At 51.1% G+C, this 70741-nt stretch overlaps 1 protein-coding gene and 1 pseudogene across 1 annotated transcript; both read left to right on the plus strand.

Annotated features, from left to right (window-relative positions):
- The first annotated feature begins 5133 nt into the window (after positions 1-5133).
- On the plus strand, positions 5134-35073 carry FBLIM1 (filamin binding LIM protein 1). The gene is given in 9 exon segments (XM_030913598.1): positions 5134-5225; positions 12279-12548; positions 16603-16772; positions 16774-16797; positions 17751-17853; positions 19576-19745; positions 25099-25277; positions 26914-27031; positions 34292-35073. Coding segments are annotated over 8 exon segments (1128 nt in total). The 5' UTR covers positions 5134-5225; positions 12279-12298; the 3' UTR covers positions 34406-35073.
- A 7762-nt stretch (positions 35074-42835) lies between these two features.
- Positions 42836-43348, plus strand: LOC104668145 (annotated as a pseudogene).
- The last annotated feature ends 27393 nt before the right edge of the window (positions 43349-70741 follow it).

The raw sequence follows: 70741 nt of genomic DNA on the forward strand, positions 1-70741 counted from the left end.
ACGGGGTTTCACCATGTTGGCCAGGATGGTCTTGAACTCCTGAAGTCAGGTGATCCGCCCGCTTCAGCCTCCCAAAATGCTAGGATTACAGGCTTGAGCCACTGTGCCTGGCCAAAAGTGACTATTTAGAACAAGGAGAAAAAGCACAACAAATGACTGGAGATTTGGAGATTTGGGTCCTTCTGATGTCTCCCTGGAGAGTTTGCTAGGCGTGCTTCATGGACATGCTTCCTGAGTGAAACCAGCTTCCCTCCTTGTCTAGAACACTCTGTAACTCCGAGCAACTCCCAGCCTTCACAGGGGCATGGAAGTAAGGCCATGAGCATAAGTTTTTTTTTGTTTTGTTCTGTTTTTTTTTTTTTTTGAGACGGAGTCTCGCTCTGTTGCCCAGGCTGGAGTGCAGTGGCCGGATCTTGGCTCACTGCAAGCTCCGCCTCCCGGGTTCACACCATTCTCCTGCCTCAGCCTCCCGAGCAGCTGGGACTACAGGCGCCCACCACCTCGCCCGGCTAGTTTTTTTTTTGTATTTTTTAGTAGAGACGGGGTTTCACTGTGTTAGCCAGGACGGTCTCGATCTCCTGACCTCGTGATCCACCCGTCTCGGCCTCCCAAAGTGCTGGGATTACAGGCTTGAGCCACCGCGCCCGGCCCGAGCATAAGTTTTATTAACTTCATAATAAGCCCACCACTGGCTAAGAGAGAAGACGGGGAGACCCACAGGGGCAACGGCAGGTCCCAGGCCACGTTGTGCTTTAGTAAGGAGAAGGCTCAGGGCTTGAGGGTGTGGAGATAGATCAGCAAGGGCGGATGGTGGGACAGATGCTGCTGGGAGTGGAGGATCCCAGTGGGATGGGGGCTCAAGGAGGGGGCTGGGATCAGTGAGGGTTTGGGGCTGGCTCAGAGACCCTCCCAAATAAGGGGCAGAGGGGCCCTGACTGGCAAAGCCTAGGGCGAGGAGGGGCCCCCTCAGTCCGCTGAGCCTCAGGCCCCTCCTTGGCCTCTCCCACACTTCTCACCCTCCTCACCCTGGAGCCTGTGCTGATTTGCTGAGTGGACGGCCTGGCCGTGGGAACCAGCACGCCTGGTCAGAGCCAGTTCAGGCCCCTAAACCTGAGGGGGATTAACACCCAGACAATATTGTCACAGCCAGGTCTTGGCAAGCTGGGATCTGCCTGGGTGAGGCAGTTGGACACAGGATTGGAGCCTGAGAGTGGACACCATGTGGTTCTAGCTGTGGCCTGGTCAATTCCCACTTGACTTTTTTTCCTTTTTTCTTTTTTGGTGGCATCTCGCGTTGTCTAGGCTGGAGTGCAGTGGCAGGATCTCGGCTCACTGCAACCTCCACCTCCAGGGTTCAAGCAATTCTCCTGCCTCAGCCTCCCAAGTAGCTGGGATTACAGGCGCCTGCCACCACACCGAGCTAATTTTTTTTTTTGAGACAGAGTTTGGCTCTTGTCACCCAGGCTGGAGTACAGTGGTGCGATCTCAGCTCACTGCAACCTCTGCCTCCCAGATTCAAGCAATTCTTCTGCCTCAGCCTCCTGAGTACCTGGGATTACAGGCGCCTGCCACCATGCCTGGCTAATTTTTGTATTTCTAGTAGAGACAGGGTTTTGACATGTTGGCCAGGCTGTTTTCAAACTCCTGACCTCAAATGATCTGCCTGCCTCGGCCTCCCAAAGTGCTGTGATTATAGGCGTGAGCCACTGCACCCAGCCTCATGACTATTTATTTAGAACAAGGAGGCCGGGCGCGGTGGCTCAAGCCTGTAATCCCAGCACTTTGGGAGGCCGAGACGGGCGGATCACGAGGTCAGGAGATCGAGACCATCCTGGCTAATACGGTGAAACCCTGTCTCTACTTAAAAATACAAAAAACTAGCCAGGCGACGAGGCGGGCGCCTGTAGTCCCAGCTACTCGGGAGGCTGAGGCAGGAGAATGGCGTGAACCCGGGAGGCGGAGCTTGCAGTGAGCTGAGATCCGGCCACTGCACTCCAGCCTGGGCGACAGAGCGAGACTCCGTCTCAAAAAAAAAAAAAAAAAAGAAAGATGTGATTTGCCCAAGGTTGGCACATGGCAGAGCTGGAATCGCTTCCAGATACTGATATTACTCACAGCTGTATCTGTGTCCCCATCTGACCCAGCCACCATGGGGGAGCTCCCTTTTCTCTACGCTGCTCCTCTCCCTGCCCTGCCTAGCACACGGCCCCACACACAGCAGCACCCAGGAAATAAGCATTGGACTGACTGACTCCAAGCAGGTAGGGTGGAGGATGGGGGATGGAGGAAGAAGCTGGGAGGCCCAAGGGGCTTCTGAGGCTGTCTGCCAAGCTGATGTCTGACCTTGAAAGCCCAAGTTTTCCTCTCTGCCCCCTTTCCCTGGGAATATTCGTCCCTATTCTCACAGTGGCTCCTACCCATCTCAACTTAACCCTCACCTCCTCAGAGAGGTTTTCCCATCCCCACCTCACCCCCACCCACCCCCTTTTGTCTCAGACCGTTGTCCGTTCCTTCATAGCACATTTTACTATTGGTTATTATTATGTTAATTTACTTTATGGTTTGCTTTACCCAACCTCCCTGTAAGGTCTGTGGGGACAAGGACTGATCATGTCTGATTTGATCCTGTCGTCTCCTTGACTCATGCATTGCACACAGTAGGTGCCCGGCCAGTGTCTGCTCAGTCAAAGCTCTCCACTGTGGAGGTACCACCCCCGCCCCGGCAAGCCCTCAAACCTCTCTTCCACCCCTTCCCTGCCACTCAGGGTCTCAGCTGCCACCATCCTAATAGAAGATTGAGCCCCTTGCCTGCTGGGGCCATATGAGGGAGAAGAAAGCCCTTGTGAGCCTGGCAGGGAGGGTGGAGGGCAGCAGAGCCTCTGAGCTGGCAGACAAAGGGCGTGTGTTCTCGTCCAGTGCACTTCCTGGGTTTCCGTTGCAGGAAGTTTGGCACCTGCCGATCGGTGACATCGACACCCGGGCTGCTGTGGGCCAGGTCGAACCCCTCCATCCGGGAGCAGTGGTGGCGGTGGAACAGGCAGCCTGGGGTGCTGGAGGCAGGTAAGCAGAGGCAGTTGGACCCCTCATTCCCCTTGGACTGTCCCAGAGCAGATGTGGGAAGCCTGGGTCCTAGACTAAGTCAGCGTGACCTTGAACAAGGCCCCAAATCAACCCTTCGTTGCCTCACTATCCCACCTGGGGGTGCAACAGGTGGTTCAGGGGATGTCATGGAGGTGAGGGCAGGCAGCTTTACTTTTATCTCTTCAATAAACTTTTGGGTCACTAAGCACTTGTAAAGGGGTTCTACAGCCAAAAGCGCCTGAAAACCCCCAGATCGCACCTTCCTCCTTTGCGTCCTTCCTGTCTCTGGCGTTCAGTGTTTCCCTCCCAGTGGAGGGTATGGGGAAGTCTCCTCCAAAGAGTGCTGCAAAGCTGAGGTTTTGCGGGGGGGCGGGGGCAGGATATCACTGCCAAGCCAGGAATGAACCCAGCGGGGACTCAGCCTCTGAGTTCCAGCCTCGCCCTGCTGCACAGAACTCTCATTACCTCCAAGCCTCAGCTTCCGAATGTGTAAAGGGTGGCAGTGGTACCTGTTCCTGAGACTAGCAGAGCTGTGTGCCCAGGGACACAGTGGCTCTGGTTTGAATCTGGCTCTGTCATTTGCCCCTAGTGTGGCCTTGAGCCTCTCTGGGCCTCAGTGTCCTTGACTGTGAACAGGAATCACCAGCCCTGGCACCCAGGGCTCTTGTGGGATTAGGATGGGGATGAGGATGGGTCCCCACACCTAGAAAGCCCCTGTCAAAGGCAGCCGCTGGGACTGCTGCAGTTACTGCTGCTGTTACTGCAGCCTGGCTGCGAGGATCAGATGGGAAAAGGGGCGACAAGAGGGATGGGAGGGGCAATGATCAGTGGGTGAGGGCGGAGGCAGCCTCCTCCGACCCTCATAAACCAGCCTGCCTCACAAACAGCCCCAGAGCCAGTCCCAGAGCCACCCTGGAGGGGTGACTGTAGCTGAGGGGTTGCAGGAGAAGGCCAGATCCTGCCTGGCCGCCCCGCAGATGGCGCTGGGTCCAGCGCTCCTCCAGCCTCAGCCACTGTGGCTTTAATCAAAAGAACAATCTGTTTGCCTCTGAATCAGACCCAGATTCCTTTCCCCACAATGTTCCTGAGGCCTCCAGGGACCCAGGCAGTCCATCCCGGCCCCATCCCAGGCCCCAGAGTCCAGGCTCTGCCTCCCCTCCCGCTCCTGTCCTAACTGCTTCAGCTGGGAGGGGGAGGGAGGGGTTCAGCCACAGGACCAGCCCTGCCTTCCAGAGCTCCTGGAGCGGCCTGTCCCGGGGGACACTGGGACCCACCTGCAGAGGGCTTACGCCCAGGAGAGCAGAACAAGGTGGCCTGCTCCACTGGGGGTCTCTGAGACCCCCACCCCCGGGGACACTCCTGGAAAAAGCCCCCAACCCAGCATATATTAACCACTATTAATCACAGTCCTGGCTGTGACTGTCACCTTTTATCCTCAGGACAACCTGGAGAGGTAGGCAGTGGCTACCTCCACTTTACAGATGACGATGCTGAGGTTCAGGAGGTGGCCTGACTGCTCCAGGTCTTACGCTCAGTGAGCGGCCGCAGAACCCTGGTCGGTTTGATGCAGGACCCCAGCGGATCCCAGAGCCAAACCAGGGTGTAAGCGCTCACCTCCGCCGGACAGGGTAGGTGGGGTCGCCAACGCAGGAGAGCGAGGGAAGGGGAAGGACAGGGACCACTTGGGGTCCATAAAGGATGAGACGGGGTGGGCAGCGGGGAGAGAAGGAACCCCACCCCCACTCCCCATCCCCCCACGCCCACTCCCCAGCTCCCCTATCCCCCCCATCCCCACACCCTATCCCCCATCCCCACTCCCCATCCCCCCATCCCCACCCCCGGGCCTGTGCCAAGGGGGAGGGGAGATGTGGTCCAGGGAACAAAGGGAGGGGGAGGGGGAGGGGGCGGCGCGAGGCGCGGCCAGGCAGGTTGGGGGGCAGGTAGGGGCCGCTTCCGCGGGGCAGGAATCCCGCGCCCCCTCCCCGCGAGCTTCACCTTTTATGGTAACGCGGCGCGGGGCAGCGGGGCGGAGGGAGCCGAGGGGGCGGGGAGGGCGGACGGGCGGAGGGGGCGGGAGGCCCCGCGGCTCCGGGCTCCGCTGTCGCGGGCATCGGATCGGAGCCGCCGGGACGCGGGCGGCCCAGGTAAGCCGGCCGGGTGGGTGGGGGTCGCGTTCCTCCGTCCCTGCCCCCGGTGCACACAGGTGACAGCGCGGGCAGCGCTCGGCCGCAGCCTGCTCTGTCCCCAGTCGGGACCCCTGGCGCGGCGCCCCTGGAGGGGCCTGCCGGTGGGGGGTGCGGTCCTCACGCCCTTTGCGTCCCAGTCTCTTGGTCTCTGTCCCCGGAGTCGGGGGGTCGGCAGGTCCGGGACGAGGGCTCAGTGAGGGTGGCGGAGGGCCGAGTCCCAGCCCGGGAGCGGGAGCGGGAGCCGGGGACCGGGAGCGGGAGCCGGGGACCGGGAGCGCTGGGCGGAAGCTCCCGCACAAAGGGCCGGAGTCCCGCACATGGATCCAATTAAAGCCCCGGCGGCGCCCCGCGGTGACCCCGGCGGCCGCCCTGCTCGGCTGCCTGCGGAGGGTCCCGCGTTTCCGGAGCCCCGGGGCGCTCTGGGCCCCTTTTCCCAGCCAGGGTCAGGCAAGGGGAGGGACGGGCCCCGGGGCTGCTCCTCTTTGGGCCTCACGCGCCTGTCGGGGGCTGAGAAGGTGTGCAGATGGCCGATCCCTAGGTGTGTGCCCTGGGGCGATCTTGGCGCCCTCCCTACCCCTCACCTCCACCCAAGCCTGAGGACCCCGGGGAGAGGCTGGGGCCGCGCCCAGATTCCTGCTCTTAATGACGGTGTAGGCTGTGTCCGGGTCCTGGAGGCACCCCCAGCCGAGCCCAGCCCCCGGGCTGCTTCTCCCGCTCAGCCGCTGCCTAACCAGCTGTCCTTCTCTTTGCCCCTTCCAAGGGCCTAGACCTTGAGTCTTCTTTCTTTACATATCCTTTCAGCCGCCCTAGGGACACACTCATTCTCACTTTATGAAAAAAAACGAGACCAGAGAGTTTCGGTGACCTGTTCGGGGTCGCCCCGCAGGAAAGAAGTGGGGCCCCGTGTGAACCCAGATCTCTACCTCCTCTCTTTCCCTGGGGTGGGAGAGAGGTTGAGGGAATCCCTCCCCTAAGCTGCAAGGTGGGAGGGGTTGGGACACTGTCCCCGCCGCCTCTGCCTAAATTTAATTCCGTACCCAAAGGTAGACTGCTTTATCCAGTCATTAAAGAACAAAGCTGGCCGGGCGCGGTGGCTCACGCCTGTAATCCCAGCACTTTGGGAAGCCGAGGCGGGCGGATAACCTGAGGTCAGGAGTTGGAGACCAGTCTGGCCAACATGGTGAAACCCCGTCTCTACTAAAAATACAAAAGTTAGCCGGGTATGGTGGCGTGCGCCTGTAATCCCAGCTACTCGGAGGCTGAAGCAGGAGAATCGCTTGAACCTGGGAGCCGAGATTGCGCCACTGCACTCCAGCCTGGGCCAGAGCAAGACTCTGTCTCAAAAAAAAAAAAAAAAAAAAAAAAAGCTTAGAGGTGGCCCCAGAGGTTTTTTTTTTTTGAGTAGGGAATAAGGAGTAGGAAGACGGACTGTGGGGGTGGCCCCCCTGAGCTGCACATCCTCTGTCCCAAGGCTGCAGGCTCTGGGTGGCTGGCTGGATCCCTGCCTCCTTCCTTCCTTTGGACAGGAAATGACTTTCCCTCCCTTTGTTCCCACTTTTCTCCACTTATCTAACTGGATCTGTGATTCGCTCTCTGGGGGAGGAAGAGTGGGGGCGGAGGGTCCCCTGGGCGTGACTGACTGGGACACTGCCCCGGGAACTTACAGCCTGCTCCCAGCTGAATGGGGGGCAGTGGGACCAGAGGGAAGCCGGGACTCCCTTTCCCCGGTGAGATTGACAGGGCTTTGAAACTCCCCAGCTTAGTCCCCCTGGGGCCTGAGGTCCCTACAGTCACTTCTTGGGAGGTATGGGGGCTGCCCAGCTGTGAACATCTGGCCTCAGTGCTGGACATTTTCCGAGAAACCAGGCAGATCCGACTTCCTGGAGGAGTGGAGGAAGGGTCAGGGCTGGGTGGGAGGAGGCGGAGGGCCATCCCAAAGGCCCACAGCAGCCCCTGGGGACCAGCCCGGAACGTGCGGACCACAAGATTTCTGGTCTGGATTGGGCCATTCTAGAGTGAGAACAGGCCTGGGAACTTGGGCGACCTTGTGCCACCCAAGGAAGGAAAAGTGTGTCTGGGGACTTCTGGATGATGTTCCGTTAGAATTCTGAGTGCCATGGATGGCCTGGGAAAGTCACTTAACCTCTTGGAACCTCACAGGGTCCATCTACTAAGTGGGGGCAGGATGGGCCTTTCTTGAAGCTAGATTGAGAGGCTGGTGGGTTTTGAGGCACATATAGCACCTGGCACAGGGCCTGGCACGAGATAAGTGCCTTATCAGTGAGTTGTTTGGTATTTCTTTAAATCTCACATGCACACACACTGAACATTGTTAACAAAAATACAGGCCAGGCGCAGTGGCTCAGGCCTGTAATCCCAGCACTTTGGGAGGCCGAGACAGCCGGATCACGAGGTCAGGAGATCGAGACTGTCCTGGCTAACACGGTGAAACCCCATCTCTACTAAAAAATACAAAAAACTAGCCGGGCGAGGTGGCGGGCTCCTGTAGTCCCAGCTACTCTGGAGGCTGAGGCAGGAGAATGGCGTAAACCCGGGAGGTGGAGCTTGCAGTGAGCTGAGATCCGGCCACTGCGCCCCAGCCTGGGTGACAGAGTAAGACTCTGTCTCAAAAAAAACAAAAAAAAAAACAAAAATACAAGAATAAATTCTTTTTTTTCTTTTTTTTTTTTTTTGAGACGGAGTCTCGCTGTGTCGCCCAGGCTGGAGTGCAGTGGTGGCCAGATCTCAGCTCACTGCAAGCTCCTCCTCCCTGGTTTACGCCATTCTCCTGCCTCAGCCTCCCAAGTAGCTGGGACTACAGGCGCCCCCACCTCGCCCGGCTAGTTTTTTTGTATTTCTTAGCAGAGACGGGGTTTCACCGTGTTAGCCAGGACGGTCTCGATCTCCTGACCTCGTGATCCGGCTGTCTCGGCCTCCCAAAGTGCTGGGATTATAGGCCTGAGCCACCGCGCCCGGCCGATTCTTTTTTTTTTTTTTGAGAGGGAGTCTCGCTCTGTTGCCCAGGCTGGAGTGCAGTGGCCCAAACTCGGCTCACTGCAAGCTTCGCCTCCTGGGTTCACGCCATTCTCCTGCCTCAGCCTCCCAAGTAGCTGGGACTACAGGTGCCTGCCATCACGTCTGGCTAATTTTTTTTTTTTTTTTTTTTTTTTTTGTATTTTTTAGTAGAGACGGGGTTTCACCGTGTTTGCCAGGATGGTCTCGATCTCCTGACCTCATGATCTGCCTGCTTCAGCCTCCCAAAGTGCTGGGATTACAGGCATGAGCCACCGTGCCTGGCTGACAAAAATAGATTCTTAAACTTATAACAAAGTATAAAACTAAAGCCTGAGACAGCCAGTGTAAACATACATACTTCCAGACATCATTTCCAAACTTGGAAGCAAAAGAGACGTACTTTTAAATAAGTTTTGAAGGTCTTTCCTAATATATTGGTTTCTTACTCAGAATAGATATTTTATATCAGACTGAGCTATATATTTTAGCCAAACACATAAACCAACTTAACAGCAATTTAGGAGCACGTGTTATTGTTTTTATTATCATCCATCACTGGCTGAGAACCCACAGTGGCCAGTGCACTTTGAGATAAGGAGGGAAACGTGAAGAGTGAGATAGAAAAGGAGATATGTTTAGCCCTGGGCACAGGCATTGGGTGCCTGGTGAGATCTGGTGGGCTCACTGGACGCCCAGCTTCCCCACCTGTGGCCCCACCTCAGCCTTGGCCACAGAGGCTACTGTCAGCAGGAACTACCTGAGAGATGGGAAATAATGTCCTTTTCCTGACGTCAGGGTATCAGGGTGCCACCATGCTCTCTGATGTATTTTTTTTTGAAAGAGAGTCTCACTCTGTCATCCAGGCTGGAGTGTAGTGGCGCAATCTCAGCTCATTGCAACCTCCACCTCCCAGGATTCAACTGATTCTCCTGCCTCAGCCTCCTAAGTAGCTGGGACTACAGGTGCATGCCACCACACCTGGCTAATTCCCCACCCCCCCCCCCCACCACCCGCCCACAGAGTGAATCACAGATCCAGTTAGATAAGTGGAGAAAAGTGGGAACAAAGGGAGGGAAAGTCATTTCCTGTCCAAAGGAAGGAAGGAGGCAGGGATCCAGCCAGCCACCCAGACCAGCTAGAGGCTGCAGCCTTGGGGCAGAGAATGTGCAGCTCAGGGGGGCCACCCCCACAGTCCTCCTTCCTACTCCTTATTCCCTACTCCAAAAAAAAAAAAAAAAAAAAAAACCCTCTGGGGCCACTTCTAAGCTTTGTTCTTTTTTTTTTTTTTGAGACAGAGTCTTGCTCTGTGGCCAAGGCTGGAGTGCAGTGGTGCAATCTCGGCTCACTGCAGCCTCTGCCTCCCGGGTTTGAGCAATTCTCTGGCTGAGCCTCCCGAGTAGCTGAGATTACAGGCGCCCGCCACCATGCCCAGCTAATTTTTGTATTTTTAGTAGAGACAGGGTTTCACCATCTTGGCCAGGGTGGTCTTGAACTCCTTACCTTGTGATCCATCCGCCTTGCCCTCCCAAAATGCTGGGATTACAGGTATGATCCACCACACCTGGCCAAATTTTTGTATTTTTAGTAGAGACAGTGTTTCACCGTGTTGGCCAGGATGGTCTTTTTTTTTTTTTTTTTTTTTTTTTTTGAGACGGAGTCTCGCTCTGTCACCCAGGCTGGAGTGCTGTGGCCAGATCTCAGCTCACTGCAAGCTCCGCCTCCCGGGTTCACGCCATTCTCCTGCCTCAGCCTCCCGAGCAGCTGGGACTACAGGCGCCCGCGACCTCGCCCGGCTAATTTTTTTGTATTTTTTAGTAGAGACGGGGTTTCACCGTGTTAGCCAGGATGGTCTCGATCTCCTGACCTCGTGATCCGCCCGTCTCGGCCTCCCAAAGTGCTGGGATTACAGGCTTGAGCCACCGCGCCCGGCGGCCAGGATGGTCTTAAACTCCTGATCTCAAGTGATCGCCCACCTCCCAAAGTGCTATGATTACAGGTGTGAGCCACCGACCCAGCTGGATCTGTGCTTTGATGCCTGCACTCTGAGCTATCCTCTAGGCACACAAAGAATGCAGACACCGCTGAAGGTCAGACGCATTGATAGTGAGCTTGTGAGCCAGCCTGTCCTGCCCTGGGGCTGTCATCGCTTTCTTCCACCCTTGGCAGCAGGAAACCGGCCTTGGAGAGGGCCAGGAATCAGGGGGCGCCTTGTGAACGAGGTGATGTTTGAGCTGGGCCTCTAAGAGAAAGCTGAAATTCACCCTGTGGGGGCAGGAAGGAAAACTATAGGAGAAACACTGCAAGGCAAGAGAGAGGACATAGGAAGGGCAGGTGGTCCAGGGGCTCAAAGAGGCTGAGGCCATTGCAGTTGGACTTCATCCTGAGGTGGTGGCAAGCCATGCATTTTTTTTTTTTTTTTCGGACAGAGTTTCACTCTTGTTGCCCAGGCTGGAGTGCATTGGCGCCATCTCAGCTCACTGCAGCCTCCACCCCTACGGGTTCAAGTGATTCTCCTGCCTCAGCCTCCCAAATAGTTGGGATTACAGGCCCGCCAGCACACCCGGCTGATTTTTGTATTTTTAGTAGAGATGGGGTTTAACCATGTTGGTCAAGCTGGTCTCGAACTCCAGATCTCAGGTGATCCACCTGCCTCGGCCTCCCAAAGTGCTGGGATTACAGGTGTGAGCCACCACTTCCCACCTTTTTTTTTTTTTTCTAAGACAGAGTCTCTCTCTGTTGCCTAGGCTGGAGTGCAGTGTTGCAATCTCGGCTCACCGCAACCTCGGCCTCCCAGGTTCAAGCAATTCTCCTGCCTCACCCTCTCAAGTAGCTGGGATTACATGTGCCCACCATCACGCATGGCTAATTTTTGTATTTTCAGTAGAGGTGGAGGTTCACCATGTTGGTCAGGGTGGTCTCGAACTCCTGACCTCAAGTGATCCACGTGCCTCAGCCTCCCAAAATGCTGGGATTACAGCTGTGAGCCACCATGCCCAGCCCATGGAAGGCTTTTGAGTAAAGGAGAAAGAGATTGATGCTCTAGAAAGATCAGGGTTAGGAGGTGAGACCAGAGGCCATGGAACCTCCCCATCTCTGCCCTTGCCCCTGCCCACTGCCCAGGCCTGAACCAGGACCCAGGTTTTGGAGACTGGGTGGAGTGAGAGATTCCAGCACTAGAAAGCAAGCAAGGAGGATGCTGGCTCGTGTGCAGGGCTGAGAAAGGGCAAAGCAGAGCAAAGTGGCCAACAGCATGGGCTCTGGGTTCCAGTGCTACCTCACCATTGTGTGACCCTGGACAGGTGACTTCTCTCTGAGTCTCGATTGCTTGATGTGTTAGGTAGGTGGTGATAGTGCCTGCCCCACAGCCACCTTGTGAGTGTTTATGAGTTAATGAGGATAATGTGCTCAGGGCAGAGCAGGTCTTGGTGAGGGCAGCTCTCACTGGCCCCCCCCACCACTCCGCCACTGGAGCCCAGCCCTGATGCCCTGACAGATCCTGATCTGTTCTCTTTCCCTTCCAAAGTGGAGCTAGCCTGAACTTCCAGGACTTCAGCCCTTCCAGGAGAATCTGATCCCAGGTGAGGGAGGTCACTTGGGGTGTGGCCCAGCAGGCAGGCGGGACTCCAGGCTGGGAACAGAAGTCAGCCCTGCTGGGGCTGGGAGCTGAAGGAGCTGTTCCTTTCTCATAGGTGTTAGACGAGGAAAAGTGATCATTGGTGAGGACCGCCCTTTGCTTCCCTTGGTGTGCAGGTTCAGGAGAGGGGCAGTCAGGACTTTCCGGGTCTCACCCCTGTGGCCAAGTCCCCTGGTGAGCCCTGTCTTCCCCAGCAGGACACCCCCACCCCCTCTCTGGCTGGGCTGGGTGCTGGACTGAGTTGTTGAGATGGTAGGGTGGCTGACCTGTCTTTTTGGGAGGAGGGAGGCTCTCTGCCTCTTGGGGGAGGGTGTCTGTGTGTCCAGGTGGCAATCCTGTGCCATACCCCACTCTGTCCCTAGCCACACCAGGAGCTGAAGCCATGGCCTCAAAGCCTGAGAAGAGGGTGGCATCATCTGTCTTTATCACCCTGGCACCCCCACGCCGCGATGTGGCTGTGGCGGAGGAAGTGAGGCAGGTGGTTTGTGAGGCCCGGCATGGCCGCCCCTGGGAGGCTCCTGCCCCAGTGAAGACACCCGAGGCTGGCTTGGCGAGGAGGCCCAGCCCCTGGACACCCTCTGGCAAGGCTGCAACCACAGTGCCAGCTGCACCTCTGCAGCTTTCCAATGGAGGTAAGAGCGGAAGGGACTTTGGGGAAGACCAGGTCAGAGGCAGAGGTGGGGAGGAAGGGGCAGGCTCCAGCATCATTCATTCATTCATTTGTTCGTTCATTGAGTGCCTACTAAGTGGCAGGCAGATTCTGGAACCCAGTTGCCTGGGTGTGAACCCTGGCTTCTCCGTTTCTCAGCTGGGTGATGTTGGCGGGCCACTTAACCTCTCGTGCCTCAGTTTCCTAATCTGTAAAACAGGGATAAGGATAGTACCTCCCTCGGAATGTGGTTATGAGGATTAAATGAGTTAATACACAAGTGTTTAGCCTTGTCCATGTCACACAGAAAGTGCTGAGACATAAGGTTTTGTGCCTGCATGAAGCTTCCATCCCAGTGTGGGGAGCACACATAATGAAAATACGATGTCTGATGTTGGGCAGACACATATGCTCTCATGGAGTGAAGCATGGTGGAGGGGTGAGGAGGGGCAGCTTTTTTGTTTGTTTTGAAACAGAGTCTCACTCTGTCACCAGGCTGGAGTGCAGTGGTGCAATCTCAGCTCACTGCAACTTCTCCCTCCCAGGTTCAAGCCATTCTCCTGCCTCAGCCTCAGCCTCCTGAGTAGCTGAGATTACAGGCATGCACTGCCATGCCTGGCTAATATTTGTATTTTTAGTAGAGACAGGGTTTTGCCATGTTGTTCAGGCTGGTCTCGAACACCTGACCTCAGGTGATCTACCCGCCTCGACCTCCCAAAGTGCCGGGATTACAGGTGTGAGCCACTGTGCCTGGCCGAGGGGCAGCTTTTCATAGGGTGCTCAGGATGGCTTCTCTGAAGAGGTGACATTTCAGCTGAAACCTGAATGACAGCATGGAGCTGGCCAGGGGGAGGTGAAATCTGAGGGGCGGTGCAGAGGCCCTGAGGCAGGAGGGAATTTGGTGGGTGAAGGGTCTTTTAAAGTGCCTTTGTTTTCTCCTGGGCTTTGCTGTTCTCTCACTGTATGAGCGGAGTGAGCCCTCTCCTTGCTCTGGGCCTCAGGGTCCTCTTCTGGAAAGTGGAAATTTGTGTGTGGATGTGACCATCAGTCACAAAATGAACACAGCACTAATGAGTGTTCCATTCCCTTGGGCCTGGTCAGACTGGCCCTGTTGCCATGGTCACAGGGAGCCTTCCAGTCCTCTTCCCTGTGTCTCCTATGGAAAGTCTCAGCTGTCAGGCGGGGCAGGAGTGAGGAAGGGTGACAGCCCAGGGCCCTGGGGCAGGGGGTGGCTCATCATGTGACAGGGTACCAACTGAGATGCTAAGGGGCAGAGGCCAGCCCAGGGTAGCAGTCCCTGGAGTCTTCCAGGTGCCTAGTCAGGTGTCTTGCTGTCCTTGAGCAGGGCTGGGGCAGCCCTGTCTGTCATAGAAATCAGCTAGCGATCAGTTGGAAGTGCTGATTACAGGAAGCCAGAAAGGGGTCAAGACAAGGGGCCACGTGGGTTTGAGTGCGCATACGTTTCCATGGAACATGCTTCCTCCTTGTGACAGATACTCCCACGTTGATCTTTCCTTGCTAATCTCGCATCCCAAGAACACAGGCTCCTCCCAGCTACCTCGCTGTATAGGAGGGCCATCTTGACAAAATTCACACATCAGGACATAGGATCCAACTGGAAACAAAAATATGTGCCCCTTCTGGGTGGGCAAGGAAGTCTGGGAAATAGAGGCTAGATGTCAGAATTTCTGGGACATTTTCTTTTTTTCTTTTCTCTCTTTTTTTTTTTTTTTTTTGAGATAGAGTCTTACTCTGTCGCGCAGGCTAGAGTACAGTGGTATGATCTCGGCTCCCTGCAAGCTCCGCCTCCCGGGTTCGCGCCATTCTCCTGCCTCAGCCTCCTCAGTAGCTGGACTACAGGTGCCCACCAACACACCCAGCTAATTTTTGTATTTTTAGTAGAGACAGGGTTTTACCATGTTAGCCAGGATGGTCTCGATCTCTTGACCTCGTGATCCATCCGCCTCGGCCTCCGAAAGTGCTGGGATGACAGGTGTGAGCCACCACACCCAGCCTAATTTTTTTTTTTTTTTAGATGGCGTTTTGCTCTTGTTGCCCAGGCTGAAGTGCAGTGGCGCCTGGCATTTCCAGGGCATTTTCATGGTTGTTGGGATTATGGGAAGAGCATTTTGGGAGTGTGGGAACAAGATCAAACTTGCCTGGGAAGGGCTGGCCTGTCACTGGTCAGCATGGCTGGCCGGCCGTTTCGTCTGCCAATTTGATACCCTCAAACAGAGCACAGGGATCTTGGGGTTCAGTCTCCCTGAAGTGAGATAAGTTTTAGGTGACCAGCTTGGTCATGTGCCTGGTCTGACACAAAGGCTGGCCCCAGGCCCTGGGGATGCTGCCAGCTGCTTGAAACCATCTACACCGAAGGCTGCCATCTGCTGTCTGCCTAGTGCTTGTCCTCTCAGAGTCATCCTCCAGCAGGTCTGGGACCCCCTTTCTTCCCACCTGCCCTGGGGCCTCAGGTCCCCTGCTTCTCTCTTGAATTCCTGCCCGCCCGTCACAGCCTGTGGGCCTTGCACCGGGAGGCAGGCACTGGGAGAGGCCACAGCACTCTTACTACCTCTCCAACACCTGGTTCCTGACTCCGTGAGCTCATCAGGGTCTGGTTCTCACACTTCTGCTGAGTCAGCAGCAGCGTCACCCGGGCCTGTACCAACACAGCCACCCGTCTGTTCCAGCACAGCTGCTGGGTCCCGCCCCAAGTATCTCTGATTCAGCAGATCTGTCGTGGGGCCCAATAATTTACATTTCTTTTTTTTTTTTTCCAAGATAGGGTCTTGTTCTGTCACCCAAGCTGGAGTGCAGTGCAGTGGCGTGATCACGGCTCACTGTAGCCTCAACCTCCCTCGCTCAAGCGATCCTCCCACCTCAGCGTCCCAAGTTGCTGGGACTGCAAGCTCTCGCCACCAAGCCTAGCTAATTTTTGTGTGTGTGTGTGTGTATATATATGTATATTTTGAGACAAAGTCTCGCTCTGTCGCCCAGGCAGGAGTGCAGTGGTGCGATCTCGGCTCACTGCAAGTTCCGCCTCTCGGGTTCACGTCATTCTCCTGTCTCAGCCTCCTGAGTAGCTGGGACTACAGGCGCCCACCACCACACCCAGCTAATTTTTGTGTTTTTAGTAGAGACGGGGTTTCACCATGGTTGCCAGGCTGGTCTCAAACTCCTGGCCTCAGGTGATCTGCCCTCCTTGGCCTCCCAAAGTGCTAGGATTACAGGCGTGAGCCACCACGCCCAGCCTAATTTTTTTTTTTTTTTTTTAGATGGTGTTTTGCTCTTGTTGCCCAGGCTGGAGTGCAGTGGCGCAATCTCAGCTCACTACAACCTCTGCCTCCTGGATTCAAGCGAATCTCCTGCCTCAGCCTCCTCAGTAGCTGGGATTATAGTCATGTGCCACCACGCCCTGCTAATTTTGTATTTTTAGTAGACGCAGGGTTTCTCCATGTTGGTCAGGCTGGTCTCAAACTTCCAACCTCAGGTGATCCGCCTGCCTCAGCCCCGCAAAGTGCTGGGATTACAGGCGTGAGCCACTGCACCTGGCCTTTTTTTTTTTTTTTTTTGAGACAGGGTCTGGCTCTGTCTCCCAGGCTGAAGTGCAGTGGTGTGATCTAAGCTCACTGCAGCCTCAACCTCTTGGGCTTAAGTGATCCTCCCATGTCAGCCTCCCAAGTAGCTGGGATTACAGGCCTGTGCTGCCATGTCTGGCTACATTTTTTTTTATTTTTAGTAGAGTTGAGGTTTCACTATGTTGCCCAGGCTGCTCTTGAACTTCTGGGTTCAAGCATACTGCCTACCTCGGCCTCCCAAAGTGCTGAGATTATAGGCATGAGCCACCATTCCTGGCCTAAGATTAAGTTTCTTGCCTAAGGACACACAGCAAATCAGTGGCAGAGTTAGAGATGGAACCCAGGCCGGGGTGACCACAACCCGAGCCCTCAGCTACCCTCCGTGTGCCCATGTGGGTAAGTAAAACCCTCCCCGATCCACCTGGGAGGCTCTGACCACCCCTCTCTCCTCCCCCATTGCAGGATGCCCACCCCTTCCTCCTGTCCTGGATGGTGAGGATGTGCTTCCTGACCTGGACCTCCTCCCGCCCCCTCCACCGCCTCCTCCGGTGCTCCTACCTTCTGAAGAGGAGGCTCCTGCTCCAATGGGGACCTCACTCATTGCAGACTTACAGCAGCTGCACCTGTCCCCGCCCCCTGCCCCCGCCCCCACCACAGGTACTGCCCTCCCCAGCAATCCCTTGGTCTCCTGGGTTGGGGGACAGGGGTCTGGGCCTTCTGGGCATTCAGGGGTTCTAAACCTGGACTTCATGTGGTGCATTCTTCTGCTCGGGGACAGTCCGTCTTTGAAGCTCTCAGAAGTCCCTATTCAGCAGGTAAAAACTGGTTAAGCGTTTCATGGTCCCTGGAGAGGGCTGCCACTGCCTCCCCCGCTCCACCCGCTGCAGACACACACTTCAGCTCTGAGGAAGACATTTTCCTGAGTCTGACCTAAATCCCTTAGGCTGCATAGGAAACCTGGTTTTTGTTTAGTTGGTTGATTTTGAGATGGAGTCTTGCTCTGTCGCCCAGGCTGGAGTGCAGTGGCATGATCTTGGCTCACTGCAGCCTCCGCTTCCCAGGTTCAAGGTGATTCTCCTGCCACAGCCTCCTGAATAGCTGGAATTACAGGCACCCGCACCATGCCTGGCTAATTTTTGTACTTTTTGTAGAGGTGGGGTTTCACCATGTTGGTCAGGCTGGTCTTGAACTACTCACCTCAGGTGATCCACCCAGCTCGGCCTCCCAAAGTGTTGGAATTACAGGTGTGAGCCACTGCGCCTGGCCAGGAACCTGTTTTTTTAACCCTGGGCCCTTAACAGAGGTTATATAGAAATGGGGGGCATCACAGGCCAAGGGCTTAGTTCACTTCAGTCCAGCATCCACGGGGAAGCCTGGTTGCAGGAGAATCCTAAGTAGGATGAGGAGCAGTGGCTGATCAAGCGACCCCAGTCAGCTGCCACTGCGACCTTCCTGCTGAGAGACTTAGGCAGGTCCCTTGCTTCCCTGGGCCTCGGTTTCCTTCTCAGTGCAATGCGGCTAATTGCACCCGTTGCCACCCAGAAGAGGAACAGAGCTGGGAGGGTTGCCTGGGGTCCCCACCGGGTGACTCCCTGTCTGCATCCCCACAGGCCCCAGCGGAGGGACCTTCGGTCCAGCCCAGTCCCCTCAGGCCCGTGGAGGAAGAGCTGCCACCTCCTCCAGCAGAACCTGTTGAGAAAGAGGCATCCACAGGTGGGTGCACAGGGCTGGGAGGATTCTGGGGGGATCTCATGGGGCCAGCATGGGCTTCCAGGTAGAAACCAGGAGAGTGAGGACCCCCTTCCCATCCCCACCCCAGCTCATGTTACAATGATGGACTTTGTAGGTGGGCATCCATTTAATTTGTGTTGCCTTAGCCTTTTCCCCTTTGTACCTAAATTCTTTTTTTTTTTTTTTTTTTTTTGAGACGGAGTCTCGCTCTGTCGCCCAGGCTGGAGTGCAGTGGCCGGATCTCAGCTCACTGCAAGCTCCGCCTCCCGGGTTTACGCCATTCTCCTGCCTCAGCCTCCCGAGTAGCTGGGACTACAGGCGCCCGCCACTTCGCCCGGCTAGTTTTTTGTATTTTTTAGTAGAGACGGGGTTTCACCATGTTAGCCAGGATGGTCTCGATCTCCTGACCTCGTGATCCGCCCGTCTCGGCCTCCCAAAGTGCTGGGATTACAGGCTTGAGCCACCGCGCCCGGCCTGTACCTAAATTATATTTAAAATGTTAGTCTGCACAGTTTGTTACGATAACAAAAATGTCTTGAAATTTTGTCTCATTATTTTATTTTCTGAATACCTAATGCCCTCACACGGTGCAAAATAAACAGCATGAGTGGGGACACAGAACCCTGCAACCTGCCCCATCCCCTTACCACCCGGTTTCCTTCCAGATGGGCGTCCTGTGTCATTGAGTTCTCATGTATCCTGCCAAAGACACTGTGCACATATGAGCAAATACAAATATGTGGCCACCCACTCCCTCCCCCCATTTTTCCATAAGCAGCAAACTAGGCCCTTCTACTGTTCACTTTCTTTCCTTTGTACATCTCAGAGCTGGTCATCAGAATATAACGTGGTTCCTGGCCGGGCGCGGTGGCTCACGCCTATAATCCCAGCACTTTGGGAGGCCGAGGCAGGTGGATTACCTGAGGTCAGGAGTTTGAGACTAGCCTGGCCAACATGGTGAAACGCTGTCTCTACTAAAAATACGAAAATTAGCTGGGCGTGGTGGTGTGCGCCTGTAATCTCAGCCACTCGGGAGGCCAAGGCAGGAGAATTGCTTGAACCCGGGAGGCAGAGGTTGCAGTGAGCCGAGATTGTGCCACTGCACTCCAGCCTGGGTGACAGAGTGAGCCTCCGTCTCAAAAACAAATAAATAAAATAAAATAAAATACCCAGCTCCTGGCTGGGTATAATGGCTCATGCCTGTGCTCCCAGCACTTTGGGAGGTCGAGGCAGCCAATAATCCCTTTGTCCTGAAACGGCTGTCCAGAATTCCTTTTTTTTTTTTTTTTCTGAAATAGAATCTCGCTCTGTCACCCAGGCTGGAGTGCAGTGACACGATCTCGGCTCACTGCAGCCTCCACCTCCTAGGTTCAAGTGATTCTCCCGCCTCAGCCCCATGAGTAGCTGGGACTGCAGGGGCATGCCACTATGCCCAGCTAATTTTTGTATTTTTAGTAGAGATGGAATTTCACCATGTTGGCTAGGCTGGTCTTGAACTCCTGGCCTCAAGTGATCCACTCACCTTAGCCTCCCAAAGTGCTGGCATTACAGGCATGAGCCACCACACCTGACTCAGATTCCTTTTTAATGCTCAAATGCAGGGTTTGAGACAGAGCCTCGGGTACCCTGGGCATGTTCTGGGTGGTGCCTGGGTACAGTCCTAGCAGGCTGGGCTAGTAATGGCCTGTGTCTTCCCTACCCCAGACATCTGTGCCTTCTGCCACAAGACCGTGTCCCCCCGAGAGCTGGCTGTGGAGGCCATGAAAAGGCAGTACCATGCCCAGTGCTTTACGTGCCGCACCTGCCGCCGCCAGCTGGCTGGACAGAGCTTCTACCAGAAGGATGGGCGACCCCTCTGCGAACCCTGCTACCAGGTAACCCCTGCAGCAGACCTCTGGGTGCCAGGCACTGAGCTGAGCACTTACAATATGTTGTATCATTTCATTCCCCATACAATCCTGGGAAGTAGGCACTATTGACCCCTTTCACAGATGAGGAAACTAAGGCTCAGAAAGAAGGAGCCCAGTGAAGGCGATTAGTTTCCTAGGGCTGCCTGTAAGAGATCACAACCTTGTTGACTTCCAACAATACGTTTATTCTATCCCGGTTCTGGAGGTCAAAAGTCCAATATCAGCTTCACTGGGCCAAAACCAAGGTGTTGTGCTGTCTGCAGGCTTGAGGGAGAACGCACATCTCTGCCTTTTGCAATTTCTTTTTTTTTAGTTCTTTTTTGGGGTGGGGGACGGAGTCTCACTCTATCGCCTAGGCTGGAGTGCAGTGGCACGATCTCGTCTCACTGCAACCTCTGCCACCCAGGTTCAAGGGATTCTTCTGCCTCAGCCTCCTGAGTAGCTGGGCCTACAGGCACCTGCCACTGCACCTGGCTAATTTTTGTTTTGTTTTTTTTTTTTGTTTGTTTGTTTGTTTGTTTGTTTGTTTTTTTGAGACAGAGTCTTGCTCTGTCGCCCGGGCTGGAGTGCAGTGGCCAGATCTCAGCTCACTGCAAGCTCCGCCTCCCGGGTTCACACCATTCTCCTGCCTCAGCCTCCGGAGTAGCTGGGACTACAGGCGCCCGCCACCTCGCCCGGCTAGTTTTTTGTATTTTTAGTAGAGACGGGGTTTCACCGTGTTAGCCAGGATGGTCTTGATCTCCTGACCTCGTGATCTGCCCGTCTCGGCCTCCCAAAGTGCTGGGATTACAGGCTTGAGCCACCGCGCCCGGCCAATTTTTGTATTTTTCATAGAGACAGGGTTTCACCATCTTGGCCAGGCTGGTCTTGAATTCCTGACATCGTGATCTACCCGCCTCGGCCTCCCAAAGTGCTGGGATTACAGGCCTGAGCCACCACACCCACCTTTTTTTTTTTTTTTTTTTTTTTTTTTGAGACGGAGTCTTGCTCTGTCGCCCAGGCTGGAGTGCAGTGGCCGGATCTCAGCTCACTGCAAGCTCCGCCTCCCGGGTTTATGCCATTCTCCTGCCTCAGCCTCCCGAGTAGCTGGGACTACAGGCGTCCGCCACCTCGCCTGGCTAGTTTTTTGTATTTTTTAGTAGAGACGGGGTTTCACCGTGTTAGCCAGGATGGTCTCGATCTCCTGACCTCGTGATCCGCCCGTCTCGGCCTCCCAAAGTGCTGGGATTACAGGCTTGAGCCACCGCGCCCGGCCCTTTTTTTTTTTTTTTTTTTTTTTTTTTTTTTTTTTTAAGATAGAGACTCATTCTGTCATCCAGACTGGAGTGCAGTTGTGCAATCTTGGATCACTGAAACCTCTGCATCCCAGGTTCAAGCGATTCCCATGTCTCAGCCTCCTGAGTAGCTGGGACTACAGGTGCCCGCCACCATGCCCGACTAATTTTTGTATTTTGAGTAGAGATGGGGTTTTACCACTTTGGCCAGGCTGGTCTCAAACTCCTGACCTCAAGGGATCCACCCTCTCAGCCTCCCAAACTGCTGGGATTACAGGTGTGAGCCACTGCACTCGGCCCCTTTTGCAGTTTCTGAAGCTGCATTCTACTTGACTCCTTCCTCTGCCATCAAAGCCAGCAGTGTAGCATCCCGCTTCAGCGGCCCTGTTGCCACCTCTGTGTCAAGTTACAGGGACACTGTGATGGCATTTAGGACCCACCTGGATAATCAGGATAATCTCCCCCATCTTAAGATCCTTAACTTAGCTGGGCGCAGTGGCTCATGCCTGTAATCCCAGCACTTTGGGAGGCCGAGGCGGATGGATCACGAGGTCAGGAGATCGAGACCATCCTGGTCTACACAGTGAAACCCCGTCTCTACTAAAAAATACAAAAAATTAGCTGGGTATGGTGGCAGGCGCCTGTAGTCCCAGCTACTCGGGAGGCTGAGGCAGGAGAATGGCATGAACCCGGGAGGTGGAGGTTGTAGTGAGCCAAGATCGTGCCACTGCACTCCAGCCTGGGCGACAGAGTGAGTAAATAAGACTCCATCTCAAAAAAAAAAAAGATCCTTAACTTATCCCATCTGAAAGCCTCTTTTTCCGGGCAAGGTAACGTTCACAGGGTCCAGAGATAAGGACCTGAATATCTTTGGGGGCATCTCTTAGCTACCACACGAGGTCACATAAGATGGCCAAGCAGCTGGGATTCTACTCCACACGCATGTGGCTCTGGAGGCTGCCGTCAGTCTTGCCACCATCTCCCCTAGAGCCACAAGGTTCCAATGTTTGATCTCACAGAATCTGTGTTGCTTCCGGGTACCAAGTGCAATCTGGGAGAGCCAGTTGGGATGCCAGCATACTGGAATTTCTAACTTTTGGATGGTTTGTGGTGGCATGTCGAGGGTGGCAACCACCCACAGCCGCATCCCCTGGGTATGTGTGTAGGCCACTCCGTGTGCTTATGATGAGGAACACCTGGAAATCAGCATGTTGAACAAGTGTCTCAGGTGATTCTCATGCATATAGAAGTTTGAAAACGGCTGATTTGAGGGGTTAGAGTATTTGGAGCTGAGACTCTCCAGAAGAATCCAAACAATCCAATCCCAGGCTCACAGGCACTGTGGGAGGAGAGAGGAGCCAGGCCCTCCCTGCCGTGTCCCTGTGACCCCATCAACATGATGGGGGAGTGTCCCTCAGGGGTGAGACACTGGGGGAGGAGGGGTGAGGAGGGGTGTCTAGCTGAAAGCAGCCAAGAGGAAGACTTGATCAGTGTGCTGGGGAGAGAAGGGCCGTGCCCATGAGAAGGAGGGTGGGAGTGGGAGATGCCTCCTACATCTGTCCAGGTGGGGTCAAGGTAAAATGCACAGGAGCACAGCCAGGAAGGAGAGATAGCATGTCCAGGAGAAAAGGTGGAAAGGCTAGAGGGAGGCCCACTGCCCTGCCTTAGGTATCTCTTTATCATTGCTCGGCAGCTTCTATGAATGCATATATACCAGCCAGGCACGGTGGCTCACACCTGCAATCTCAGCACTTCGGGAGGCTGAGGTGGGAGGATTGCTTGAGGTCGGGAGTTCGAGACCAGCCTGGACAACATGGCAAGACTCCACCCTATTTTAAAATAGTTATTTTTTATTAAAACGTGTTTTTAAAGAGAATGCATGTATACCTATAGACCGCAATGTATAGGTGCACTGAAAAATTCCACGTGATTCTCCCGCCTCAGCTTCCCAAGTACCTGGGATTACAGGTGCCTACCACCATGCCCAGCTGTCTTTTTTGTTTGTTGGTTGGTTGGCTGGTTGTTTTTTTTTTGTTTTTTTGTGTGTGTGTTTTTAGTAGAGACAGGGGTTTCACCATATTGGCCAGGCTTGTCTGGAACTCCTGACCTCAGGAGATCCGCCTGCCTTGGCCTCCCAAAGTCCAGGGATTACAGGCATAAGCCACCTTGCCTGGCACATTTCTTCTTAAAGGCGTCATATAAAATTATATTAACTGGCGGCCGGGCGCGGTGGCTCAAGCCTGTAATCCCAGCACTTTGGGAGGCCGAGACGGGCGGATCACGAGGTCAGGAGTTCGAGACCATCCTGGCTAACACGGTGAAACCCCATCTCTACTAAAAAATACAAAAAGCTAGCCGGGCGAGGTGGCTGGTGCCTGTAGTCCCAGCTACTCGGGAGGCTGAGGCAGGAGAATGGCGTAAACCCGGGAGGTGGAGCTTGCAGTGAGCTGAGATCCGGCCACTGCACTCCAGCCTGGGCGACAGAGCGAGACTCCGTCTCAAAAAAAAATAATAAAATAAAAAAATAAAATTATATTAACTGGCTGGGTGCCGTGGCTCATGCCAGGCCGAGGCAGGCAGATCACCTGAGGTTAGGAGTTTGAGACCAGCCTGACCAAAATGGAAAAACCCTGTCTCTACTAAAAATACAAAAACTAGCCAGGCACAGTGGTGCATGCCTGTAATCCCAGCTACTCCGGAGGCTGAGGCAGGAGAATTGCTTGAACCCAGGAGGCGGAGGCTGCAGTGAGTCAAGATCGCACCACTGCATTCCAGTCTGGGCGACAGAGCAAGACTCCATCTCCAAAAAAAAGAAAAATCCTGGGCACGGTGGCTCATGCCTGTAATCCCAACACTTTGGGAGGCCGAGGCAGGTGGATCACCTGAGGCAGGAGTTCAAGAGCAGCCTGGCCAAAATGGAGAAACCCCGTCTCTACTAAAAATACAAAAAATTAGCCTGGGTGTTGGCGCATGTCTGTAATCCCAGCTACTTGGGAGACTGAGGCAGGAGAATTGCTTTAACCCAGGAGGCGAGGTTGTGGTGAGCCAAGATTGCGCCATTGCACTTCAGCCTGGGTGACAAGAGCGAAACTCCGTCTCAGGAAAAAAAAAAAAAAAGGTAGATCTCATGTTAAGTGTTCTTCCAACAATAAAACAATTTGTAAAAGACTGCAATAATACTATGATATGTAAAATAAAGACATCCAAACAGAAGGAAAATGAAAATAGAAAGTGAGACGAGATCAAAGGGAATGTTACGACGCACCGTGTGTGAGGAGGCCAGACAGGGAGGCTCACGCCTGTAATCCCAGCACTTTGGGAAGCTAAGGCAGGTCGATCACTTGAGGTCAGGAGTTCGAAACCAGCCTGGTCAACACAGTGAAACACCATGTCTACAAAAATACAAAAAATTAGCCGGGCGTGGTGGCATGCACCTGTAGTTTCAGCTACTCAGGAGGCTGAGGCATGAGAATCACTTGAACCTCATGTAGAGGATGCAGTGAGCTGAGATTGGGGCACTGCACTCCAGCCTCAGTAACAGAGTGAGACTCTGTCCCAAAACAAAACAAAAATCAAATAACAACAAAAAAGCCCTATAATGGTTTCTAAACGTGAAATGTGGAATTTGGCTCTGAGTTTCCAAGTGGCCAAATGGAAAAGGGAAAGAATTTGAAGGCTTCTTGTCTATATGACAAAAGCACCCAATTCTCCTGAGAATTCATTTTCCCGACCCTGAAGTTTAAGCGAAGTTTCTCCTATGAGCTCTGTGAACCCTGGCCTCAAACACATCCCAGTAACAAGAAATGCAGCCACGGCATCAGGGCATCAGGGCAGTATTCCTTGCAGTAAGCCAAGGATGCAAGGCTAAGCTCAATTTGTTATAAGCAATGGTGGAGGTTTTGGGCGATAGTTATAGGTTGTCTGCAGGCCTCTCCTGTACTTCCCAATTCCTGGGCTCCCGAGGGCAGCCTCCCAGAAGAAGAGACCCTTGTGGGTTGGAGTGGGTGTGCCGTGGATGACTCTGGCAGTGGCCTCTGTCCCAGGACACGTTGGAGAAGTGCGGCAAGTGTGGCGAAGTGGTCCAGGACCACATCATCAGGGCCCTGGGCCAGGCCTTCCACCCCTCCTGCTTCACGTGTGTGACCTGCGCCCGGTGCATTGGGGATGAGAGCTTTGCCCTGGGCAGCCAGAACGAGGTGTACTGCCTGGATGACTTCTACAGGTACGAGAGGGGTTTGGTACCAGGTGGGGTGCAGGGACAGGGTGAGACCCAAGCAGGATGAAGGAGCCGAGCCTGAGTCCTGGGTGCTGGGCCCGAGTTTCCTGTCTACTGGTTTATTATAAAGAATATTACAGGGCTGGACCGGGCACGGTGGCTCATGCCCGTAATCCCAGCACTTGGGAGACTGAGGCGGGTGGATCACAAGTTCAGGAGATTGAGACCATCCTAGCTAATATAGTGAAACCCCATCTCTACTAACAATACAAAAAAATTAGCCAGGCCTGGTGGTGGGCGCCTGTAGTCCCAGCTACTCAGGAGGCCGAGGCAGGAGAATGGCGTGAACCCAGAAGGCGGAGCTTGCAGTGAGCTGAGATCATGCCACTGCACTCCAGCCTGGGCGACAGAGCGAGACTCCATCTCAAGCAAAACAAAGCAAAAAATTAAAAAATATATATAATGTCACAGGCAGGTATTATTAAGGGTTCTGTTTTACCAACCAAGGCACACAGCAGCTAAGTACCCAAAGTCTCTCCACAGGTAACTATTGAAACTCTTGGTAAGTATACACATCCCCAAGGACCTGACTTTCGGGCCCTGCTCTAAAACCCCAGACCTCTGGGTCTGCCCTTGGAGCTGAATGACACAGTGGGGACACATCTGTTGGACTCAGTCCCTGCCCATGAGTTGCTCACCACTCAAGGGGAGCGACAGATGTGTCTCTTAAGAAAGAAGTACTGGCCGGGCGCGGTGGCTCAACCCTGTAATCCCAGCACTTTGGGAGGCCGAGACGGGCGGATCACGAGGTCAGGAGATCGAGACCATCCTGGCTAACACGGTGAAACCCCCTCTCTACTAAAAAATACAAAAAACTAGCCGGGCGAGTTGGCGGGCGCCTGTAGTCCCAGCTACTCGGGAGGCTGAGCCAGGAGAATGGCGTAAACCCGGGAGGCAGAGCTTGCAGTGAGCTGAGATCCGGCCACTGCACTCCAGCCTGGGCAACAGAGCCAGACTCTGTCTCAAAAAAAAAAAAAAAAAAAAAAAAAAAAAAGAAGTACTGACTGGGCACGGCGGCTCACACCTGTAATCCCAGCACTTTGGGAGGCCAAGGTGGGCAGATCACGAGGTCAGGAGTTCAAGACCAGCCTTACCAACATGGTGAAACCCTGTCACTACTAAAAATACAAAAATTAGCTGGGCACGGTAGCGCCTGCCTGTAGTCCCAGCAGCTCAGGAGGCTGAGGCAGGAGAATCACTTGAACCTGGGAGGCGGAGGTTGCAGTGAGCGGAGATTGTGCCATTGCACCCCAGCCTGGGTGACAAGAGCCAGAAAACTCCGTCTCAAAAAAAAAAAAAAAAAAAAAGGCAGATGAGATGGGTCCCAGCCCCACTGAACACAGTTCTCAATTCAGACAATCTCCAGTGATGCTGGGAAACCAGGTCTCATTACACAGGTCTCTCCACCTGCTCCTGCCAGGAAGAAATAGACATCTCTGCTTATAGCTGCTAGTGCAGTCCCATAGCAACGGGACTGAAATTGCTCAGGAGGTGAACACCAGCCAGCCCGAGTTCTGACAGCTAATTAATTTATGTGGTTGTGGCAGGAACGCCTCCCAAGCATGAGTTTCTTTGCTTCTAGGAAATTCGCCCCCGTCTGCAGCATCTGTGAAAATCCCATCATTCCTCGGGATGGGAAAGATGCCTTCAAAATCGAGTGCATGGGAAGAAACTTCCATGAAAATTGCTATAGGTGTGAGGTGAGTAGAGCCCAGGTGATTTAATAATATTCCATCACTGCATGCCAGGCCCTTGGCTGGGTTGCTTGGACATGGGGACAGGTCAGGGTGGGGGCTGTACTCTCAAATTGCTCACTGTCCGGTAGGAGAAACAAGAGATGCTGGAAATACAACTATAGTCTATTATCAACTCTTTGACTATAGTCTATTATCAACTCTTTGCGTTAATGATAAGAAACCAAATTCGGCCGGGTGCGGTGGCTCAAGCCTGTAATCCCAGCACTTTGGGAGGCCGAGACGGGCGGATCACGAGGTCAGGAGATCGAGACCATCCTGGCTAACACGGTGAAACCCTGTCTCTACTAAAAATAGAAAAAACTAGCCGGGCGAGGTGGCGGGCGCCTGTAGTCCCAGCTACTAGGGAGGCTGAGGCAGGAGAATGGCGTAAACCCGGGAGGCGGAGCTTGCAGTGAGCTGAGATCCGGCCACTGCACTCCAGCCTGGGCGACAGAGCGAGACTCCGTCTCAACAAAAAAAAAAAAAAAAAAAAGAAATTGTCTCTTTTAAATTGTTTTTATTATTTATTTATTTATTTATTTATTTATTTATTTTTGAGATGGCATCTCACTCTGTCGCCCAGGCTGGAGTGCAGTAGCGCGATCTCAGCTCACCGCACCCTCCGCCTCCTGGGTTCATGCGGTTCTCCTGCCTCAGCCTCCCGAGCAGCTGGGACTACAGGCGTGCGCCACCACGCCTGACTAATTGTTGTATTTAGTAGAGATGGGGTTTTACCACGTTGGCCAGGTTGGTCTTGAACTCCTGACCTCGAGTGATCCACCTGCCTCAGCCTCCCAGAGTGCTGGGATTACAGGCATGAGCCACTGCGCCCGGCCAGAATGGAAGTCTGTAGATGTGACTGGAGCGTAGAGGGCTGGGGTTATGGTTAATGTTTAGGCCAGAGTGAAGGAAAGGGCTGCGGTGCCAGGCTAGAGAGTCTGGACTTTAGGCTGCAGAGAGGGGTCAGGCTGAGATGGGCGAGCTGATTAGCCCAGGTGTCATCACACGCAACTTGGCGATCAGAAGGGTCCTATGCTAGCTTTAAAGTTCTGCTATTGCTCTCTTTAAATTCTTGAATTTTTATTTTTTATTTGTTTATTTTTTTGAGACGGAGTCTCGCTCTGTCGCCCAGGCTGGAGTACAGTGGCCGGATCTCAGCTCACTGCAAGCTCTGCCTCCCGGGTTTACACCATTCTCCTGCCTCAGCCTCCCGAGTAGCTGGGACTACAGGCGCCCGCCACCTCGCCTGGCTAGTTTTTTGTATTTTTTAGTAGAGACGGGGTTTCACCATGTTAGCCAGGATGGTCTTGGTTTCCTGACCTTGTGATCCGCCCGTCTCGGCCTCCCAAAGTGCTGGGATTACAGGCTTGAGCCACCGCGCCCGGCCAAATTCTTGAATTTTTTTGTTTGTTTTTATTCTAATTAATTAATTTATTTATTTTTGAGATGGAGTCTTGCTCTGTTGCCCAGGCTGGAGTGCAGTGGTGCGATCTTGGCTCACTGCAAGCTCCGCCTCCTGGATTCATGCCATTCCCCTGCCTCAGCCTCCCGAGTAGCTGGGACTACAGGTGCCTGCCACCACGCCCGGCTAATTTTTTTGGTATTTTTTAGTAGAGATGGGATTTCACTGTATTAGCCAGGATGGTCTCGCTCTCATGACCCCGTGATCCGCCCGCCTCAGCCTCCCCAAGTGCTGGGATTACAGGCTGTGAGCCACTGTGCCCAGCCTTTGTTTTTAATAGAGACAGAGACTGGAGTCAGGCTGGAGTGCAGTAGTATAATCATAGCTCACTGTAGCCTTGAAAGTTTGGGCTCAAGCAGTTCTCTCACCTTAGCATCCTGAGTAACTGTAAGTACGGGTGCGCACCACCACACCCAGCTAATTTTTTTTATTTTTTAAATTTTTGTAGAGATGACTTTGCCCAGGCTGGTCTTGAACTCCTGGGCTCAAGCGATCCTCTCACCTTGGCCTCCCAAAGTGCTGAGATCACATGCGTGAGCCACTACCTACGGCCTGAAATTCTTAATTTTTTTTTTTTTTTTTTTTTTTTTTTTTTTTTTTTTTTTAGAGACTGAGTCTCACTTTGTTACCCAAGCTGGAATACAGTGGCATTATCTCAGCTCACTGTAACCTCTGCCTCTCAGGTTCAAGCAACTCTCTTGCCTCAGCCTCCTGAGTAGCTGGAATGACAGGCTCGCACTACCGTGCCCAGGTAATTTTTGTATTTTTAGTAGAGACGGGGTTTCGCCATGTTGACCAGGCTGGTGTTAAACTCCTGATCTCAAGTGATCCGCCTGCCTTGGCCTCCCAAAGTGCTGGGTGGCGTGAGCCACCACACCCAGCCAAAATTCTTAATTTCTGAACAAGGGGCCCCACATTTTTATTTTGTCCAAGATCCTACAAATTATGTAGTCAGTCCTGCTGAGGAGGCTCAGAAATCCTCTCCCACCCCTTCTACTTCCGGCTCCTTGTCACTGAAGCTTCTGTCTTCTCCGGTGATGGTGACAAGGTGGCAACTTTTATGGGGGGGACCTAAGTGGAGAGCCCCAGAGCAGATCTCTTACACGATGAGTATTTCGAAACACTTGTTCACTCCCACTTATATAAACAGATACTGGGACCCAGAGACTATTTTCACTGAGGTTGTCAAAGGAGCTGGGTAGAGAAGTTGATAAATTGCTGCGTAATTACATTGTCTTTGTTGGTTATAGTTCAAAGTCCTGCTGATAGCGCATTTTGAAAGCCCAATGAGGAAGTTTAAATGCTGTTATCCCCACCGTTGTCCTAATGAGTCCAGCAGTGACTGGCACTTTCCTGAGCCAGGAAGTCAGGAAGCGAATAACCCCCACAGTGGTCTTGATGACTTGGCCAAGGGTGGTGTAGTAAGTCGGCATTTGGACTCCAGAAGTTATGTGTCAGAAGATGAGGCTTCTTGACCAGGCACGGTGGCTCATGCTGGTAATCCCAGCACTTCGGGAGGCCCAGGCGGATGGATCACTTGCATTCAGGAGTTCAAGACCAGCCTGGCCAACATGGCGAAACCCGGTTTCTACTAAAAATACAAAAATTAGGCCAGGTGCAGTGGCTCACTCCTGTAATCCCAGCACTTTGGGAGGCTGAGGCAGGCGGATCACAAGGTCAAGAGATGGAGACCATCCTGGCCAACATGGTGAAACCCCATCTCTACTAAAAATACAAAAATTACCTGGGTGTGGTGGTGTGTGTCTGTAGTCCCAGCTACTCGGGAAGGTGAGGCAGGAGAATTGCTTGAATCTGGGAGGCAGAGGTTGCAGTGGGCCGAGATTGCACCACTGTGCTCCACACTGGCAACAGAGTAAGACTCCGTCTCAAAAAAAAATTAGCTGGGTATGGTGGCGCACGCCTGCAGTCCCAGCTACTTGGGAGGCTGAGGCAGGAGAATCGCTTGAACCCAGGAGGCAGAGGTTGCAGTGAGCCGAGATTGTGCCACTGCACTCTAGCCATCTACCCTGGGCAATAGAGCAAGATTCCATCTCAAAAAAAAAAAAAAAAAAAAAAAAAGTGAGGCTCTTGAAACACAGCAGCCTGGAAGGAGTTGAGTGCTGTTACCTAAGAAGAAAATGGGTTTCCATGCACTGCCCACACCCACATCTCACCATTTCTACTTGCTTTGGGGTCCATATTATTTATGACTATTGTTGGAAGGATAACAGTGCTTTTATATATAGGTAGTATTTTTAAATTTATAAAATGCTTTCATTGACATCACCTTATTTAATCCTAGTGACAGTCTTGTGAGATGGGATTTATTGTCCCCATTAAGATGGGGAAACTGGGCCGGGCGCGGTGGCTCAAGCCTGTAATCCCAGCACTTTGGGAGGCCGAGGCGGGCGGATCACGAGGTCAGGAGATCGAGACCATCCTGGCTAACATGGTGAAACCTCGTCTCTACTAAAAAATACAAAAAACTAGCCGGGCGCGTTGGCGGGCGCCTGTAGTCCCAGCTACTTGGGAGGCTGAGGCAGGAGAATGGCGTGAACCCGGGTGGCGGAGCTTGCAGTGAGCTGAGATCCGGCCACTGCACTCCAGCCTGGGTGACAGAGCGAGACTCCGTCTCAAAAAAAAATAATAATAAAATAAAATAAAATAAATAAAAAAAATAAAAAATACAAAAAAAAACCTAGCCGGGCGAGGTGGCGGGCGCCTGTAGTCCCAGCTACTCGGGAGGCTGAGGCAGGAGAATGGCGTGAACCCGGGAGGCGGAGCTTGCAGTGAGCTGAGATCTGGCCAGTGCACTCCAGCTTGGGTGACAGAGCGAGACTCCGTCTCAAAAAAAAAAAAAAAAAAGATGGGGAAACTGGTGGGGTGCAGTGGCTCACACCTGTGATCCCAGCACTTTGGGAGGCTGAGGCAGGAGGATCACTTGAGCCCAGGAGTTCAAAGCCAGCCTGCACAGTAAGACCTTATCTTACGAAAAATTTGAAAAAATTAGCCAGGCATGGTTGTACCCATCTGTAGTTCCAGCTACTTCGGAAGCTGAGGCAGGAGGATTGCTTGAGCCTGGCAGGTGGAGGCTGCAGTGAGCCATGATCATGCCACTGCACTCTAGCCTGGGTGACAGGGCGAGACCTTATCTTTTTTTTTTTTTTTTTTTTGAAGAATGTCATTCAGGAGCAGGTTGTTCAGTTTCCATGTAGTTGAGCGGTTTTGATTGAGTTTCTTAGTCCTGAGTTCTAGTTTGATTGCACTGTGGTCTGAGAGACAGTTTGTTATAATTTCTGTTCTTTTACATTTGCTGAGGAGTGCTTTACTTCCAATTATGTGGTCAATTTTGGAATAAGTGAGATGTGGTGCTGAGAAGAATGTGTATTCTGTTGATTTGGGGTGGAGAGTTCTATAGATGTCTATTAGGTCTGCTTGGTGCAGAGATGAGTTCAATTCCTGGATATCCTTGTTAACTTTCTGTCTCGTTGATCTGTCTAATGTTGACAGTGGAGTGTTGAAGTCTCCCATTATTATTGTATGGGAGTCTAAGTCTCTTTGTAAGTCTCTAAGGACTTGCTTTATGAATCTGGGTGCTCCTGTATTGGGTGCATATATATTTAGGATAGTTAGCTCTTCCTGTTGAATTGAGAGACCTTATCTTTAAAAAAAAAAAAAAGGGGGAGGGGGGAATAGGCAAACAGTCTCAGAAAACTGGTTCCAGCCATGCTTGTGTGGGCTGGGTTCAGTGAGGTTTCAGCCACCGCACAGCTGCCTTGCAGAGGTTGTGGGACTTGGTGGTAGATGAGGTGTTTTCTCCAGTTGGTTCTAATTTAGGAGAGGTCTGACGTGGCCCTCCAGCATGTGTTACAATGCCAAACAGGTGGCACAGATGCTGCAATTGTGTAGCCCATGGTCCACTTGAGAGACCCAAGTGGCCTTGCAGGGAGGAGACACACAGGAGCACCTCACCCAGCTGACCATGGAGCAAGGCAGATTGCAGACCCTGGTCACTACGGCATCATGAGGCCCACCTGTGACCCCAAAGTAGTCCCTGTAGGGATTCTTTTTTTCTTTCTTTTGAGACGGACTCTCACCCTGTCTTCCAGGCTTGAGTGCAATGTCATGATCTCAGCAACCTCCGCCTCCCGGGTTCAAACAATTCTCCTGCCTCAGCCTCATGAGTAGCTGGGATTACAAGCACCCGCCACCACGCCCAGCTAATTTTTATATTTTTTGTAGAGGTGGGGTTTCATCATGCTGGCCAGGCTGGTCTTGAACTCCTGACCTCTTGATCCATCCGCCTCGGCCTCCCAAAGTGCTAGGCTTATAGGGGTAAGCCACTGCGCCCGGCCCCCTGTAAGGACTCTTTTGTGGGATCAATGCAGCTTCCAAAGGGTGCCCAGAACCAAGTCTCTGTGCACAAATTGTCCCCTCGGTTACTCTCCAGCATGTGCCCAGGTGAGGTTTCTGGGGCAGAACAGTGATGTTGGTAGAGTTTGGGCCCCGAGTCCCAGTCCCTGTGTTCCTCATTCTGAAATCCTTTGGTGATTCGAAAAATAGAAAATATTAATGTTGGCCAGGCACGGTGGCTCACACCTGTAATCCCAACACTTTGGGAGGCCGAGGCGGGTGGATCATGAGGTCAGGAGATCGAGACCATCCTGGTTAACATGGTGAAACCCCGTCTCTACTAAAAATAAAAAAATAAAAAAATAAAATTAGCTGGGTGTGCTGGCGGGCACCTGTAGTCCCAGTTACTCGGGAGGCTGAGGCAGGAGAATGGTGTGAACCCGGGAGGCAGAGCTCCCAGTGAGCCGAGATTGCGTCACTGCACTCCAGCCTGGGCGACAGAGTGAGACTCCGTCTCAATAAAAAAAGAAAAAGAAAAGGAAAATATTAATGTTTGTGCTGGTCTGGTCCCAGCTCCAGAACCAGCTGTGTGACCTGGGGCAGAGCCTACTCCTCCCTGGACCTTGGTATCCCTCCTGTGAAATGAAGGGACTGGACCAGACACTCATCAGCAGATACCATAGCTGCCAGGGCTGGGGTGGGCTGGGCTGGGGACTTGGCCATAAACAGGGTTCCTGTCTCGCAGAACTTATGTTCTAAAAGGACTGTTGAGGCTGGGCGCAGTGGCTCACACCTGTAATCCCAATATGGGAAGCCAAGGTGGGCAGATCACTTGAGGTCAGGAGTTCAAGACCAGCCTGACCAACATGGCAAAACTACGTCTCTACTAAAAATACAAAAATTAGCTGGGTGTGGTGGCGCATGCCTGTAATCCCAGCTACTCAGGAGGCAGGAGAATCGCTTGAACCTGGGAGGCAGAGGTTGCAATGAGCTGAGATCGTGCCACTGCACTGCAACCTGGGCGACAGAGCAAGACTCTGTCTCAAAATAAATAGTAAAAACACATTTTAAAAAATAATAAAGGGGTTATTAAGGCCCTTCTAGCCCCAACTTTCCCTGAACGCTCAGGGGACTTCCTCAGGTGTCCTTAGTTCTCCTGACGGTGAATGTCTGTCCTCTCCGGCACCTCCATGTGGATTAAAGCCTCCCTGTGTGCCTGTGTCTCATCTTCCCTTATGGAGACCTGGCCCAGGTGTTGGGAGGGCAGCAACGAGCATCCTCCTTCCTCCCGCTTAGGGAGTGTATCCACTCATGTAGTTGGTTTATGTGGCAGATGCTGAGTGAGTCCCTCCCCTGTAAAGGCAGCGCCCAGGCCCAGGGCGGGTCCACATGTGTCTTTGTCTCCTCAGGACTGCAGGATCCTCCTGTCTGTTGAGCCCACGGACCAAGGCTGCTACCCCCTGAACAACCGTCTCTTCTGCAAGCCGTGCCACGTGAAGCGGAGTGCTGCGGGGTGCTGCTGAGAGTACCTGCTGGGCAGTGAATGGACCACTAGCCCCGGCTGGGGCCCTTCCCTTACTTGGTTTCCCTTCCTGACCTGCTCTTGCACACTTTCCTTCTGAGCCTCCATGGGGACCAGCCTGCAAGTCGGCCCAGCCTGTCCAGGATACAGTGGGGCTGAGTATCCCCAGGCCTTCCACTCCTCCTCTACCCTCTGGGCATCAGAAGTCTCCTGAACCATGAGCGTCACCCCCGGAATTCCCTGCTGACCCCACTCCACTTCCAGGGAAAAGCTGGGGGAAGTTGGACCCCTCTCACTGACTAGCTGTCTGGTAGGGGTGCTGGGACCAGCCTGGCTTGCAGGGTTGAGCTATTTGAGGAACAACTCCAAGGTCCCTTAAAAAGGGCTTTTTAGAGGCTGGGCAGGGTGGCTTACGCTTGTAATCTCAGCACTTTGGGAGGCCAAGGTGGGTGGATCATTTGAGATCAGGAGTTCAAGACCAGCCTGGCCAACATGGTGAAACCCTGCCTCTACTAAAAATACAAAAACTAGCTGGGCATGGTAGCAGGTGCCTGTAATCCCAGCTACTGGGGAAGCTGAGGCAGGAGAATCACTTGAACCTGGGAGGCAGAGGTTGCAGTGAGATTGCACTGCAGCCTGGGTGACAAGAGGGAAACTCTGTCTCAAAAAAAAAAAGTGCTTTTTAGACTGGGCGTGGTGGTTCATGCCTGTAATCCCTGCACTTTGGGAGGCCAAAGCAGGCAGATCACTTGAGGTCAGGAGTTTGAGACCAGCCTGGGCCAATATGGGGAAACCTTGTTTCTATTAAAAATGCAAAAATTAGCTGGGTGTGGTGGTGCGCACCTATAATCCCAGCTACTTGGGAGGCCAAGGCAGGTGAATTGCTTGAACTGGGGAGGTGGAGGTTGCAGTGAACTGAGATGGCACCACTGCACTCCAGCCTGAGCGACATAGCGAGACTCTGTCTCCAAAAAAAAAAAAAAACAAAAATACTTTCTGAAAATATTGCGGTTGAAATGATGGGAGCCAACATTCTTTGGATTTAGTGGGGAGCATAATAGCAAACACCTCCCCTTGGTTCGCACGTTTACAGGAATGGGATCCAGTGGGGCACAGCCATGGACTTCCCCACTCTGGAATGTGTGGTGCCAAAGTGGTGCCAGGGCCCAGGCCCAGGAGGAAAGGGTGGTCCACAGACACCCCGGGATGTCAGCAGCCCCCCACCTGCCTTCTGGCACCTCCCGGGTGCTGCGGTGTGTCAGCAGGCATGGGGTGAGAGCCTGGTACATGCTGCGAACAGGGTGCAGGGGCCGAGTGTGCCTCCTTCAGCCTTGACTCGGGCCATGCACCCCCTCTCCCTCAAACACACACAAGCACTTCTCCAGGATGGTGCCAGGACAGGTGTCCCTTCAGTCCCCTGGTTACGACCTCAAGTCCCACTTGGGCCCTGCAGCCCTGCCTGTCTTGTAACCCCTGCCTCCTCAAGACCACACCTGGAAGGTTCTTCTTCCCTTTGAAGGAGAATCATTATTGTTGCTTCATCGCTTCTAAGACATTTTGTAGCACATGGACAAGTTAAACAAAATGTGCTTTCCTCCCTGGGGTCTTGCTGTCCCATAGGCTCTCATGAGAATGCCACAGGGGCCATGCACTGGGCAGGCTTCTCTGTAGAACCCCAGGGGCTTCAGCCCAGACGGCAGCATCTCGCCCTTAGCCTATAGCAGGGAGTCCTGAACTTCTGCATTCACAGGCCACCTCCACAATTGTTCTAACCAAAGACCTCCTGTTCTGTTCTTTCACTTAAATCAACATGCTATTTTGTTTTCACTCACTTCTGACTTTAGTCTTGTGCTGAGCCATGTATCATGCAGTCATGTTCACGTGCTAGTTACGTTTTTCTTCTTACACATGAAAATAAACACATAAGCGTTAGAAGCTCTTCCGTGTTGCGTATAAGCTCTCGCACAGGTAAACGCTGGCCTTTGGTAGTAGCCCTAGAAAGATGTTTGCTGGGCATCTGCTTGCTGTGGTGGGAGTGTCTGAAGAGTGCTGGGGCTCAGCTCAGCAGATGGAGGGGCTCCTTTCCTGCCTCATCCCCAGCACCAGAGGCTGGGGCCGGCCAACTCACTGGTGTGCTTCTGGACACAGGCCACCACCAATGGGGTTGGCTGCAGGGGCCTCAGTAGAGCTGCCAAATGCTTTAAGAATGAACACTCAGGCTGGGCATGGTGGCCAATGCCTGTAATCCCAGCACTTAGGGAAGCTGAGGTGGGCCGGTCACTTGAGGCCACGAGTTTCAGACCAGCCTGGCCAACATGGTGAAACACTGCCTCTACTAAAAATACAAAAATTAGCTGGGCATGGCGGTGCATGCCTCTAGTCCCAGCTACTCGGGAGGCTGAGGCAGGAGAACCTCTTGAACCTGGGAGGCAGAGGTTGAAGTGAGCTGAGATCACAACACTGCACTCCAGCCTGGGTGATAGACTGATTCAAAATAAGAATCAACAGTCAGGCTGGGCACAGTGCCAGCACTTTGGGAGGCTGAGGTGGGTGGATGGCTTGAGCTCAGGAGTTTGAGACCAGCCGTGGCAACATGGCGAAACCCTGTCTCTATGAAAAATGAGCCAGGCACAGTAGTGTACACCTGTAGTCCCAGCTACCTGGGAGGCTGAGGTAAGAGGATCACCTGAGCCCAGGAGGTCGAGGCTGCAGTGAGCCGCGATTGTGCCACTGCCACTGTGCTCCAGCCTGGGTGACAGAGTGACACCCTGTCTCAAAAATAAAGAAGACCACTCTCCCCCAGGGCATGCCCCCTGCACAAAACCAGGCTGCTGTCTCTCTTCAAGCTCGCACACTACCCCCTGGGCTCACTTGATGAGCACAGGCCGAGAGAGAGTTGGTGGCCTGAAAGAGCCCTGGTTTGGGGACAGGCTACCCAGATCTCAGACCTATCTCTGTACTCAATAGCATGGACAAGTTAGTAACCCTCAGCTTGATGTTCTCATCTGGAGCAATTTTAAAAAATTGTATTTATTGGCTGAGCGCGGTGGCTCACACCTGTAATCCCAGCACTGTGGGAGGCCAAGGCAGGCGGATTACGAGGTCAGGAGTTCAAGACCAGCCTGGCCAACATGGTGAAACCCCGTCTCTACCAAAAATACAAAAATTAGCCGGGCATGATGGCAGATGCCTGTTATCCCAGCTACTTGGGAGGCTGAGGCAGGAGAATCGGTTGAACCTGGGTGGCAGAGGTTGCAGTGAGCCAAGATCGCACCAGTGCACTCCAGCCTGGGTGATAGACTAAGACTCCATCTCAAAAAAAAAAAAAAATATATATATATATATATATGTATATATAATTTATTATAAAAATAGAAGCTGGGCATGGTGGCTCACGCCTGTAATTTTAACACTTTGGAAGGCTGAGGCGGGTGGATCACCAGATCAAGAGATCAAGACCATCCTGGCCAACATGGTGAAATCCCGTTTTTACTAAAAATACAAAAAATTAGCCGGGCGTGGTGGTACGCACCTGTAGTCCCAGCTACTCGGGAGGCTGAGGCAGGAGAATCCCTTGAACCTGAGAGGTAGAGGTTGCAGTGAGCCGAGATCACGCCATTGCACTCCAGCCTGGTGAAGAGTGAGACTCCGTCTCAAAAATTAAAAATAAAATTAAAAATAGAGGCCGGGCACAGTGGTGCATGCCTATAATCCCAGCACTTTGGGAGGCTGAGACGAGTAGATCACCTGAGGTCAGGAGTTTGCGACCAGCCTGACTAATGTGAAACCCCATCTCTACTAAATACAAAAAAATTAGGTGGGCCTGGTGGCACATGCCTATAATATGAGCTACTTGAGAGGCTGGGACAGGAGCATCCCTTGTACTTGGGAGGCAGAGGTTGCAGTGAACTGAGATCGCGCCATTGCACTCCAGCCTGGGCAACAAGAGCAAAACTCCGTCTCTAAATAAATAAATAAATAAATAAACAGAGATGGAGTCCCACTATGTTGCTCAGGCTGGTCTCAAACTCCTGGGCTCAAGCAATCCTCCCACCTTGGCCTCCCAAATAGCTGGGATTACAGGCATGAGTCACCACCCCAGTCAAGTGGGAACAGCTCTAATCTATCATGGAGGGTTGCTGTGATAGAGAGGGAAGCATCAGGCTGAGAGATTTCAGCTGAGCTCATGAGTCACTGGCTCATCTCCTGAACCCTGAAATTCTCTAGCTGTCACTCCCTCCATGGTCACGCTGGTGCCTGTCAATCAAATCCGACCACCAGGAAGTTGGGTTTATCATGCTTGCTGTGGCAAGGGAGGCCGCACAGCACGGGGAAGCCAGGGTGTCTCCAGAAGCGGTGTTGGTGCTGGTATCGGATCTGGAGAAAGATTTAAGGAAGTGTGGGTTTGCTCTGGATGTGTGCTGTCTGAAAGCGGGGTGATTGTATGGTTGAGTGGCTCAATCCCTTTATATCTACAGCTGTGACTGGGAGTGACGCAGTAGCAGCACAGGTTAGGAGGACAGTCTCATTTGTGTGGGTGGCCCTGAGATGCGCGTTCAGGACAACTGCTGAGTGGTGTTCCTTTTGATTTTGACTCACTTCCTCATGGTCACAGAGTGACCTTTCCTCATGTGGGAGAACTGGGAGCACAGCACACCCCAGCTGCGAGGCCGGACCAACTCCCAGCTCTCACGGGCCACTTTCTCTTAGTCACCAAGTTTGGTTTGGTTTGGTTTCTCCTATCATTAAAATATAGCCTTCTTAGGCTGGGCACGGTGGCTTACACCTATAATCCCAGCACTTTGGGAGTCTGAGGCGGGCGGATCACCTGAGGTTGGGAGTTTGAGACCAGTCTGACCAACATGGAGAAACCTGTCTCTACAAAAAATACAAAATTTGACCAGACACCGTGGCTCACGCCTGTAATCCAGCACTTTAGGAGGCCGAGGCGGGCAGATCATGAGGTCAGGAGATCGAGACCATCCTGGCTAACATGGTGAAACATTGTCTCTACTAAAAATACAAAAAGTTAGCCGGGTGTCGTGGTGGGCGCCTGTAGACCCAACTACTTGGGAGGCTGAGGCAGGAGAATGGCATGAATCTGGGAGGCGGAGCATGCAGTGAGCCGAGATCTCGCCACTGCACTCCAGCCTGGGCTATAGAGCGAGACTCCGTCTCAAAAAAAACAAAACAAAAACAAAAACAAAATTAACCAGGCGTGGTGGTGCATGCCTGTAATCCTAGCTGCTTGGGAGGCTGAGGCAGGAGAACCGCTTGAACCTGGGACCTGGGAGGCTGAGGTTGCCGTGAGCTGAGATCACGTCATTGCACTCCAGCCTGGGCAACAAGAACGAAACTCTATCTCAAAAAAAAACAAACAACAAAAAAACCATACACACACACACATATATATATATGGCCTTGTTATAATTCCTCATGTCCTAGCATGCTTCTGTTTGAGTGTGTTTGGAAGGGTGTTACCTGGATGAAATTCTAGGAGATGCCCCTGTTTTTTGGTCTGCCCTTGTAAAAATCATCCCATAAGGTGATGCTTCTAGGGAGCGTTCAATAATGTTTGTTCACCTCTCCCACCCCAACCCTCCCAACCAACCTTCATCCCTCTTTTCATCCTTTTCTCTGCTCTCACTTGGAGGGCGCCTGCCAAGTGTAGACACAATCAGAACACCCCAGGCAAAGATGATTTCCCTTCCCTTTGGGTACACTCAGTAGCAGAGATAAAATATATTCTCTAGATTCAAAGAGATATTTATGCATCCATGTTCATGGTAGCATTACTCACAATAGCCAAAAGGGGGAAGGAAACAAGTGTCCATGAACAGAAGAATGGATGACAAGATGTGGTCTATCCAGACCATGGAAGATTCTTCAACCTTAAAAAGGATGGCAGGCTGGGTGCGGTGGCTCACATCTGTAATCCCAGCACTTTGGGAGGCCGAGGCAGGCGGATCACTTGAGGTCAGGAGTTCAAGACCAGACTGGCCAAAATGGTGAAATCCTGTCTCTACTAAAAATTCAAAAATTAGCCATTAGTCAGGTGTGGTAGCGCACGCCTAAAATCCTAGCTACTCAGGAGGCTGTGGCAGGAGAATCGCTTGAACTGGGGAGGTGGAAGTTGCAGTGAGCCGAGATCGTGCCACCACATTCCAGCCTGGGTGACAGAGCAAGACCTCCATCTCAAAAAAAAAAAAAGGCCAGGCGCGCTGGCTCACGCCTGTAATCCAGCACTCTGGGAGGCTGAGGCAGGCGGATCATGAGGTCAGGAGTTCAAGACCAGCCTGGCCAACATGGTGAAACCCCATCTCTACTAAAAATACAAAAATTAGCTGGGCATGGTGGTGCAGGCCTGTAGTCCCAGCTACTAGGGAGGCTGAGGCAGAAGAATCACTTGAACCCAGGAGGCGGAGGTTGTGTGAACCAAGATTATGCCACTGCACTCCAGCCTGGGCAACAAAGCAAGACTATCTCAAAAAAAAAAAAAAAAAGGATGGCATTCCAACACAGCCACAATGTGAATACACCTTGACAACATTGTGCTGAGTGAAATAGGCAGACACAAAAGGACAGATACTGTATGATTCCACTTATATGAGTATCTAGTCAGATTCATAAAGACAACGTAGACCAGAGGTTTCCAGGAACTGGGGAAAAATAGGAATGAGGAGTTTAGTGTTTAATGGGGGCAGAGTTTCAGTCTGGGAAGGAGAATAGCATTCTGGAGGCCAGGCGAAGTGGCTCATGCCTGTAACCCCAGCACTTTGGGAGGCCGAGGCAGGTGAATCGCTTGGGCCAGGAATTCAAGACCAGCCTGGGCAACATGGCAGAACGCTGTCTCTACAAAAAATTTGCCAGGCATGGTGGCGTGCACCTGTAGTTCCAGCTCCTGGAGGGGTTAAGGTAAGAGGGTCATCTGAGCCTGGGAGGTCGAAGTTGCACTCCAGTCCTGGATGACGGAGTGAGATCCTGTCTTAAAAAAAAAAAGCTGGCCAGAGTTCGAGACCAGCCTGGCCAACACGTTGAAAACTTTTCTCTCTAAAAATACAAAAAGTAGCCAGGTGGGGTGGTGGGCACCTATAGTTCAAGCTGCTTGGGAGGCTGACGTGGGAGAATCACTTGAACCCAGGAGGCGGAGGCTGTCGTGAGCCAAGATCGCAACACTGCACTCCAGCCTGGGTGACAGAGTAAGACTCTTGTCTTAAGAAAAAAAAAAAAAAAAAAGGCCGGGCGCGGTGGTTCAAGCCTGTAATCTCAGCACTTTGGGAGGCCGAGACGGGCGTATCACGAGGTCAGGAGATCGAGATCATCCTGGCTAACACGGTGAAACCCCGTCTCTACTAAAAAAATACAAAAAACTAGCCGGGCGTGGTGGCGGGCACCTGTAGTCCCAGCTACTCGGGAGGCTGAGGCAGGAGAATGGCGTGAACCCGGGAGGCGGAGCTTGCAGTGAGCGGAGATCCGGTCACTGCACTCCAGCCTGGGCGACAGAACGAGACTCCGTCTCAAAAAAAAAAAAAAAAGAAGAGTTCTGGAGATGTATGGTGGTGATGGTTGCCCAATAGTGTGAATGTACTTAATGCCATGAAACTGTACAGTTAGTTGTAATGGTAAATTTTATATGTATTTTAGCACAATTAGAATATACCTATATAATACATCTATCTATGCATCTAAACCAGATGCTGCGAGACAGGAAGAGGAGCTGGTGAAGGCATGCAGTGCTGGAGGGGTCCTGAGGGGGCAGTCCCTGCCTAGGGTCCCCTGCCCAACCTGGGAAGGCTGGCCACTGCTCTCTGCAGACAGCGGGTTGTCCCGGCTACCCTGGACTCCCTAAAGGCAGGTGCGCACACAGCCACTAGAGGGCAGCATGGGCCGGTGAACGGGGAGCCCGGGCATGAATTATTTCAGGGCTCACCCGGGTCAACTTCTCCGAACCGCAAGAGGGGAAGGGTCATTTCGGCCCACCCACCACGCATGGCTGCAGTGAGGCTGAGAGGAGAGAACAGATTGCAAAACTAGAAAGTGTCCAGCCTGGGCCAGGCATGGTGGCTCACGCCTGTAATCCCAGCACTTTAGGAGGCTGAGGCCAGTGGATCACCTGAGGTCAGGAGTTCAAGACCAGCCTGACCAATAAGGTGAAACCCTCGTCTCTATTAAAAATACAAAAATTAGCCAGGCGTGGTGGCGTGCGCCTGTAGTCCCAGCTATTCAGGAGGCTGAGACAGGAGAATCCCTTGAACCCACAAGGCGGAGGTTGCAGTGAGCCAAGATCATGCTACTGCACTCCAGCCTGGGCGACAAAGCTAGACTCCATCTCAGAGAAAGACTCTGTCTCAAAAAAAAAAGAAGAAGAAGAAGAAGAAGGAGACCAAGGTGCAACTTTCTTCGGTTGTTCCGAATCCGGGTTCATCCAACACCAGCCGTCTCCACCATGCCGCTGAAGTTCAACCCCAACAGAATCAAAGTCGTATACCTGACGTGCACCAGAGGTGAAGCGGGTACTACTTCTGCACTGGCCCCCAAGATTGGCCCCCTGGGTCTGTCTCCAAAAAAGGTTGGTGGTAACATTGCCAAGGCAACGGATGACTGGAAGGGCCTGAGGATTACAGTGAAACTGACCATTCAGAACAGACAGGCCCAGATTGAGGTGGTGCCTTCTGCCTCTGCCCTGATCATCGAAGCCCTCAAGGAACCACCAACAGACAGAAAGAAACAGAAAAACATTAAACACCGTGGGAATATCACTTTTGATGAGATCATCAACATTGCTCGACAGATGTGGCACCGATCTTTAGCCAGGGAACTCTCTGGAACCATTAAAGAGATCCTGGGGACTCCCCAGTCTGTGGGCTGTAATGTTGATGGCCGCCACCCTCATGACATCATAGATCACATTAACAGTGGTGCTGTGGAATGCCCAGCCAGTTAAGAAGCAGAAAGGAAAATATTTCAATAAAGGATCACTTGACAACTGGTGGGAAAAAAAAAAAGAAAAAGGGCAACATGGAGAAACTCCATCTCTACTAAACATAGAAAAATTAGCTGGGCATGGTGGTGAGCACCTGTGGTCCCAGCTACTTGGGAAACTGAGGTGGGAGGTTCACCTGAGCCCGGGATGCAGAGGTTGCAGTGAGCTGAGATCGCACCACGCCACTGCACTCCAGCCTGGGCCACAGAGCGAGACCCTGTCTCAAAAACAAAACAAAACAAAACAAAGCAAAAAACCATAAAGTGAGTGATATGGCTGTGGAATTGCTGCCACTGTCTTGGACACATGCCCTTTTGGAGGGAGATCTATGTCAGGAGACTGAATTCTTCATTGCCTTAAACCCCCACCTGCTAGGAGGCACCCAGCTGGAAGTCCCCATGCTGCTACCCTGCAATTCCATACCTGGGAACCTGGGCACAGTAAGCACAGAATCAGAGCTCGGACAAAGGACAGTATGGTGCACTGGGGAACCCTGAGCCTTTCCGATGGTCACCCTGTCCCCAGAGGCCCCTTTCCCGAAGATACCTCCAGGTGTGAACTTCACACAGCACAGGCCAGCCCCTCCAGGGCAACCCAAGCCCCTCCCTACCCTGCTAGAGAGACAAATAGTGGAAATGGGGAATTGAATGGGAGGGATGGGGGAGGGGAGGAGGCTGGGCTGATAAGGAAGAATTGCAGGGACTGAGGACATTTTCCAAAAAATGTTCTCCTCACTTTAATGTACAGTTTATGTAACAAAATAACCTATGAAGTAGCAATTTTGACATCGCCAGAGAGGAGGAAGCTGCACATCAGAGAGCTGGTATAACTGCACAAGGCTGCACAGCAGAGCCAGGATCAAAGCAGGTCCAGTGAAAACTCTGTAGTCCTCCACTACAGACCCACTTCAGAAATCCATATTCTAGAATGTTTCAGAACCCATCGTGCAACACAGGTGCCAAAGTCCAACTGAAAAAAATCTTTAATGTCTTGAGCTCTGCTTTTTTTTTTTTTTTTTTTTTTTTTTTTTTGAGACAGAGTCTCACTCTGTTGCCCAGGCTGGAGTGCGGTGGTGCAAACACGGCTCAGTGGGCTCAAGCAGTCCTCCTACTTCAGCCTCCCAAGTAGCTGGGACCCCAAGCATGCACCACCACACCTGGCTAATTTTTTTAATTTTTTGTAAAGATGGGGTTTTACCATGTTGCTCAGGCTGGTTTGGAACTCTTGGCCTCAAGCAGTCCTCCTGCCTCGGCCTCCCAAGTGCTGGGATTACAGGAGTGAGCCACCGTGCCCAGCTAAGACTTGAATCTTTTTTTTTTTTTTTTTAAGTGGTGAGGTCTCTCTGTGTTGCCCAGGCTGGTCTTGAACTCCTGAGCTCAAGTGATCCTCCTGCTTTGGCTTCCCAAAGTGCTAGGATTACGTGTGTGAGCCACCACACCAGGCCAAGACCTGCATCTTAAGAGGGGGAGTTTAGACTGCAGGCCTCTTGCTTGCAAGTGAGATATAATTTTCTCAATCCATCCAGAAAGGTCCTTGTCTGTATGACTCACACTAATTCTCAGAGAGTGAGCATTAGATTAGCAACTCTGGAGTATATGCTGCTCATAACCTTCCTTCTGCAGAAAAAAAAATGTGTGTGATTCAGCGGAAAATAATGCACTAGCTACACCCAGCACACCCTTCCTAGTTATCAGATTCTAGCCTTTTGTTGCCTTTGAGCAACTTTATAGCTCTGTAAATTGTAGGTAAATGATATATTGCACTGTCTAGTAGAGGTTCTCCCTCGCTCTCTTGTTGAAAAACCAGTTTTCATTTGCACATTCATTTCAATATTCCTGACCTATGAATGTGACTGTTCTTAGCTGCCCCCCCCCCCTTTTTTTTTTTTGAGATAGAGTCTTACTCTGTCACCCAGACTGGAGTGGAGCGCAGTGGCATGATCTCGGCTCACTGCAACCTCCGCCTCCTGGGTTCAAGCGATTCTCCTGCCTCAGCCTCCCAAGTAGCTGGAATTATAGGCGTGTGCTATGATGCCCAGCTAATTTTTGTATTTAGTAGAGACGGGGTTTCACCAGGTTGGCCAGACTGGTCTTGAACTCCTAACCTTAGGCAATCCACTTGTCTCGGCCTCCCAAGTGCTGGGATTACAGGAGTCAGCCACTGCGCCCGGCCCTTAACTGCCCTTTTGAGCTGGTTATAACATCACTTGGCTCCCTTATGAGTTAAATAAAATGGTTAATACCTATTCATTTTCTATCTGTGTGGGAGTCATGATTTTACTTTTTTTTGAAAATGAAAATGACCTTGGACCACTTCCTTCATCAGGTGTTTGTGGCAGCTCCTTTAGGCCAGGGGAGGTGATGGGGTCCCTTGCGGGGCATCCCATGAGGTGGAATTAAGAGCAGCTGGCCTGTGGCCTCTGTTCCCCAGAGCAGTCTCTGAATGGGAAGGGAGGGGAGGGAAGGGGAGGAGGAAGACAAGAGGGAGGGTTTCTGCCCAGTGGATGGAACAAGGTCTTAGCAAGACCTAGATTCTTGGGCTGGGTGAAGTAGCTCATGTCTATAATCCCAGCACATTGGGAGCCGAGACAGGAGGATCACTTGAGCCCAGAAGTTCTATCCTAGCCCAGGCAACAGAGTGAAACCCCATCTCGACAAAAACAAAAACAAAAGCAAAACAAAACAAAAAAACTACATTCTCTCTCTGGTTAAGCTCCTAGCCAGTTATTTGACCTTGAGACACAACCTAGGTTTTGAGGTTAAGGAAGGGTGTCAACAACTGATGTTTATTTCCTGAGCTCTTGTTTGTCTTGTTTGGGGTGAGGCTGGAGAGGTGGGATGATTGACTACGCTGAACAGGAAGCTAGGTTTCAGCAGTTAGGCAGCCTGCCTGGGATCAAGGCTCCTTGATGACGATACTGACAGTAATAACAACAGCAGCAGCTACCATTTCGTGGGCACGCATACACCCATGTGTATTATCTCATTTAGTCCCCACCACTGCCTGGAAGGAAGGAATGATCTATGATCCCATCGTTCAGACCGGGAGACGAAAGCTTAAGGTCACACCACATAGATTCCGTCTCTAAATTTAGCCAAGTCCTAAACCCTTTATTCCACTGCCTTCGTCTCCTAGATGTGACAGGGCCATCCCTTGGCCACTGAATTACTTTTTTCCTCACCTGCAAAACAGAATTATTACCTTGATCATACATGTAAAGGAATGCAATGGCAGATGACTAAAGGTCATATGGTTTCCTGGGATGGATTCTGGAAAGGAAGACAGGACATTAGTGGAAAATCTGGTGAAATCCCAATAAAGTCTGGAGTTTGGTGAGTCATGTTGTACCAACGTCAGTTTCCTAGTTTGGACAAATGTGCCATAGTTGCGTGAGATGTGTTTTTGGTTGTTGTTTGTTTTTTTTTGAGACGGAGTCTTGCTCTGTCACCAGGCTGGAGTGCAGTGGTACGATCTTGGCTCACTGCAACCTCTGCCTCCCAGGTTCAAGCGATTCCCCTGCCTCAACCTCCCGAGTAGCTGGGACTACAGGCATGCACCACCACGCCCGGCTAATTTTTTGTATTTTAGTAGAGACAGGGTTTCACCATGTTGGCCAGAAATGGTCTCAATCTCCTGACCTCGTGATCCGCCCGCCTCAGCCTCCCAAAGTGCTGGGATTACAGGTGTGAGCCTCCATGCCAAGCCTCAGTAAATCTAAAGTTATTTTGAAATTGAAACTTTCTTATCTAACAAACTAATGGGATAAAGAGGAAAGCTTTTAAGCCTGAGCTCCGGGATGCCCTGCCTCCCACTGATGATGTAAGAACAAGGGGGTGAGAGGAGGCCATCAGACACTCTTCCGCTAACAGGAAAGTTGGGCTGAGAGGGGAGTCATGTCTGGACAAGGGGGAGGGGCTGAGAAAAGGGCAGAGAAGAGGAGTGGAGGACCTCACCCAATTTCTTTTTTTTTTTTTAAGGCGGAGTCTCGCTTTGTCGCCTAGGCTGGAGTGCAGTGGCGCAATCTCGGTTCCCTGCAAGCTCCGCCTCCCAGGTTCACGCCATTCTCCTGCCGCAGCCTCCGAGTAGCTGGGACTACAGGCGTGCACCACCACGCCCGGCTAATTTTTTGCATTTTTAGGAGAGATGGGGTTTCACCGTGTTAGCCAGCATGGTCTCGATCTCCTGACCTCGTGATCCGCCTGCCTTGGCCTCCCAAAGTGCTGGGATTATAGGCGTGAGCCACCGCGCCCGGCGACCTGACCCAATTTCTATAGCATGCGGGAGACAGGTGTGAAGTAGGAAGAGGATGGTGAGGGGTCTCAGAAAATCAGAGTGACCTTCACCTAGTACGTGTGGTAACTTTTTTCCTGTCCATAAACGCAGGAAGGATTGTTCAGGAAAACACAATATGGGACGGGCGTGGTGGCTCACACCTGTAATCCCAGCAGTTTGGGAGGCCAAGGAGAGTGGATCACCTAAGGTGTGGAGTTTGAGACCAGCCTGGCCAACATGGTGAAACCCCATTTCTACTAAAAATACAAAAAATTATGGCTGGGCATGGTGACTCACGCCTGTAATCCCTGCACTTTGGGAGGCCGAGGCAGGCAGATCACCTGAGGTCAGGAGTTTGTGACCAGCCTGACCAATATGGAGAAACCCCGTCTCTACTAAAAATACAAAATGAGGCTGGGCGCGGTGGCTCAAGCCTGTAATCCCAGCACTTTGGGAGTCCGAGACGGGCGGATCATGAGGTCAGGAGATCGAGACCATCCTGGCTAAGAGTGAAACCCAGCTCTACTAAAAAATACAAAAAAACGAGCCAGGCGAGGTGGCGGGCACCTGTAGTCCCAGCTACTCGGGAGGCTGAGGCAGGAGAATGGCGTAAACCCGGGAGGCGGAGCTTGCAGTGAGTTGAGATCCAGCCACTGCACTCCAGCCCGGGCGACAGAGCAAGACTCCGTCTCAAAAAAAAAATAAAAAAATAAAAAAATAAAATAAAATAAAAAATGAGCCAGGCGTGGTGGCGCATGTCTGTAATCCCAGCTACTCAGGAGGCTGAGGCAGGAGAATTGCTTGAACCTGGGAGGCGGAGTTTGCAGTGAGCTGAGATCACACCACTGCACTCCAGTCGGGGCAACAAGAGCAAAACTCCGTCTCAAAAAAAAAAAAAAATCACCATACGACCCAGGAATCCTGAACTGGTCCTTTACAGTTAGCAGGATCCCACATCTCAGACCACAGGGAGGGACTGGCTGAAGCAGGAGAGAAACCCATGAGGGGTTACCCTGAGGGCCCAATCAGAAGACAGATGGGGGGTCAGGGAGGGTTAAGAACGCTCTCTGGGGCCTGTGAGTCATGGGCCTGGCAGCCTGGGGCTTCCCAGGACTGCTCAGACGGGCTGTGGCATGCAGGGAGCTCAAGCAGAACCTCCTTTGCAAATCTGCACCCTTTTCCCCAGCACCCCCCGCCTTCCAGCACCCCTCTGACCAGCAACCCCTCCTTGGCAGGGGAGAACTCCCAATGGCCCACGCTGGGATGGCTTCAAATCAAGTTCCATGGGCAGGAAGTAAATAATGGCTCCACTCCAGTGTGCCTAGAGATCCCACTGCATTCATTCATTTGTTCATTCAGTCATTTACTCATTAATAAAATACTAATTGACCCCTCCCATCTGCCAGTCACTGCCCTTGGCACAGAGCTCAGTTTAATGGAAAAAGGAGAAAAGAGAACAGCCTGTGCTGGGGAGGCACAGTCAGGAGTCCAGGAGGGCAGGCCATGGAGAAAGTGATGTCAGAGCTGGGTCTAAAGGGTGTGCAGGGGTCAGTCAGGCGAGGCTCTGGGATAAGAGCTCTCCAGGCGTTTGCTCTCTGAGCTGGGTACAGCTAAATGCGGCTGCGCATGTGGGAAGTGGTAGGATGAGGGCCAGCCTCAGGCAGGAACCAAAGCAGCAAGGCTTCCTAGACTCTGTGCCAGGGTTGGGGCTTTTTCCCACAAGGGCAACGGTGAGAAGGAAGGACCCCCAGCCAGTAGAACCCCAAGCCGGTAGGGCAGATGAACTTGCCATCGAGTCCAACTGCCCATAACCACAGAGGTGGTGGCCGGGGCCCAGAGAGGGTGTGAGACTGGTGTGAGACCGGTGGAGCTCCCACAGCTGGTTAGTGGCCAAGCCCTGGGTGTCCTGACTGCCAGAACAGGGCTTTCCCACCCCTCCCACTGCCTCTCTTATCTTCCAAGACCTACTTATAAACACAGGCAAGCACCTGCAAACATCTGAACACCCTGCGAGGAGGAGGATGAAGGTGGGGGAATGAAGGCGTGCAGGTGAATCAGGTCAGTGATGAACACAGGCTGACCCAGTGCAGATGGTCCTGTCAGTGGGAAGGAGGGCAGGATTCCTCCACGGGTGAGAGCACTTGCCCTAGGGGGATGCAGTGAGTCACTGGGCGCAAGGTTCACACTCCTCCTTCCTCCCGGTTTTGATCTCAGTTCCCTGGAGGGAGGTGTGGCCTGGATTCCTGGGGGCAGGGCCATCTCCTCTCCTTGCCCTGCCCTGTGGGTCCAGACAGGGATGCCGGCTGTCTCCACTCCTCTCGGAACTCCCACACACACCTTTTCGAGGCCCTAGTAAGTTTCCATGTTGGCCTCACTGGCTGGGTCGGACTTGACCTATCACCTAGGACATTCGCTGCAAGAAGTTGGAAGCTTTCCTCTCCTGCTGAGCTCAGCCATGAGTTTTGCTGCCTGGTGCCACATTCCAGGCCCTCCTGTCTCTGGGAGGATGATCAGATCTGGCAGACAGCCCATGCCTGCCCAACCAGTGGAACAAAAAAAATGACTGCAGGGTGGGACTCCGCGGAGACCAAGACACCGGGGAACACTTGGACTGAGGACCAGAGGAAATAAACCCAGTGGCTGCCCCCCAGCAAGGACCTACTACTAGCAACAGCCCCGGGAGACAGAAATATTATTGCCCTTATTTTATAGAGAGGAGAAAAGAGGGGTGCAAGGGTCATGGGGAGAGTGAATGACCCTGGCATCCATTAAGGGCCCTCTTGGGTTTTGTGTCATGAGTTGAAAGGGAGGCAGCTGTGGTGTGACATTTAGCTGCCCAAGTGCAGGTGCAGATGCTGCGGAGGTGGAGCAGTGGGACTGACCTGTGTTGGGGCTTTGTCAGGACCGCAGGAGGGGGTGGGGGTGGAGCCTGATCATGAACTGTGAGCTGGGCAGGAAAGACACGAAGGGCAGGCAGGCTGAGGTACATGGGAAGGGGGCAGGATCCATGGACTACTGGAGCCGGGGCACTGGAGGAAAGAAAGGAGGTGAGGTCAGAAAAGTCAGTCAATAGATATTACAGAGGAGGGGCAGTCACTGGTCACGGGGGACGGATACCTGGGCGGCACTGCTCCTAGGGTGTAAACCCTTGGCACATAGCCTGCACAGAACAGGCCCTCAGAGAGTATTTGTGGAATGAATGAGTGGCTACTTGTGCAGAGTATGGGCTTGGGTGACTCAAAGGATATTTTACTTTCTTCTCTCTAGCTTTTTTTTGTTTTGTTTTGAGATGGAGTCTCACTCTGTTGCCCAGGATGGAGTGCAGTGGGGCAATCTCGGCTCACTGCAACTTCGACCTCCCAGGTTCAAGCGATTATCCTGCCTCAGCCTCCCGAGTAGCTGGGATTATAGGCACCCACCACTATTCCCAGCTAATTTTTGTATTTTTAGTAAAGACAGGGTTTCATCATGTTGGCCAGGTTGGTCAAACTCCTGATCTCTGGTGATCTGCCCACCTCGGCCTCCCAAAGTGCTGGGATTACAGGTATGAGCCACTGTGTTCGGTGGCCTGCTTTTTTTTTTTTTTTTTTTTTAGTGACAGCTTTATTGAGATATAATTCATACATACAAAATTCACCCTTTTAAAGCTTTTTTTTTTTTTTTTAAGACAGGGTCTCGTTCTGTCACCTAGGCTGGAGTGCAATGGTGTGATCATGGGTCACTGCAGCCTCGACCTTCTGGGCTCAAGTGATCCTCCAGCCTCAGCCTCTTGAGTAGGCTGGACCATAGGCACACACCATCTTCTTGCCTGGCTAATTTTTTTATTTTTCATTTTTTTTTAGAAATAGGGTCTCACTGTGTTCCTCAGGTTGGTCTTGCACTCCTGGGCTCAAGTGATTCCCCTTTCTCAGCCTCCCAAAGTGCTGGGATTACAGGTGTGAGCCATTGTGCCCAACTCTGATTTTTTTACAATAAGCACATGATAAGGCAGGAGACCACCCCTCATATCGTCTTATGCCCAATTACTGCCTCCAAAGAAAGAAGTAAAAACTAAAAGGCAGAAATGGAATCCACAGGCAGATAGCCCAGCACCGCCCCCTGGGCCTGGTAGTTAAAAATCAACCCCTGACCGAACTGCTTGTGTTATCTGTAGATTCCAGACATTGTGTGGAAAAGTATCGTGAAAATCCCTGTCCTGTCCTGTTCCGTTCTGATTACTGGTGACGGATTACTGATTACCGGTGCATGTAGCCCCCAGTCACGTACCCCCTGCTTGCTCAGTCGATCACGACCCTCTCACGTGGATCCCCTTAGAGTTGTAAGCCCTTAAAAGTGATAGGAATCGCTCACTCAGGAAACTCGGTTTTTGGAAACGTGAGTCCACTAATGCTCCCAGCTGAATAAAGTCCTTTCCTTCTACAACTCGGTGTCTGACGGGTTCTTGTCTGTGGCTCGTCCTGCTACAATGATACTTTTCTAATAGAACCAATATATATATATATGTATATTTTTTTAGACGGAGTCTCGCTCTGTCACCCAGGCTGGAGTGCAGTGGCGCAATCTCGGCTCACTGCAAGCTCTGCCTCCCGGGTTCCCGCCATTCTCCTGCCTTAGCCTCCCCAGTAGTTGGGACTACAGGTGCCCGGCACCTCGCCCGGCTAATTTTTTTTATTTTTAGTAGAGACGGAGTTTCACCATGTTAGCCAGGATAGTCTCTATCTCCTGACCTGGTGATCCGCCCGCCTCAGCCTCCCAAAGTGCTGGGATTACAGGTGTGAGCCACTGTGCCCGGCCATATATGTTTTTAAAATTCATTTTTCTAAAAAGATAGGCTGAATTCATAAGATTAAAAAAATGGACCAAAACTTAGAGAAAACATAACTACTGGCTGGGACCCAGGACTGTGGCCAGCCCTGGGCTGATAGGTGGTTTGAGCAAACCACTGCCCTTCCCAGAGCCTTGCCTGTGAAATGGGGGTGTGCAGAAGTGGGCAGGGCAGCAGCTAAGGATTGAGCTCAACTGATGACATCTCAGGCTCTTGCTAGCCTTAACAGCTCAAGATTTTGAAGCAATCTGGATTCCCACACCTGGTGAGAGAAGCAGATTAAGGAAATGATCTGGTCTTTGGAGTTCTCTCCCTAAGAGGATAAACACCACAATATTGACCGTCCAGGCAACAAGGTCAAATTTAACCCAGAAGAATGTTTTAGGTCACACCGTCTCTCATCAATCCCTAATTGAACTGAAGGTATGTAACACTTTATCTGCCTTTTTTTTTGTTTTTTTTGAGATGGAGTCTTGCTCTTGTTGCCCAGGCTGGAGTGCATTGGCACGATCTTGGCTCACTGCAACCTCCACCTCTGGGGTTCAAACGATTCTCCCACCTCAGCCTGAGTAGCTGGGATTATAGGCTCCCACCACCACGCCCGGCTAATTTTTGTTTGTTTTTTGTTTTTAGTGGAGATGGGGTTTCTCCATGTTGGCCAGGCTGGTCTTGAACTCCTGACCTTGTGATCCTCCCTCCTTGGCCTTCCAAAGTGCTAGGATTACAGGCATGAGCGCCATGCCTTATTTGCCATTTTTTATCTTCCATTCTAATCCAGTCCTTCTCAAACTGAAATGTGCATAGAAATCACCTGTGAATCTTGTTAATATGCAAAAATGCTCAATGAATAGATCTGAGGTGGGACCTGACATTCTGCAATTCTAACAGCCTCCCAGGGGATGTCAGTGCTGCGGCTCCCCAGACCACTATTTAAACATCAAGGCTCAGCTGGGCACAGTGGCTCACACCTGTAATCCCAACATTTTGGGTGACCAAGGTGAGAGGATTATTTGAGCCCAGGAGTTCTAGACTGGCCTGGGCAACATTAGTGAGACTCTGTCTCTACAAAAAATACAAAAATTAGCCAGGTACGGTGGCATGTACCTGTAGTCTCAGCTACTCAAGAGGTGGGAGGATCCCCTGAGCCTAAGAGTGGGAGGCTGCAGTGAGCTGTGATCGCATCACTGCTCTCCAGTCTGGGCTACAGGGTAAGACTCTTATCCTATAGAAAAGAAAAAAAAAAAAAGGTGACAAAGCAGCATCCCTTTATCACAGAGAAAACTTGGAAACTCCATTGTACTTCATGGAATTGCTAAAAGACGACACCAGAACATACAGGCTGCATTCCTATTAACTTTGTTTTTTGAGACCAAGTCTCACTCCGTCACCCAGGCTTGAGTGCAGTGGCTCGATCTTGGCTCACTGCAACCTCACCGTCTCCTGGGTCTAATCAATTATTGTGCCTCAGCCTCCTGAGTAGCTGGGACCACAGGCATGCGCCACTAAGCCTGGCTAATTTTTGTACCTTTTTTTTTTCTTTTGAGACAGAGTCTCACTCTGTCTCCCAGGCTGGAGGAGAGTGGCTCTATCTCGGCTCACTGCAAGCTCCGCCTCCCGGGTTCACGCCATTCTCCTGCCTCAGCCTCCCGAGTAGCTGGGACTACAGGCGCCTGCCACCACGCCCGGCTAATTTTTTTTTTTTTTTTTTGTATTTTTAGTAGAGACGGGGTTTCACTGAGTTAGCCATGATGGTCTCGATCACCTGACCTCGTGATCCACCCACCTCGGCCTCCCAAAGTGCTGGGATTACAGGCTGAGCCACCGCGCCCGGCCTAATTTTTGTACTTTTAGTAGAGATGGGGTTTCACTATGTTGGCCAGGCTGGTCTTGAACTCCTGACCTCAGGTGACCTGCCTGCCTTGGCTTCCCAAAGTGTTGGGATTACAGGCGTGAGCCACTGAGCATGGACCCTATTAACTTGTCTGTCACCTGTCATTTCCCTCTTGTCTTTCATTACTACTTGCTCGTTGTCTATCATCTGTCCCCTCCACTGCAGTGAAAATCCTTTGAAGGCAAGGACACTGCTGGGTCCCTAGCTTTTGAGCACACATTTAAGGGCTAACTAAATACTTGTTGGATGAATGAACCTCAACATTTTGAGGTAGTAGGTAAAAAAGCAAGCGACAGAATGGTATGCAGATTTTTTTTGTTTTTAGGAGTCTTGCTCTGTCATCCAGGCTGTACAGTGGTGTGATCTCGGCTCGCTGCAACTTCCACCTCCCAGGTTCAAGTGATTCTCCTGCCTCAGCCTCCCCAGTAGCCAGGATTACAGGTGTGTGCCACCACGCCCGGCTAATTTTTGTATTTTTAGTAGAGATGGAGTTTTGCCATGTTGGCCAGATTGGTCTCAAACTCCCAACCTCAAATGATCTGCCCACCTTGGCCTCCCAAATTGCTGGAATTACAGGCATGAGCCACTGCACCCAGCCCCATTTTTGTTTTAAAAACAGTTTGAGGCTAGGTGTGGTGGCTCACACCACTAGTTCTTTGGGAGAACTGCTTGAGGCCAAGAGTTCGAGACCAGCTTGAGGAACATAGTGAGGTCCTGACTGAAAAAGTTTTTTTTCTTAATTAGAAAGGGCCAGGTGCAGTGGCAGCAGTTACCATTTTTTAGTATGTACATGCATTTGCTTTGTTTTGTTATGCACAGTGCCTGGTCATAATATACTTTTTAAAGAATAATGCCAGTGTGGTGGCTCACACCTGTAATCCCAGCACTTTGGGAGGCCAACATACGTGGATTGCTTCAGATCAGGAGTTTAACACCAGCCTGGGCAACATGGTGAAACCCTGTCTCTAGAAAAAATACAAAAAGTTAGCTGGGTACAGGTGTGGTAGCTCACACCTGTAATCCTAGCACTTTGGGAGACCGAGGCAGGCGGATCACCTGAGGTAAAGAGTTTGAGACCAGCCTGACCAACATGGAGAAACCCCGTCTCTACTAAAAATAATACAAAATTAGCCGGGCGTGGTGGTGCATGCCTATAATCCCAGCTACTTGGGAGGCTGAGACAGGAGAATCGCTTGAACCTGGGAGGCGGAGGTTTTGGTAAGCCAAGATCGCACCATTATACACTCCAGCCTGGGCAACAAGAGCAAAACACTGTCTCAAAAAAAAAAAAAAAAAAAAAAAAAAAAAAAAAAAAAGCTCCTACGTGATGCTCCTGCAGCCAGAGTTGAGAGCGTCTTTTTTTTTTTTTTTTTTTTTTTTGAGACGGAGTCTCTCTCTGTAGCCTAAGCTGGAGTGCAGTGGTGTGATCTCGGCTCACTGCAAGTTCCACGTCCTGGGTTCACGCCATTCTCCTGCCTCAGCCTCTCGAATAGCTGGGACTACAGGCAACTGCGACCACGCCCGGCTAATTTTTTGTATTTTTAGTAGAGACAGGGTTTCACCGTGTTAGCCAGGATGGTCTTGATGTCCTGACCTCGTGATCTGCCTGCCTCGGTCTCCCGAAGTGCTGAGATTACAGGCATGAACCACCGTGCCCAGCCTGAGATTCTCCGTTTTAAGATGGCTTTTGATTTGTTTTGATGGTGCTAATTTTTTTTTTGGTCTTTTTTTTTTATGTATTTTTTGAGGTGGGGTCTCATTCTGTCACCCAGGTTGGAGTGCAGTGGTGAGATTTTTGCTCAAAAGATCCTTCTAGGCTCAATTGATCCTCCCACCTCACCCTCCTGGGTAGCTGGGATCACAGGCACATGCCACCGCACCCAGTTAATTTTTTGTATTTCTGGTAGAGACAGGGTTTCATGTTACTGAGGCGATCCTCCTGCCTTAGACTCCCAAAGTGCTGGGATTACAGGCATAAGCCATCAAGTCCGGTCTGCATTTCCTTTTATCTTAAGAAACTTCTCTTCAGTTGGGCGCAGTGGCTCACGCCTGTAATCCCAGCACTTTGGGAGGTTGAGGTGGGAGGATCACCTGAGGTTAGGAGTTGGAGACCAACCTGGCCAACACGGTGAAACCTTGTCTCTACTAAAAATACAAAAATTAGCCGGGCAAAGTGACGGGTGCTTGTAGTCTCAGCTACTCGGGAGGCTGAGGCAGGAGAATCGCTTGAACCCGGGAGGCAGAGGTTGCAGTGAGCCGAGAGGCACCACTGCACTCCAGCCTGGGTGACAGAGCAAGACTCCATCTAAAAAAAAAAAAAAAAAAAAGAAACTTCTCTTGTCTGTGGCTCGTACCTGTAATCCCAACACTTTGAGACGCTAAGGCAGGAGGATCATCAGAGCCCAGGAGTTTGAGACCAGGCTGGGCAACATAGCAAGACTTCATCTCAGAAAAAATTAAAAAAAAATAAGTACATTGTTTAAAAAAAGAAAAATGTTTTTGAGACAGCGTCTTGCTGTGTCACCCAGGCTGGAGTGCAGTGGCACAATCTCAGCTCACTGCAACCTCTGCCTCCTCGCATCAAGGGATTCTCCTGCCTCAGTCTCCCAAGTAGCTGTGATTACAGGTGTGTACCACCATGCCCGGCTAATTTTTATATTTTTAGTAGAGATGGGGTTTCACCATGTTGGTCAGGCTGGTCTCAAACTCTTGATCACAGGCGCTCTGCCACCGAAAGTGCTGAGATTACAGTGTGAGCCACCATTCCTGGCCAGAAACTTCTCTTTATCCTGAGCTCTTAACAATCATCTATAATTTCCGGAAAATATTAAAGTGTCACTTTCACCTGGGTGAGGTGGCTCACGCCTATAGCACCAGCATTTTGGGAGGCTGAGGAGGGCGGATCGCTTGAATCCAGAAGTTCAAGATCAGGCTGGGCAACATGGTGAAACTGCATCTCTACCAAAAATACAAAAATTAGTCAGGTGTGGTGGTGGGCCCCTGTAGTCCCAGCTACTTGGGAGGCTGATGTAGTAAGATAGCTTGAGCCTTGGAGGCAGAGATTACAGTGAGCAGAGATCATGTCACTGTACTCCAGTCTGGGTGACAGAGAGAGACCCTGTCTTAAAATAAAAAATAAAGTGTTGCTTTCATATTTAATATCTTGACTTTTTTTTTTTTGAGACAGAGTCTTGCTCTGTTGCCAGGGTGGAGTGCAATGGCGTGATCTCGGCTCACTGCAACCTCTGCCTCCCGGATTCAAATGATTCTCCTGTCTCAGCCTCCCGAGTAGCTAGAACTACAGGTGCATGCCGCCACAGAGACAGGGTTTCACCACGTTGGCCAGGATGGTCTTGATCTCTTGACCTCTTGATCCACCCGCCTCAGCCTCCCAAAGTGCTGGGATTACAGGTGTGAGCCATCATGGCCAGCTATCTTGACTTTTTTTTTTTCTGTGTAGTAGGATCAGATCCAAGTTCATTTCTTTCCAAAAGGATTACAGATTATCCCAGCACTGTTTGCTCACTAGTTCATCCTTTGCCCCAGTCAGCAAAGTCATGTGTGTGGTGCCTCAAGTTTCCGTACTAGTGTGGATCTGCAGTGGGGCTGCTTTTCCTGTCCTATTGGCCAGGCTTACCTTTCTGTAATTAATACTTCGTTTGTTTTTTGAGACACAGTCTTGCTCTGTCACCCCGGCTGGAGTTCAGTAGCATGTTCTCAGCTCACTGCAACCTCCACCTCCCACGCTTAAGTGATTCTCGTGCCTCACCCTTTCGAGTACCTGAGACTATAGGCATGCGCCACCATGCCCAGCTAATTTTTTGTATTTTTAGTAGATACGGGGTTTCACCATGTTGACCAGGCTGGTCTCAAACTTCTGAGCTCAGGCAATCTGCCCGCCTTGGCCTCCCAAAGTGCTAGGATTACAGGCATGAGCCACTGCACCTGGCCACTTTTCTGTAATTAATACTTATAGTTTGTGTAATACATTTTATTTTTCCGTGGAAAACACACCCATGCACGCACACTACTCTCAAGAAAAACTAAGGCTCATTCACCCAGATTTGTGATTGTTACTGGTGTTAAAATGATGTCACCTGGAGGCTTTTTTTTTTAATTTACCAGGGCTCACACTTAATGTAAAAGGAAGTTATCTCAGGTGAGACAGCCACGGAGTGGGAGGGTGCGGAAGGAGGCCGACGTCATCATCAAGAGCCCCTGCAAACATGCCGCCCAGGAGGCAAGACCTGTTTGGCATGTAGGCCAGTGCTAGTCCACAGGTAAACATTCCACGCACTGGGGCAACGAGGACTTGATGAATTTATTTACTTCTTTATTGGACGGAGGAGGGTGGTGAGTGAAGAATGGCAAGTATTTGGTTTGCCCCTGCCATTTATCCTAGGATTCCTGGCATCTGAGGAATCTGCATCCGTACTGATTTGTTGACCCTGATACTTTCTTTCTGTTTTTGTTTTGTTTTGTTTGAGACAGAGTCTCACTCCGTTGCCCAGACTGGAGTGCAGTGGCATGATCTCAGCTCACTGCAACCTCCGCCTCCTGGATTCAAGCGATTCTTCTACCTTAGCCTCCCAAGTAGCTAGAATTACAGGCATGCACCCCCATGCCTGGCTAATTTTTGTAATTTTAGTAAAGACGGGGTTTTGCCATGTTGTCCAGGCTGGTCTGGAATTTCTGACCTCAAGTGATCTGCCCGCCTCGGCCTCCCAAAGTGCTGGGATTATAGGCGTGAGCCACCGCACCCAGCTGACCCTGATTCTTTCTCCAGGGCCAAATTCGGCCTTTGTACAACAGAGGGAACTGTTTGCAAAACAGAGGGGTTTTAAAATTTTATTTATTTATTTATTTTTTGAGACAAGGTCTTGCTGTGTCACACAGGCTGGAGTGCAATGGCACAATCATGGCTCAGGTACCTACCACCTCGGCCTCCCGAGTAGCTGGGACTACGGACATATATCACCATACCTGGCTAATTTAAACATTATTATTATTTTTTTTTTAGCAACGGGGATCTCACTATGTTGTCCAGGCTGGTCTCAAACTCCTGGGATCAAGTGAACCTCCTATTTCAGCCTCTCAAAGTGCTGGGACTACAGTCATGAGCCACTGCACCCAGCTTGGTTTTCAGACATGTGACTGTTTAGTGAAAACGGAGCACTAGGCTTTTTGAAGCTAAATGTCCTGGGTTTGAGTGCTAGTTCTGCCAACCTTAACGACTTAGTCTCAGTTTCCTCCCTAATGTGAGGATAATACTGCCTACATCAAAGAGTTCTAACAAGTTGAAGTATTGGAAAGGGCTTTGTTAGCTGCAAAGCTCCTGCCAAATGTTCTTCATAGCTTTTACTAAGAGGAGGAAAAACGAGAGATTTAAGTTTTTTTTTTTTTTTTTTTTTTTTTTTTTTTTTTTTGAGACGGAGTCTTGCTCTGCCGCCCAGGCTGGAGTGCAGTGGCCGGTTCTCAGCTCACTGCAAGCTCCGCCACCCGGGTTCACGCCATTCTCCTGTCTCAGCCTCCTGAGTAGCTGGGACTACAGGCGCCCGCCTCGTCTTTTGTATTTTTTAGTAGAGACGGGGTTTCACCGTATTAGCCAGGATGGTCTCGATCTCCTGACCTCGTGATCCGCCCGTCTCGGCCTCCCAAAGTGCTGGGATTACAGGCTTGAGCCACCGCGCCCGGCGAGATTTAAGTTTTGTAATTCGCTTGCCCTAAATAACAATGGGCAAGAGCTAAATCACAAGGCATAAGTGGCAGGCTGGACACAGGTTTGTTGGAAACATTCCCCAACATTTTTAGCCAAAAAGTTGTTACAGTTCTCTGTGTTCTCCCTCTTCTGCAACCTACACCCAGCCAAGGGCTGACTCAGTCTTAAGGGAGAAGTAGCATGAATTCAACAACATTGTGTTCAGTATCCTCTATCCCTGCACTGAGCCTCTATTCTTTAGGTCAGGAGAACCCCAGAATGATAGGTCTTCAAGAGACGAAATCAGAAGTTGTCAGAGGCTGGGTGTGGTGGCTAATGCCTGTAATCCCACACTCTGGGAGGCCGAGGCAGGTGCGTCACTTGAGCTCGGGAGTTCAAGACCAGCCTGGGCAACATGGTGAAACTCTGTCTCTATGAAAAATACAAAAATTAGCTACGTGTGGTGGTGTGCACCTGTAGTCTCAGCTACTCAGGAGGCTGAGGAGGTAGAGAAGATCGCTTGAATAAGGGAGGCGGAGTTTGCAGTGAGCCACGAATGCGTCACTGCACTCCAGCCTGGGTGACATAACAAGACCCTGTTTCAAAAGAAAAAAAAAAGTTGTCAGAGATTCATAAAGGGGATTCAGACATTAGGTGAGAAGTTTGGATGAGATAAACACTAAAATCTCTTTGAACTCCAAAGTTCTATACAAAAGAGTTCCTCTCAAAGTGTATCACCTAGTTGGGGAGATGAAACTTGAATAGGAGGCCGGGCAGGGTGGCTCACGCCTGTAATCCTAGCACTCTGGGAGGCCAAGGCGGGCGGATCACTTGAGGTCAGGAGTTCAAAGCCAGCTTGGCTGTCATGGTGAAACCCCATCTCTACTAAAAATACAAAAAAGGCTGGGCGCACAGTGGCTCACACCTGTAATCCCAGCACTTTGGGAGGCCGAGGCAGGTGGATCACGAGGTCAGGAGATCGAGACCATCCTGGCTAACACGGTGAAACCCCCGTCTCGACTAAAAAATAGAAAAAATTAGCCAGGCGTGGTGGTGGGCGCCTGTAGTCCCAGCTACTCAGGAGGCTAAGGCAGGAGAATGGCGTGAACCCGGGAGGCGGAGCTTGCAGTGAGCCGAGATCGCACCACCGCACTCTAGCCTGGGCAACAGAGAGAGACTCCGTCTCAAAAAAAAAAAAAAAAAAAAAGATAGCTGGGCATGGTGGTACATGCCTGTAATCCCTGCTACTCAGGAGGCTGAGGCAGGAGAATCGCTTGAACCCGGGAGGCAGAGGTTGCAGTGAGCCAAGATCGTGCCACTGCACTCCAGCCTGGGTGACAGAGCTAGACTCCATCTCAAAAAAACAAAACAAAACAAAAAAAACCCTGAACAGGCCAGGTGCGGTGGCTCATGCCTGTAATCCCAGCACTTTGGGAGGCTGAGGCGGGCAGATCACAAGGTCAGAAGATCAAGACCATCCTGGCTAACACAGTGAAACCCCATCTCCACTAAAAATACAAAAAATTAGCCGGGCGTGGTGGCAGGCACCTATAGTGCCAGTTACTCGGGAGGCTGAGGCAGGAGAATGGCATAAACCTGGGAGGCGGAGCTTGCAGTGAGCCGAGATCATGCCACTGCACTCCAGCCTGGGAGACAGAACCAGACTCCGTCTGGAAAAAGAAAAACCTGAATAACATGAACATGTGTAGAAAAAAGGCCAACATGAGTGCCAGTGAAGAAAGTGCTTCTTCATATAGGACCTTGGAGACCAGTGGGGGCTAGAGGGGCACACATTCTGCAAGGTGAATCTGGAGATAGAGCTGGAATTCCAGGGGTACAGAATTGGGAAGAGGAAAGGGAAGAGAAAGTACGTTCATGGGAAGTGCCAATGGACAATGTTAGCCGGGGCTAGAAATTCCACCCAACAATTCACTGTGTGTCTCTGAGGCAGATGCAAAGCTAAGTCAGGACTTCAGTCCTCAGGAAGTTCTGACATATATCTTGGACATGTAAGTCAAGTGACTTCCTCTTGAAGCTGAAACTGGCCACAGGGCTGGGGTGACCTTTGTTCCAGCACAGCTCCCCACTGGAGTAAGGTGGTCTCTGACCCAAGGACAGTCCCTCAGGGTGGGTTTCATGATTTCTTCCTCCTATGCTCCTCCAGCTCTACACAAAGTCCGCTTTTATCTGAACCACTTAGACTACTTTCTGTTTTCCTAACTGTTCTAATTTAGCAGCCAACAAATTGATAATTTTATTATTTATTTTTTTCAGACAGGGTCTTGTTCTACCACCCAGGTTGGAGTACACGGGTGCAATCACAGCTTACTGCAGCCTTGACCTCCTAAACTCAGGCGATCCTCCTCCCTCAGTCTCCCGAGTAGCTGGGACCACAGGTGCACACCACAATGCCCAGCTAATTTTATTATTTGTAGAGACAGGGGTTCCCTACATTGCCCATGCTGGTCTTGAACTCCTGGGCTCAAGCGATCCTCCTGCCTTGGCCTCTCAAAGTGCTAGGATTACAGGCATAAGCCACTGCACCTGGGTCATAATTGTAAAAATGTTGTATAGTGATAGAAGTAGTCATAGGGTATCCAGAAGCAGCTCTGGTGGTACCTAAGGCATGAACACTCATTGGGGCAAGCCAGTGTGGTCTGGCTGGAGGAGGAATGCTCTTGGGAGGTGACTAAGCTGAGAGTGGAGAAGCTGGGGAGATTAATTATACTGAGTGTCTACTGCCAGATATTCTGGAGCTTTTATCCCAGTGGGAGATGCAGACAAAAACAGGTAAACAAGAGAATGCAGATAGAAATAAGAAAAATAAGGCAAGGGAAAGAATGGATGGGAGAGACACGTGAAATGAGATGTAAGTGATATCAAGGAGTCTTCCGTGTGCAGAACTTGAGCATGGACCTTAGAGGCAGAGGAAACAGCATAGATAAAGTCCTGAGGTGAGCGTAAGCATTGTGTATTTGAATAACCATTGCAAGGAACAATGACTATTTTTCCACTAGATGAGATGTGTGGGTTTCTCCCACCTAGGCACTTCCTTGGAGCTGACTAGAGAACAGATACGACTTTTTGAGACAGAGTCTCGCTCTGTTGCCCAGGCTGGAGTGCAGTGGTGCAATCTTGGCTCACTGCAACCTCCATTTCCCAGGTTCAAGTGATTCTCCTGTCTCAGCCTCCTGAGTAGCTGGGATTATAGGCATGCATCACCAACCTGGCTAATTTTTGTATTTTTTTAGTAGAGATGGGGTTTCACCATGTTGATAAGGCTGGTCTCGAACTCCTGACCTCAGGTCATCTACCCGGCTCAGCCTCCCAAAGTGCTGGGATTACAGGCATGAGCCACCGCGCCTGGCCACAGATATGGCTTTTATAAGTCAGCCTATGTGACTTGGGACAACTGAAGTTGGAAGGCTTCAGTCAGCTGTCACTAAAGGAAGGGTGGGTCCTTGGTCTGCAACTGCCAATTAAAGACATTATAGGGTAACAGTGACAGCAACATTGCAACTGAAAGGGACAAGCAAAGCTTGCTAGACAGTGTGAGCCTAGAGGTGGCTTAGAAGACAAAGGTGTCTCACATTATCCTCCCATTCACAGACACACACCTTAGTTTTGTAAGGTGTGCAGGATAGTTTTCATCTTCATATTGCACCTGTGGAAACTGAAGTGAAATGACTTATTCAAGCCATATAGTAAGCAACCAGCTAGGCTAAGACCCAGTTTCCTCATCCCCAATCAACTGCTCTTCCCTTTATTTACTTATTTATTTATTTATTTATTTATTTATTTATTTATTTATTTATTTATTTTTGAGACGAAGTCTTGCTCTGTCACCCAGGCTGGAGTGCAGTGGCATGATCTCGGCTCACTGCAAGCTCCGCCTCCTGGGTTGACGGCATTCTCCCGCCTCAGCCTCCCGGGTAGCTGGGACTACAGGAGCCTGCCACCACGCCCGGCTAATTTTTTTTGTATTTTTAGTAGAGATGGGGTTTCACCGTGTTAGCCAGGATGGTCTCGATCTCCTGACCTCGTGATCTGCCCACCTCGGCCTCCCAAAGTGCTGGGATTACAGGCGTGAGCCACTGCGCCCGGACTATTTATTTATTTATTTAGAGACAGAGTCTCACTCTGTTGCCCAAGCTGGAGTACAATTCGAGGCTGCAATGAGCTATGATGGTGCCACTGCACTCCAGCCTAGGTGACACTCTACCCTGGGCAACAGATCGAGAACTCATCTCTTACTAAAACAAAAAAGAAAAAATAGTAGAAAAAAAGTATGTTTCTGCCTTAACTCCATTCCACTCAAAATCTATGCCCAACTGGTCCTATTTTCTTTCTTTCCTTTTTTTTTTTTTTTTGAGACAGCGTCTTCTCTGTCACCCAGGCTGGAGTGCAGTGGCACAATCTCGGCTCACTGCATACTGCCTCCTGGGCTCAAGTGATGCTCCCAACTCAGCCATCCAAGTAGCGGGGACTACACCACCACAACCAGTGGGCGATTTCTTGGCTCACTGCAACCTCTTGCTCTTGGGTTCAAGCAATACTCCTGTTTGTATTTTTTATAGGCGTGATCCACCGCACCTGGCCTAAGAATCCATCTCTAAAAAAAAAAAAAAAAAAAAAAAATTAGCCAGGCACGGAGTGGCGCACCTCCTCAGGAGGATGACGTAGGAGGATAGCTTGAGACCAGGAGTTCAAGGCTGCGATGAACTATGGTGGTGTCACTGCACTCCAGCCTGGGTGACAGAGTAAAATCTTGTCTCCAGAAATAAATAAATAAAAATAAAATCGCATAAGATTATATTCGAAGTAGGCTGGGCCCAGTGGCTCACACCACTAATCCCAGCACTTTGGGAGGTTGAGGCGGGCGGATCATGAAGTCAGGAGATCAAGACCATCCTGGTTAACACAGTGAGATCCCGTCCCTACTAAAAATATAAAAAATTAGGTGGGCGTGGTGACTGCACCTGTAGTCCCAGCTACTCAGGAGGCTGAAGCAGGAGAATTGCTTGAATCCGGGAGGTAGAGGTTACAGTGAGCTGAGATTGCGCCACTGCACTTCAGCCTGGGCAACAGAGCGAGACACTGTCTCAAAAAAAAAAAAGAAAGAAAGAAATTATATTGGAAGTACTGCCTGAAACTATTCAGTCCAGAAGTCAGAAACTTTGGGCCTGGGCCAAATCTAGCATACTGCCTGTTTTCCTGATGTCCTGGGAACTAAGAATGGCTTTTATATCTTTTAAAAGGCTAAAAAAAAAAAAAAAAAAAAAGATAGGCACAGTGGCTCACACCTGTAATCCCAACACTTTGGGAGTTCTAAGTGGGCGGATCACCTGAGGTCAGGAGTTCAAGACCAGCCTGACCTACATGATGAAACCCCATCTCTACCAAAAATACAAAAATTACCCAGGTATAGTGGCATGCGCCTGTAATCCTGGCTACTCGGGAGGCTGAGGCAGGAGAATTGCCTGTACCCGGGAGGCAGAGGTTGCAGTGAGCCGAGATCATGCCACTGTACTCTAGCCTGCACAACAGAGTGACTCGGTCTCAAAAAAAATAAAAAATAAATAAAAATAAAAATAATGTCGTGATTATTGTGAATAATTTAATTATGACATGTGAAATTGTATGAAAATCAAAAATCAGTGTCCACAAAAAAAAGTTTTATTGGAATAATTTTTTTTATTTTTTGGAGACAGAGTCTTGTTCTGTTTCTCAGGCTGGAGTGCAGTGGTGCAATCTCGGTTCACTGCTACCTCCGCCTCCCAGGTCAAGTGATTCTCCTGCCTCAGCCTCCTGAATAGCTGGGATTACAGCTTCCTGCCGCCATGCCCAGCTACTTTTTGTATTTTTAGTAGAGATGGGGTTTCACCATCTTGGCCAGGCTGGTCTTGAACTCCTGACCTCGTGATCCACCCACCTCAGCCTCCCAAAGTGCTGGGATTACAGGTGTGAGCCACCACGCTTGGCTTTTTTTTTTTTTGAGACAAGAGTCTCACATTGTCACCCAGGCTGGAGTGCAATGGTGCGATCTTGGCTCACTGCAACCTCCGCCTCCGAGGTTCACGTGATTCTCCTGCCTCAGCCTCCTGAGTAGCTGTGATTACAGGTGCACATCACCATATCCAGCTATTTCTTTTTTTTTTTTTTAGTAGAGATGGGGTTTCACTATGTTGGCCAGACTGGTCTCGAATATCTGACCCTGTGATCTGCCCGCCTTGGCCTCCCAAAGTGCTGAGATTATAGGGGTGAGCCACCGTGCTTGGCCCTTTTTTATTTTTATTTTTATTTTATTTTATTTTATTATTATTTTTTTTTGAGGCGGAGTCTCGCTCTGTCGCCCGGGCTGGAGTGCAGTGGCCGGATCTCAGCTCACTGCAAGCTCCGCCTCCCGGGTTTACGCCATTCTCCTGCCTCAGCCTCCCGAGTAGCTGGGACTACAGGCGCCCGCCACCTCACCTGGCTAGTTTTTGTATTTTTAGTAGAGACGGGGTTTCACTGTGTTAGCCAGGATGGTCTCGATCTCCTGACCTCGTGATCCGCCCGTCTCGGCCTCCCAAAGTGCTGGGATTACAGGCTTGAGCCACCGCGCCCGGCCTATTTTTATTTTTTAAGACAGAGTCTCACTCTGTTTCCTAGGCTGGAGTGCAGTGGCGCGATCTTGGCTCACCGCAACCTCCGCCTCCCAGGTTCAAGCGATTCTCCTGCTTCAGCCTCCCAAATAGCTGGGATTACAGACGTGTGCCCCCACACCCAGCTAATTTTTGTATTTTTAGTAGAGACAGGATTTCACCATGTTGGTCAGGCTGGTCTTGAACTCCTGACCTCAGATGAGCCACTGGCCTCAGCCTCTCAAAATGGGAATAAAACTTTTTCTCATTTGTTTATATATATATATTATATCTTCACTGCACTCCAGCCTGGGCAACACAGCGAGGCTCCATCTCAAAATAAATAAAAAATAAAAAATAAAATAAAAAAGCTTGCTGGTCCCTGGGCTGGACCAGTAGCTCCCCTTCCATTGACGGGAAATTTGAGGCACAGAGAAAATGACTGGCCTAAGATCACACAGAGAGTCAATGGCAGAAATAACTCTGGCTCCCTGTTAGTGCTCTTTTCACTTCGTTACCATATAAAAGTGGATAAACAAAGGTTTCTCAGCTTCTCATGACAATGACTACTTGGTCCTTTTATATACCTTATCTCTGCTCATTCTCACCCTTGTCTAACCTGGGTTCTAGCATGGGCAGCTGCATCTGTAACCTCGAGAGGGCAGCACTCATTAAGATGACTCCAAAATACCATCTCTTATCTGAGAACCAAAAATAGAGTGAATATATCATCCTGTCCTAACGAAAAAAAGAAAAAATGCATTAGAAAGTGTCTCACCTGCTTCTGATGATGATATATATGCATTCAAACCAGTGTAAATTTAAGAGGTTTTCCTTTTTTTTTTGATAAATCGTCAACAAAGGTGAATTCAAGCACAAACAATCCCCACATTTAGCTAGACTGGAAAGCACTGAGGCCACATCAGTGGCAAAAGCAAGACAGGCATTTGAGAGACCCACCCAGAGAAACTTTTTTTTTTTTTTTTTTTTTGAGACAGAGTCTCGCTCTGTCGCCAGGTTGGAGTGCAGTGGCTCAATCTCTGCGCACTGCAACAAACCTCTGCCTCCCAGGTTCAAGCGATTTCCCTGCCTCTGCCTCCCAAGTAGCTGGGACTACAGATGCACGCCACCACACCTGGCTAATTTTTTGTATTTTAGTAGAGACGGGTTTCACCATGTTGGCCTGGATGATCTCAATCTCCTGATCTCGTGATCTGCCTGTCTTGGCCTCCCAAAAGTGCTGGGATTACAGCCATTAAGCCACCGTGCCCAGCCCCCAGAGACACTTTTAAGTGTTTTCTGAGCACTGGGATAACATGAAGAGGGAGAAAATTAGATCTCAGAGAGCCCAAGGGACAGTTTTAAGTAGACTCGTGACCCAGGATTGTTCTTTTCTAAGTAGACTAAAGAAGAGGTTCCTTGCCAGGCGCGGTGGCTCAAGCCTGTAATCCCAGCACTTTGGGAGGCCGAGACGGGCGGATCACGAGGTCAGGAGATCGAGACCATCCTGGCTAACACGGTGAAACCCCGTCTCTACTAAAAAAATACAAAAATCTAGCCGGGCGAGGTGGCGGGCGCCTGTAGTCCCAGCTACTCCGGAGGCTGAGGCAGGAGAACGGCGTAAACCCGGGAGGCGGAGCTTGCAGTGAGCTGAGATCCGGCCACTCACTGCACTCCAGCCCGGGCGACAGAGCGAGACTCCGTCTCAAAAAAAAAAAAAAAAAAATACAAAAAACTAGCCGGGTGAGCTGGTGGGCGCCTGTAGTCCCAGCTACTCGGGAGGCTGAGGCAGGAGAATGGCGTAAACCCGGGAGGCGGAGCTTGCAGTGAGCTGAGATCCGGCCACTGCACTCAAGCCTGGGCGACAGAGCCAGACTCCGTCTCAAAAAAAAAAAAAAAAAAAAAAAAAGAGGTTCCATCTCTTTATTCTGGGATGTCCAATCATAAAATGGGGCTAGTACGGCTTGTAGGCAATGAGGTACTTACGAAGTACAATTAATGTATGCAAAGGGCTTTGAGATCCTTCAGATTAAAAAGTGTCCTGTGCAGGTGCAAGATGGACTGGTGTTGCTGTGAGGGCAGATATATTTTGTGGGTGTGGGTGTCACCACTGTTGTTGAACGAGGCAGTAGGGGAAAAAGTAGGTTAAGATTATGTGGCACAATTGGCTGGGTGCGGTGGCTTACGCCTGTAACCCCAGCACTTCGGGAGGCCGAGGTGGGTGTATCACGAGGTCAGGAGATCAAGACCATCCTGGCTAACACGGTAAAACCCCGTCTCCACTAAAAATACAAAAAAAAAAAAAAAAAAAAAAAAAATTAGCCGGCGTGGTGGCCGTAAGTCACAGCTACTTGGGAGGCCGAGGCAGGAGAATGGCATGAACCCAGTGGGTGGAGCTTGCAGTGAGCCGAGATCTCGCCACTGCACTCCAGCCTGGGAGACAGAGCGAGACTCTGCCTCCAAAAAAAAAGATTATGTGGCACAATCCTTCCACGTGACCCAGACCTGGGCGATAGGAAACTTGTACAGACTATCACATCAGATGGAGAGAAACATCACTGAGAATGCATAGATCCCCGGAGGCAGAATGGTTAGCTTCATGATGCACAGTTATGCCTAGAAAAATCTGGTGGGGCTATTTAGGAAAACAGATATGGTACTTCTGGCTTTACAAGGAAGGGGACCAAGTCACATTACTCAGCAAATATCTTTCCTTAGTCTGAACTTGGCTTCTAAGATTTTCTGAGAACTGAGCATTTGTTTTCTTTTTTTTTTTTTTTTTTGAGATGAAGTTTCACTCTTTTTGTCCAGGCTGGAGTGCAATGACGTGATCTTGACTCACTGCAACCTCTGGCTCCCGGGTTCAAGGGATTCTCCTGCCTCAGGCACCTGAGTAGCTGGGATTACAGGCGCCCGCCACCACACCCAGCTAATCTTTTTAAAAATATATTTAGTATAGACGGGGTTTCACCATGTTGGCCAGGCTGGTCTTGAACTTATGACCTCAGGTGATCCACCTGCCTCAGCCTCCCAAAGTGCCGGGATTACAAGTGTGAGCCACCATGCCTGAGCATTTTTCTCTAAATAATCTTGAAAGGCCTGGTGCTGCGTTAATAGCAGGAACTAGGCTAGTAGCGTAATAAAACATCCCCATATTGCAACACTTACACATATGGGAATCCCAATGAGTTCCTAATGTATAATTCCTAAATTTAATCCTAAATTGTTCCACTGAATCCTCTGATATGACCTTGGCTAATTATGTAATATCTTAATCTCCAGTGGTAATGAAAAATGTGAAAATGATGGCATGAGTTGATTCATTTCTCCTTGCAGATATTCTATCAGGACCAATGATAAGGGCTTCTATAAATAAAACCCCAGCAGGCAGGAAACTACCTTCAAACTTCACTTTAGCCCCTGGAACGCATGAGAAAATGGAAATGCACTGAACTAGATTTTTACAAAATTTTTATCAGCTAGAACTTTGGTCCAGATCACTCCTGTAATATTCAGGAAGACCATACAGATTTATCATGAAAATGAATAGTGCAGTTTACTTGGGGTATGATTAGTTAGGAAGGAATTAAGAAATCCTTAGCAGAAATATCCATACATTTAAAACTTAATTCTGGCCAGGCGCAGTGGCTCATGCCTGTAACCCCAGGACTTTGGCAGGCTGAGGCGAGTAGATTACCAGAGGTCAGAAGTTCAAGACCAACCTGGCCAACATAGTGAAACCCGACTCTACCAAAAATACAAAAAAATTAGCCAGGCGTGGTGGCATGTGCCTGTAGTCCCAGCTACTCAAGGGGCTGAAGTGGGAGAATAGCTTGAACCTGGGAGGTGGAGGTTGTAATGAGCTGAGATCATGCCACTGCACTCCAGCCTGGGCAACAGAGCAAGACTCTGTTTCATAAAAAACAACTTAATTCTGTTACACAGAAAGTTACAACTCTAATGCTGCATTTGCTTTGGAAATTATAATCTACCAAGAAGAAAAAAAGAAAAGAAAAAAAAGAGGGCTGGGTGAGTGCAGTGGCTC

The sequence above is a fragment of the Rhinopithecus roxellana genome, chromosome 12 (genome assembly GCF_007565055.1).
Source record: "Rhinopithecus roxellana isolate Shanxi Qingling chromosome 12, ASM756505v1, whole genome shotgun sequence".
Classification (NCBI taxonomy): Eukaryota; Metazoa; Chordata; class Mammalia; order Primates; family Cercopithecidae; genus Rhinopithecus; species Rhinopithecus roxellana.